Here is a 70,321-nt window from a genome sequence, read left to right as displayed (position 1 = left end):
CCCATTCAAGACTGATGATGAAAAAGACAGGTTGCAGGTGACAACTGGTACGTGATCAAATTATGAAGGAGCCAAGAGTTTTATAATACTTTAATCTGTTCATGTTTAATCTCGTTTTTATATCTTTTTCAGTTATGTTATTATGATTTGCTAATTTAATTAGACATTATTTGAGTGATCATCATCAACTTCATATGCCTTTTGTTCCATGGTTTAAATATTATTTTGGTACGTTCTTCTTTCCCTTAATTCATGTTGCAGGTTCATCTCTCCCACAATATTTTATCTAATCTCTTTCGAAACTCAGATTTCATCCCTATTAGCATTGTATTTACTTCCAAGTCTTCTCCATCTTTCTTCTTTTTTTTTTTTTCTTTCCCTTAGTTGATGTTTGCTATTTATTTTAATCTGTTTTAAAACTGAGACTTCATCCCTATATAGATATAGATGTAGACCTTGATTTTATCTCTCTTTCATTTAACTTAGATTTTGACTTGAGTCAATTTTAAGATTTTTTGTTTTTTGGCGAGTGTAATCTATACATCAAATCATTCCAGCAAAGAAAGATTTGGATGGATAATATCAAGGGAGAAAACATTCTGGTGCTTTTGGAACCCTACCTGACCATCGAGCAAAAGGTCTGAGATCTTTTTATTGGAGGATGTAAAACTAGAGTTTACACCTAGTCCTGATTGATGATAGCCTCCACGCAATGCATGTGGCAGTTTTTATCCTTTTGGTAGGAAACAGACAGAGATAAAGAAGGAAAAAAAATTTGGTACGAGCTATTTTGTTACTCATCCATTAGATTAAAATATTTTCCTTTATTTCTTCTCTCTTCCATCTTACCAATTGGAGTTCAGTTCTGCTAGGAATGAAGAACATTAATTGCTTGTGTCGTTTTATTTGTTATTATTTTCTAGCCATGGCTAATAGTTATTTATTTCTGCAATACAGATGTTCCATTGGGATTACTACTGAACATTTGTGGCAATATTAATTGCTTTTGTCTTTTTATTTTATTTTATTTTATTGCCTTTTCATTAATGTGTTCTCTCTGAAGATATCTGATGGACGATGGGATTGAGCGTTGCTGATCTTTGCAAATAGCTGCTCTCGTGTACACTAATTAAAGTTTATGTTTACAGCAAAGCATGTTGGTTTATACGACTATGACTAAGTTTAGACACTTGCAAAACTTGTTTGACTGTATTCTAAGCACAATGCTCTAGCTCACATTGTGCATTTGAAGGTTGACAGCATAGACACTGTGCTTTTGCTCTTTTACAACTGCTTTTTAAGGTTTCTTGTCACTGTTTTTGTTCAATTTTCTTTAGCCTCTGTCAATTTTGTTAATATAAGAGAACAATATTTCATCAGAAGATACTGATGGTTGTAGGAAATGATTTGTTGAGACCAAGGACTCAAAAAATCTACCGATAAATAGTTAAAGAGGTTGCACATGGTAATAGTTTCATGTATGGTTGTATTTACCATCTACTAAAAAACTCCTGTAATTCGACACTACCATCCACTCTCCTATACACCTTTAATTAATTAGCCCCACTTTCCCATCTATATATCTTATGCTCTCACAAAGATCAGCCTAAGTTCCGGACCCTTGAGGGGAGGGGATGGAGTCCCTGACTCCTCACCCTTCTGATTCTCTAAAGATCACAAATGACTGATGAGTGATGTCTCTTGCAATATGTTTACCACCAGTGCGAGGAACGCATCCGGGGACTATCCTATAGTTGTAATCGATGCAAGTTCTTCCACTACAAAATATGCCTTGAAGCTCCTTGGCTGATGCAACATACTCTTTACCCGAAACACTCTCTCATCCCCTTGCACAACTGCCTTGTTCATGTGCATATGGATGAGATGCTTCACCCTTGTCACCGTCCCGGTCATGGCTACTATACATCTACCATTGCACAAGCTCAAGTCTCGATTTCTATCGATAGAGCATCATTGTTGCTGCAAGTAGTTGAATGTTCAGGGGATCCCACAGAAGAATTAATAGCCGGCTTACTCTCAGGCTTCTTCAAACAAAGTCTGGACAAGTTTAAATCTATAGATCACCAATAGCAGCTTCTTCTAGAAGCATCTGGTTGAAGCTTTCATCGAGACCATCGATCTGTTCAGGCAGAGAGTAAGAGCTTCAATTGGATGAATTCTATGTGTTAGCCGAGAGTGGTAATCTGGAGTTTAATTTGTCTTGTCTTGACAAGCAGCAGCAAAGTGCTGCTATCTTCCTTTCTCAGGTGGGTTGTCACTTTGTCAGGTATTTAATCTAGATGCTGCCATTATTTGGAGTACGTCTTTTTGGAGTAAAACCTAAAGTAAGCAACTGATCATATGTCCCATTGAGGTTGTTAACCAAACTTTTTGTTACATTTGCAGACCAATAAAGAAGCATAGAAACATGAAAAAGTTGGTTGTGCAAGGAGGGTGAGAGGGTGTTATGGGTGAAAGGGGTGTTGGATCAGGCAAGGAGCTATGGGCACGTTTTGTGGAGGAAAAACTTGCCTTGGTTATGACCCTAGGTTGGACCTCTCATGGTTGATCGTACCTAGCTAGCTAGACTATGGCCCCCTCTTCTGTAACCTCATTTATCTTTTTTAAATGTTCTTACTGTACATTCCGCGTTTGTGATTGAATGGGAACCGTTTGGACAAGTCAAGTTTTTTACTTTCACCATTGATTCTGTCTATGCTTCAAAATTTTCTTGCACTTAATCACATCCCTCTGGTTTTTTTTTGGAAGATTAAACATCAAACATCAAAGTGGTGCTTCTTGCCAGCATTCCAACGAAAATTCATGACTCCTGGTAGCTGTTGAACATAAACATAAAAATTTCCTTTTTCTTTTGAGTTCCTTAAGATCACCAAATTTATCATTCCTTTTGAAAGAAACTCCACTTTATTACATTCCATTATTTTCTGAGAGCATCAGACGACAATCTTTTGTACACAGCAGGCACAATCAAATAAAAGTAATCTACCCATATGCAATTGAACAATTCAAAGAAGAAATGCATGACGTGTTAAATGATGCAAGAAAAATTCGTCCTCCAAATAAGATCAGATACAATCAATAAGTTATATTAAAAAAGGTAAAAACAGCATGAATTTTTTTATTTGTATATAAAAATTCCAACTTAATTTATAAGATATTATTTATTTTAATTAAATAATCTTAAAATTTTGTCTCGTAAAAATTTTGAAAGACTTATAAATTTATATTTAATTCTCAATTATATATTATAACATACTTTCCAAATTTTTTATACCAAATTGCGATGTCACAATTTATTGTGATTAAGCAGTGGCGGCCTTATCGCCTAAGCTTCCAGCGTGAGTTGAGCTTTGATTGGTAGGAGAACAGGAGAAAGAATAATAGGAGTGGAAAATTATGGAAAAAAAAAAAAAAGAAAAAATGCAAAAAGTAAGAGAAGGAAAAAGCAGATTAGATGTCGTAACAAGAACAAAGACTAACAACTATCGTCCACAACAGTCATTTTTATAGTACTTGTATCTCACAGTACATTACAAAGTCACGTGCAAATGCTGGTTAATTGCCACAATTTAAGCTAGTTGTTAAAATATGGAAACAGGCCTGTAAACAAGAATATAAATCAGCTGCTAACAGCCAAAGGTTGGAAATTTTTGTAATAATTTACAAGATAGATCATGGTAAAGTTCACTTATTGAATTAGTGAAATAAAAAAAGTGCTAACGGAGGATTGAAAGAAAATAGGTATATCAAGCTATAAAAAATTTTTCATTTTCCTTTGTTAAATGAATACTAATAGTAATAATGTATCGTCCTTACCACATTCAAGATAGTCTTGGCTACTGGAATAGCAGTAAAATCGGCCTTTCACTATATAAGTTTATTTTAATATTATTTGATTCTATAATTTTTCTTTATTAATGAATCGATAGTCTATTTACTGACTCTACAAAAATTCTTACAAGAATTCTAATGTAGAGGATTCACTAACTTGTATCACTATAAATTATGATATAAAAATTAAGATCGAACTCTAAAATTAAGATTCGGATGAATGAAAATAACCAAAAAATAAAGAGTTTAGAAACACGTACTTTTATATTTTACAAAAGCTTCTTACAAGTGATTTTATGATCATTCTAAACTCTACCTTCTCAAGGAAAGAGTTACAAGCTTATATAGAAAAGAAAAACAAATGAATAAGACTTAATATGACTTAAGAGGTCTATAAAATACAAACAAACTAATTAAAATAACTTTAATAAAATAACTTTAATAAATGAGAGGAAATTTAAAAATGCATTTTTATTTCACAAGAGATTTTTACCATAGAAATTAGGAGAGAAATTGAATTAATGTTTTATCAAAGAAAGAGTTACAATTTTATATACGCATGAAAAAAAAAAAAAGACGTGATATGATTTAAGGGATTCATGACTATCACATACAAACAAACTAATAAAATAATTTTAATAAAGTAGTTTTAATAAATTGTTGATTCTTTTATTTTTATTGAAGTACTTTTAATAAAATTGATACAACATAAAATTGACATAAAATAAATTTGATACAAAAATTGTTATAAAGTTGACACAGCATAAAGTTAGACATAAGTTAACATGATATTGACAGACACAAAATTGATTGGAAGTGACATCTTTTGTGTTGGAATGGATGAAAAAGAGCTTCAAAACTTGACACTTGCACACTGAATAAAGTTATACACATAATTATACATATTTTGTATTGAAAGAAGGAAGATAATGGAGAGAATCTTCATTCTCCAAATGGATCATGGAATTGTCTGGACAAGAGTTGATCAACCCAGTCGAACAATTCTTCTTCAATTTCTTTTGAATCTCTTTTCTAGGATTTCAACCATTGACCAGAAAACTTTTATTCAAATCTTTCTCTTATCTATATGATATCTCTTGGATCTTACCAATATGGATTCGCAGAGAGTTGCATCAGTTCTACGGAACTCAAGAAATCAAAATTCAAGAGTCTTTTATGACAAATCACTCCAACAATTAGTCCAGAGAGATGTTGGGATCCTCTCATTGAGATGATTATGCAACTCTAGGATGTATTGTTATCTTTTGTTTTATTTTTCAAGTTTATTTTGATCCGGATTACATGGATTTCTTCGATGTGCATCACTACATCAGAAGCAGACCCTATAGGTAACGCAAACCCAGAAACTTTGACCAAGATGTAACTTGTAAGGAATTGGGAAAATATTCCTCACGTCCTCATTTAATTGTTTATTTTAATCTGAATACTTAGTAATTAAATAATTAAATCTCCTTTTTTCTTTTTTCCTGACTGCAGAAATTTCTATGTTCAGATTGTACTAAAAGCGACAGTTTCAGAAATCTATTGCCAATTTTGACATGTTCTCTCACCCCAAATTTATGCCCTTCTTCCATGCTGCTAGTGCAAACAATTGTGAACTGCAGGAGCCTTATACAGGTGTAACGCTTGACCTTCAGTTATATCCATCATTCAGCACTGCAGTGCAGATGCCAAATTATTCGACTGGTTATGCTTTTCATTTGTATCATCTAACATCACCTGATCAAACATGTAATGACTAACATTTTTCAACTATACTCTACGTCTTGGTCAACTTGTAACTAAACATCAAATGGTTTTTCTTTCATCTCCTTTTGCAAACACTTCTGCAGCATAATGTTTGCGGCAGATCAACATACGACTGAAGGTACTGTTGATGCGGTACTTTTCCTCTCCCTTGCCACTTTGAGTCTATTCTATTCTAGTGCTTTACAAAATGTTTTACTGTTTGTATTTATGAGATATATAGTCTTTTAGGGTATAACTGCCAGTCTGCCACATGCTCAACCAATAAAAGGTGGGCTTTTGAATAATTGTAGTAACTGTCTTGAACACTTTCATTTTTTTTTTGGCTTTCTTTTGTTTGGATGTCTTGGAAGGAAGTCACCGTTTTCATCTTTCATTTTACCAATTATTAAGTTGGTTTTTTTATGGAACCAATACTTAATTTGTTAACTATTTTTCACTGTTGCAAAAGTTAAAGAAAATTGATTGAAAAAAAGAAAACTTTCGTGTATATCTAATATTGCTATAAATGACTCAATTATGAATACACGAATATATATTTGCAGTTTATTCATTTATTTTTAAGGTTATTTGGGATTGATTTGTATTTGGTAAAAAAATTATTCATTAAATTTGAGTTTAATTTGTTTAAATAAAAAGATATTCGAATTCAATTTGTGTTTAATTTGTTTAAGTTAAATAAATTCGTTTGTAAATATTAAATGAATATATTAATAAATACATATAAATAAGAATGTTTATAAACAATAAACATATAATTATAAAATTAAAAATAAACAAATAATTTATTATTATTGTTGTTATTATTAAATAATAAACAAATCTTAAATAAATATAAACAAATTTTAAACGATTTTTAAACAAATTTTATTCGTTAACATAAATAAATCAAATAAAATTTTGTTCGTATTTAATTTATTTAAGAAATGAATATAAAAATATTATTCAAAACTATTTATTAAATTTAATAAATAAGTAAAAATTGAATATATTTAAAATAATTCATAAAAAATGTTGATCGTTTAAACCCCAAAGTATTGAATAAGAAAGCGAGGCTCATGGCCCCAAAGACTTTTTTAAAGCCAGGATGAAAAGGAACTTAACCTCTAGGCCTGCAAATTGTTGCCATAAAGTTAGTAGCACCAAAAAACCAATATCTGTCAGATAATGCCAAGGAGTTATGCCAGCCAGAGTGCCATTTCACAAATTTTTCTTTAGAAATTATAGCTTTCTTTTTGTACAGATTAACTTTTACCAAATTGACTAAATCTAATGTTATGTTTGTAAAAATAAATTTGAGAAGGTGGATTTGAATTTCATTTATTATACAAATTGTGAAAGCAAAATATATATCATGTGTAGCGTAAATTAGTTAAGATTTAGTATATTTTTGTATTTGAAAATTATTAAAAAAAAAAGATTTCAAATTCAAACGTATCTAAAGTACTATAGTATCTAAACGGCAAACATGGAGAAATTACTGTTTTTCTAAATACCAATTAATTTTTATTTTTAATAATTCAAGGAGGCACATTAAAGGGAGGAGGAAAGGTTAAAGTTCGAACTCTCGATTTTGATATCTTCTTTAAAATTGTCTTCACTATTAGATCAAACAGCTGAATACAATTAATGTTATTTTGATTTTAAGTAATTCGGCCAATAAAAATAAAATAAAATATTGAAATTAACTGAACAAATGAAAACCTGTTAGTATCGTGAATGCTCTGGTAGTAAGTATTGTGTATGATAAACAATGTTTCCATTTGACCTCACTTTAAGAATAAAAAAAAAGAAAAGAAATCTTCTTGGAAGGAAAACTGCTGACATAAACAATGGATTAAACGATTAGCCGTTGCTTAGAACAAGCTCCAATAAAAAACACAATCAAAGTAAAACTTAACTACTTCGCATGACAAAAGGTTGTAATTAAAAATTTAGGTTTTGCCCATATATATCTGACAATACAACCACTCAAAACTCTAAACCAAAAGAATACCAAAGTAAAGCATAGCAAAACGAAATGCAAAATTCCCTCTAGAAGACAAGCTCGTGAGGCTTCATGCCGGACTTGAGAGAAAATCTGGCAACAAGGTAGGCCTTCAAGTCTGGGACTCCCTCAATTGACTTTATCAAAGATGCGTCAACGGCTTTCTGGTCTTCTTTCTTGTCATCTGGCAGTGTCTTCTTATCCTACAAAGAATAGAATATCAGCACAATAAAATTAGACGGACAAGATTAGGGTTGCATAAATTATAATAAAATGCAGGAACAAACCTCTTTTTCAGCTTCGAAAAACTCTCCCTCACCGTTCTTCTTCTTCTTTTCTACTTCCTTGGCAAAGTACTTGTCATCAAACTTATCTACATTAACTTCTGAGATGTCAACCTTGGTGGAAGTAGCAATAACGTAGGATTGGTTCACTTGCCTTAAAGGAACACCATTAATCTTGAATGGTCCTACAATGAAATGAAATTCCCAAATTTAAGCCAAGCAAGCACAAACCATAAAAATGTTCAATAGAGGAGAGAACCACTAACATATGAAGAACAGCCTACACATTACGATAACCCAGCCTCATAAACCACAAGAGGCAAAAGTAGATACTAAGAACAGTAATGAAAAAAAAAATACTAGTAAAAGCATCAAGTTTTCACGATAGCTGCACTCAAACTCCAGCATTTTGAATGTCAAATGGATTATTCTATATACAAGCACACGAAATCGAGAATGCAACATTGTGCTTCTTCAAAAACAATACAAAATACATTTAATGACCGTACTACTGCTGATATTTATGAAGCCATATGTGGCATAGACAAATCAATAAGAAAGTATTAGCTGCAATTGCTTTAAAGTTACATTTTCACAGTTTACTGATTTCACTTCATCAAAATAACTAATAAAGGGCAGTAGTAAAATGTGTACAATACATGTTTTCAACTAGCAAAATTACTATTAAATAAAAATAAAATAAAATAAATAAGCTCACCAGTAACCAAAAGGAGTCCAGAAGTAAGTTGCTTCAAGAAAACAACTCTCTTGCCCATAAACCTCCCAGCCAACAAAATCAACACCGTCCCTGGAGTAATGCTCGCTCAAAAAAAAAATAAACCAAACCCAACAACAAGAAACATATCTTTAGAGATCTACGAGCAAATAAAAAAATAATCATTTGAAAAAAGGAACCTGAGTTTGGTGGGTTTAGGCTTGCGCTTATTAAGAAGCGCCCTCTTGACATCATCAGCAGGGTAAAACTTGGGTGACTTCTCGGCGGCAGCGGGGGCCTTGGGAATGGGGTCATGGCGAGGCAGAACGCCGCCGTTTTTGGCCTTGATAGCCCAAAGGCCACGCTTGTGATACATCTTAGACCTGGAATACTTTCCTACTCCACGTATAAGATCTGGGTTTCGACTCTTGACTGGGGTCTTCCTTTTCGCCGCCATTACTGCAACTCTTTGCTCCGCTGCTGCAACTCCTCGTGTGATTTGGAAAGGTCGATAAGAACAGAACCCCAAAACGTTAATGTATTGCAAACTGAGGGTTTTTTATTATTTTTTTTTACTTTTAATTTCCTTCTAAATAATATTGAAGAAAAAGTTTTAAATATCAAATCAATTCTCCTACGGTTTTTACGAATTGAAGAAAGATGTACAGTTCTTTGCTGCAAATTGATAAATAAACTCAATTCTATAAATTTAAGCTTGAGTTGGCTAAAATGATAAGACAAATATCATATAAAAATTATTAAAGGATACCACACCTAGAGGGATTTTTGTAAATTACCTGATGTAAATTTTCATATATGCTGAAGAGTTTAATTAAAAGTAGATTTAATTATTTATGTATTCTTATTCATCTATTTCATATAAAATACATATAAAATATAAAAATTATTATATTATAATTTATATATAAAACTTTTTTTTTATCAAACTCATATTATTTCTGTTAAAATCTTAAATCGTATCATTTTAGCAATGCTTAGATCTAATCAAGAGCTGAAAAAAAGGAAATTGATGGCGCTAACGAGTACACTAGTAAAACCAGAAAAATGAGAATGAAAATAGAAAAAAAAAAATCAAGTAGGTGAAGCCCCATGAAATTTCTTAAATAGAGATATAATATAAATTGCTATAAAATATTATTCTCCGAATGGTCAGTTTGACCCAAGAAGTTTATTCGAGATTGACTCCAATATAAAGTTCTTTTCCCAGCGCCAATTTCATAAATCCAATGAAAATAGGTGAAAAAAGAGGTAAGAGGTTCACACAGTTTGCACTGTCAAATCATGTATTCCCAATTCATGGTACAATCTATGCACATACTCTAGTATTGGGCCATCATCCATCTTTTTCTTCACTAGTTCAAATGTCAACAACAAATGCAACATTAAACATGCAGCAATGGATAGGGGCAACTGAGTTGGAGTCGGTCTGAGTCGAGAACATTCGAATCACTCTTAAAGACCGAGTATTTGGAGCCCAAAAGGGATGCAGAAACAAAGAAGTTGAGTTGTAGCTTGTTTTTGAAGGAATCAAAGAAAACTCATTACCAGAATGAGGCTTCTTTAGTCTTTGAGAGATAAACCCAGATGAACAACCAAGAATTTGGATAGCTTTTAGCATTACGAAGTCAAACAATTATAAAAAAAAAAAAAAGAAGTACGGTAAAAAAGAAAGGGAGAGAAATTGAGAAGAGTTAAATCAATGGGTTAGTTTGGTTTTCAGATGATGATTGTGATACGGAATACGATGAATTTAACACATTGCCGTTGGTCGATGATGTTAATGATTTTGGACTCTATTTCCCTAGGGTGTTTTTTGCTTGGAGGAATAAGTTTCTGTTCGTGTGCTTTCCTTGTTTCCTCTTTGAAACTTTGGATGATCAAGATCTGGTTCAAATCCTCCGCTCTTGGTGATAATTCGAACTGAGTCAAGATAGATTTTTTTTTTTATTTTTTTGGCCAAAATCAAGTTACAATTAGATATGATAATTTATTTATTTATTTAATATTATATATAAAACATAAAAATTATTACATCACAAAATTTATGGCATTTGTATCAAGTTAGAACTTGTATCTTTTTTTTTTTAATAATATGACCGTATCGTGACAGAAGTAGTTGGAATCTTACTGCTATCATTATACTAATAAAATTTGGGAATGTCGAAAAGTTAAAAAAAAAAAATTATATCTCTTTTTTTTTTTACCAATCAATAAGACAGTAACAAAGTAAGATGCAAACTTCCAAAAAGTTTCACGCTTACCATCAACATTTCCAGAACATATTTCCTTGTTCCAATTTAAAACCGTTCCATCATACATGTTTTTCACTAAGCACAGATCATTCATGAGCAGGCAAGATCCTTCCATTTCCCAATAATCCCATCTTCAGAAAACTTGAACTAAATCTAATAATAATATCTGCTGTGAGACTGGGAAAGGATGGAAGTGTTTGGAATATCATCATCGGTTATTCATAGTCCCCCTCAATTCTGGCAACCAACCCAGATGAGAAACAGAGAGGCTCATTCTTGTCATCATTCTTGATAAATGATAGTATAACTTATGATGCATTTAAATGTTAAATCACATAAAATCACCACAGCTGGTGTTTATGCCACAGTACACATGGGGGGGAACGAAACTGAATTCACGTAGCCCACAACACAGCACCATTATCTCAATGAATCTAAACTACAAAATGTCAATCTTACTGTCATAAACATGACAGATTTCCTCACCTCCGAAGAAATATAGTGGCTTGAAGAAAGCTAGAGAACATGCTTCAAAAGAATCCTCAGTTCACAGCCAACTTATCACACAAAGACTGATATGCTGAGTTGCAAAGCTTGAATTTCTCCTCCGCAACAGCCTGCTCAATGTGCATTCGATGATCAGTTTGCTAGAACAGAAGTTGAACATGATAATATGGGCAATCAAAAAGAAAATAACAGTTTGAAGTCAACATGATAATATTACTAGTCTGGTGTCTATAATGTAGCCATAAAAACCAGTACAAGTTTGGTTAAATAAATAAGAAGCTTAACTGCTGTACAATGTTTCTAAAAGTAGATAATAATGTCTAGAATTTAGATATCAAAATACTATAATATTTTTCTTTATAAAGGGATGATCCTGAATCTTCCACAAATCAATCAAATCGGTCTAGTATTCTAAGCAGAACAGCAAACGAAGTAGCCTAATGAATGGGGAATGTTGATACCTTGGAAGAGCCGTGATGACGATCTGGATGCCATTTCAGTGCACAGGCTCGATATCTAAAAATTAGAAAATGAAGCAATCAGAAAACATAGAGAAATATCCTTTAAAAAGCAGCCATTAGTGCTTTTAACAACAGAAACAATTTACAAGGTTACTGTATGTACCCAAAAAGAAAGAATAAAAAATACAATGGTGTTTGCAAAACAGAACAAAGAACTCACGCATTTTTAATGTCTTCAAGTGTTAGAGGGCCAGATGCACTTAGCCCAAGGGCCTGCCTGTCTGCAATCGTCTCTTGGTCTGAACTCTCAGAAGTACCAGATTCTGTTGAGGAGTCAGAATCCTCATCAAATCGATGTCTCCACTTCCAATATTCCTCATACTTATTTGAGTATCTGGATGAGTTCCTCCATTGAGGATTCTCCTCATTAATGAAGGACCAATAAAAGAACCGGCTTCCACCAAATGCAGACCCAAATATGCTCTCGATGTCATCATCATTGTCTTCACAAAACTCAAAAGGTCCTGACCAAGTGTTCAAAAGCGGTAAGTTTCTAGCACTGAATCCAGGAGGATAACATGCTAGTACATGCAACATGCTATAACTACCAAATGAAGTTTCAAAAAGTTTTCAGAATAAGGGCATAAATTGTTGTAGGTAATTGAATGATTATGAGATGATTAAAATGGAGAAATGAGCATTGCATCCAACACTGAATGACCATTATTAAAGTAAAGCCAGGTGTAGGCCAAAAACTAAGATTTAAAAAGGCCACTCCCTCGAAAAATAAGAACAAAATTCAATCTAGAGGCCCCTTTAGATGGGCCTAATTTCATATGTCATGTAATATATTTAGGGGAGTGATAATGAAAAGTTTTAAAAGATTAACAAATCATAAAGCCAAGTCATTCACATCCTTACTTCTACCCCTGTATTGAAATTCCCTATTGCCAGGCCAATCTCTTCTGGATCTCTTACTGTACTGCTTTTTGAACCACGAGGGGCCTCTGCTTGATGATGGATCATCTTCATGAAACTCATCTTTCCAGCTCTAAAAACAGAATGGCCAAATCACAATCGAAACCCTTTCAATCAAAGATTTAATAAAAACAATATAATTCTAATAAGTTAAATGTATAAAGATTACTAATATGTGAAGAAAAACTTCTGCAATATGTATTACTAGCACAACCTAGAGCATTAAAAAGTTCTTTTTTTTCCAGCTTTTGCATTTAGAATTAAACATGTTATTGTAATTTTAAGAAGTTGAACATTCTACCTTCCTTACAAACGCTTAAACAAGAATTCTTATGCTGATTTATAGCAAAAAAGGACAAAACCAACTTTGATTCCATAAAAAATCAACTAAAATTTTTTTCAACATGGCAAACATTATTTTTAGTAATTCCCTTTTCAGTAATATAGCATCCTCATTCGAAGCTATCCACTATGCTCATAGTTCAGAAAGTAGCAATATTATCATTTTATATTACCAGGTTTTTAGCAAAGGAATAAGCTTAACTGGCAAGTTCATGGATATAGGTCTTGACTCTTGACTACATTAAGTAGTAGTTCCAATTCAAAAGTAAGCATGACTGGCTAAATTTGAAGGTCACTGCAGCAAATGTTGATCCTGCGCAAGTACACATTATATCTGACTGGCAGAAGCTGCACCTAATCATGTGCATGGGAATCCCAAAATGTAGGATAGCTCCCCTCGGGAATGGAATAGCACATGAGTAAATAACTGACTATCATGGGGCGTCTAACAGAAGGACATGGGCCACTGCAATACAAGTCCTCCATAATGCAACTTTTGAACCCACAGGATTATGTTTGCTTTTCCGTAAGTGTACAGATTTTATTTGAATTTTAACCTAAACTAGATAAACAAGTAATCAACAAGAATATAAACCTCCAATATGTAGTCTGCATAAGCACCAATATTGCGCAATAATTGTTGTTTTGCACGTAGCCTTCTGGGCCTCTTAACCTGCAAACAAAAAAAGTTACGAGAATTGCATGATATTATCATTCAAAGTTTGAAAAGAATAATAGAAATTTTCAAGTATTGCAAGTTCAATGAAAAGAATAACAACCAACAACAATAAATTTCACAAGAATTTTCTGCCTAGGTCGCTGGTATAATTAACCAAAAGAAAATAGATTCTCCTAATGGAGTAAAAGAATTTGGCTGAAAGCAATCAGCAACAATCCCATTACACCTAGCAGCACTAATCTCCGAGGGCATGCTTCCTGCTTAGAAAAGAGTGAGAAAAAATAATACCCTGAAGAGAGTGTGACCAATGCCTAAAACATATAACACATGTCCAGCAGCACAGAACTAAGAAAAGGAGAAACCTGAATTCAATCATCCTAGAGAATTCTTGCAATCTGCAATCAACTCAATAATAGATTCTTTAAATAAATACTCATTTTCATATGTGTCAATTAATGATCAAGTATTCAACAAAAATATTCAACTCCTAAGTGCTCCAAAACACAAATCCATTTCTTTCAATAGCTTCATCCAGTATCATATCTTAGGCAAAAAAGTATTTGTCTTAAAACCTCAACTCATTCTCCTAATAGTTATAGAATTAGAACTGGTTCCACAGCAGAAAAAATACCAATGACTGCTAGTTTCCATTTTCTAGAAATATATTAATACATTTAATTAAGAGAACATTATAACCAAGAGAAATTGGCAAACATAATACTTTATACATATTAGAATAAACAAAGAAAAGTTTTACAGTAGACTGAAATAACAACATAAACAAAAAGTTTAGCAATTAAAGTAAAATAAATGTCATCAATGAGTTCCGAGACATCTACCATTCAAAATTTGAACCAAATTCAGAATTTCCTATTTGAACTACATGAAAATCCAGCATTTTGCACTTAATGATCTCAAATTAGAAACTACTCATTAAATATGGAATCAAGTTCACAGGTTTCGTCTATTTCTCTTCTTTACCAATCCAATATATTCAATCACTGAAAAAAATCACAGATACCAAACAAAAATCAACCAAGAATCCTAAGTCTTCATTTACATATTATATGTAACCTCAGATAGCAAAAAGGTTCCTACTTTATCATTTATTTTACTTATCCAAAATAAGGAGAGAAAAGGCATCAAAATTTTATTTTGATAAGCATTCTCTTAACCCAAATTATATAATCTAAGACACCAGAAATTATAAATAAAATACTGCAAAATTTCAAAAAATAAACAAAACCCATAAAAGGAAACATGTTCCAAAGTACAAAAATCTTTTTAATTGAAAAGAAAAAAAGCTTACAAATTGCCAATGGTTGCGTCTTTTATGTTCAAGGACGGGAGTGGAATGGAAGCAGGCAGCCCTCTGGAAAAGATAGTTGCTTTGTGAGTTGAAAATGGCTGCTTTTATTGCCCTATTCATCCCTCTCTTCCCAACAAAAGAAAAAATAGTCTTGCAGAGATTTTCTAAGAATGTAGTTCGAAGCTCGCTGCCTAGAGACAATACAACTTCAAAAAAACAATATCACCGGCTGACTCGGAGACTCGCTTTTTCGGGGTGTCGAACTGGGTGATAAATTTTTCTCTTTTTACTTTATGTTTTTACTTAGGTTAAATATAAAAAAGTCTTATAGATTATAATTTTTTTGTCCGTTAGACACTTAAATAAATAAAATTATAAAATTATTGGATTTATATTTAAATTTTCATTTCATTATCAGAATAATATTTAACATTAACGTCATTAATCAATTTCATTGAAATGAAATTAATGTATAAAAAATATTAAAGTGTGCCAAAAAATCAAATCACTATCACATTATCAATGTCATGTTAAATTAAAATAAAAAATTTTTTTTTAAAATCTCTAAAATTTTTAAAATTTTTTTTAAATTAAATAAAATTTTCAAAAGTTAAAAAAAAAACCAATTTTTTTAAAAAATTCTTTAAAAATTTTTAAAATCTTTTGAAAATTTTAAAAAATTCAAAAGTCTTTTAAAATTTTCAAACAATTCTAAAAAATTTTAAAATTTCTAATAAATTTTTAAAATTTTTAAAATTTATAAAAAATTTCAAATTCAAAACAATTCTAAAAAATACAAAAAAAGATTTTTTTAATTCTTAAACATTTTTAAAAATTGTGAAAATTTCAAAAAAAATCTAAAAAATTCCTTAAAATTTTATAAAATTCAAACCAATTTTTAAAATCTTCAAAATTTATTAAAAAAACCAAAACTATAAATACTTTTATAAATTATAAAAATTACGATAATTTCAAAAATTAAAAAAATTATGAATAATTTATCAAAAATCCAAAAAATTATAAAAAATGAAAATGTTAATAAAAATTAAATTTTCTTAAAATTTTTTTAAAAAAATTAAACAACTGAAAAATAAAAAAATCTTAAATTTTTTAAAATTTAAAAAAATAAATTTTTTTGAAAAAGTCTGCAATTTTTTAAAAATAAATAATTTCAAACTTCTAAAACATTCCAAAAAAATTTAAAATTTTCTGAAAAAATAAAAAATTAGAAAACTTAAAATTATAATAAAAATCCAAAAAATAAAAAAGTAATAATTAAAAATATATATAATTAAAATTGTAAGATTCATAAAATTGAAAATTTTTCATAATTTTTAAAATTTTTTTTACAATTTTTATAAAAATTTTTCTGTTTTTTTTTTAAATTATTTTTTATTTTAACTATTTTGAAGTTTTTGTGAATTTTTTAATTTTAAGAAATTTTATTTTTATTCATTTATTCCTTTTTTTATTTTTTTTTATTTTTTGGATTTTTTAAAATTTGAGATTTTTTTAATTTTTTTAAGTTTTCTTAAATTTTTTAGAATTTTTAATTTTTTTTTAGAATTTTATTAGTTTTTTAAATTTTTTTTATTGATGATGTAACACTGACATATATCAATATCTTATTAAATGTTCATACCACATAAGTAAAATTGACTAACAACGTAAGTTTGAAATAGCAACATAATAATAAAATGAAAATTTAAGTATTAATTTGATTATTATTTTAGATATCAAATTGATAAAAAAATAATAATTTGTGAATCGTTTTTATATTTAACCTTTTTATTTTTACCACAATAATGGTTTTGTTCCTTCAAATGAAGAGTTGTGGTTAGATTACTTTTGGGCAGGATCAATTAAGGTGGAAGACGATTTAGATTATTTTAGATTGGATTTAGGGATATATATTAATAAAGTAAAAGAATGAAAAAGAATGTTTTTAAAGAAAATGAAAGATATTTTTGTTTGGATTAATAAAGAAAAAAGGAAAGGAAAAAAATCTTATCATTTATTGTTTGATTAAAAAGTAAAAAAAAAAAATTTCATTATAATATTTTTTAATTATATATTTTTTTTATAAAATAACATATAATATCAAATAAAAATAAAATAAAAATCTCTTTATCCTACTTAATTTGTACAAACAAAAATAAAGTAAGAAATATGGGAAGGATGGATACTTTGCTCTAAAGCTAGATATGAGCAAAGCGTATGATCGGGTGGAATGGGACTTTCTTGAAAAAACTAATGACTAGCTGTGATTTGACAAAAAATGGACTGATATGGTCATGAAATGTGTTTCATCTATATCCTATTCTATTATGGTTGGTGATATTACGGACTCTTTTAAGCCTGCAATAGAGGCCTCCATCAAAGAGACTTATTTTCTCTGTACTTGTTTCTACCGTGTACAGAGGGATTATCATCACTGCTACATAAATATCAAATCAAGGGTTTGCTGAATGGCCTACAAGCAAGCAGAACTGGATCTAGGGCTACTTATTTGTTCTTCGCCAATGATAGTATCTTATTTGCCAAAACAAGTAAAACAGAGAACGGGGTCATGAGGCACGTGCTACAGAGGTATGAAGACAACTCGGGTCATTGTATAAACTTTGCTAAGTCGGTTATTTATTTTGACAGTAACACAATGGAAAGCAACCAGATAGAAATCAAAGAGGCAATGGGAATTGAAGCCACAACAAATATGGAGAAATACTTGGGGGTACCTTCGATGGTGGGCAGGGATAGGAGGAAGGCATTTGGAGAATTGAAAGACAGAATGCACAATCGGCTGGCAGGACGGAATTGTCGAATACTCTCTTAAGTTGGCAAGGAGGTGTTCCTAAAAGCTGTGGTACAGGCAATCCCAACTTACACCATGGGATGTTTTCGGCTACCAATGAGATTTTGTGTGGAACTTAATGGCATCTTGAGTAATTTCTGGTGGAGGCAGAACAATTAAAAAAAAAAAAAAAAGGTTCCGTTGGCTTAGTTGGGAGAAAATGTGCTGGCCAAAAGCATTGTGGGGGATAGGGTTTCGTAAGATGGAAAGATTTAATATGGCAATGCTAGCAAAGTAAGGGTGGAGATTATTAACAGATCCCACAACATTGGCGCATCAAAAACTCAAGGCGGAATACTTCCCACTAACATTTTTTCTAAACTCCAAGCTGGGATATAACCCTTCCCTAACATGGAGGAGCATTTGGGGATCCATACCAATGTTGGAGCGTGGTACCAGATGGAGAATTGGGGATGGGAGATCGACTCGAGTGTGGAATGATAAATGGGGTCCCTTTCAATAAGGGTTTCTTAATCCAATCACCAAGGAGAGGCTAGATGGAGAATGAACTAATGGAAAATTAATTGACCACAACTTAGGGAAATGAAAAATGGTGCTATTACAGGAGAGGTTTAACGCGGATGAAGCAAAAGCCATAAGCATAATACCACTAAGCAGGACAAGAGGTCCGATATTATGGTGTGGCATCATCACAAAGTGGGAGATATTCAGTAAAAACTGGATGCAGGCTGCTTTGCCAGGGGGAAGAAAACAACCTGTCACTTGATGAAGGCACCAAAAATAGGTTATGCAAGAAAATTTGGGCGCACCTGTACCAAACAAAATTAAAGTCTTCCTATGGCGAGGTTGTCGTGGCATATTGCCAACCATGGATAGTCTAGGACGTAGGGGAATTAATGCTAAAACGACCTGCAGTCGCTGCAGAAAAGAGGCAGAAACAATACTTCATGCCCTTAAAAACTGTGACGTGGCAAGAGTGTTTGGCAACAACTCCACTGCACATGGGATAGATTGATTGAGGAAGATACTAAAGGGACAGAATGGTTGAAGGAATGGATAAAAACAATAACTCAAGAACAGTTACAGCTGCTGGCAGTAACGAGTTGCGTGAACTGGACGAATAAGAACACAGAAACACATGGAGAGGCAAGAACTCCAACGACCCAGACAGCAAACTTTGTTAAGTTGTATATTAGGAAGTTCAACAACGCACAGGAACGAGAGAACCAGGTAGTTGAAATGACAGATCATAGATGGAAGCCCCCTCGACTTGGTTCCCGCAAAGTGAACTTCGATGCTGCATTGGATCGGAAGGAAAAAAAGGGAGGAGGAGATGTTGTCATCCATGACTCAAACAGCCAATTCATAGTGGCATGTGCCTTTAAGTTTGATAGGGTTGATGATCCGTTCGTGGTGGAGGTGAAAGTGTTTGTTCAAGCGTTAAACTTTGCCAAAGACATGGGATTTCAATCTATAGTGAAGGGGATGCTTTAGCAATCTGGAAAAAAGTGCAGCAGAAAGGGCCTGATTTTTCTCCTATAGGTGTGATATTGGATGAGGGGAGGGAATTAATAAGTAGTTTTATTAACTATGCATTGATGCATTTAGGACGAAAGGAGAACGCAGTTGCTCACAATTTATCTAAGTATGGCTTAGATGCAAATATGGATAGGTAGTGGATAGACGAACCCCCTCCATTTTTATGTAATGCCTTGCAGATGGATTTCTCTAATAATGAATGAATGATGACATTTACTAAAAAAAAAAAAAACTTGTACAAGCAGGTGATTCTCATAATAGCCACTCATTAGAAACCATTTATTCATATATTGCAATGCTTAATGTTACTAGTTTGTCCATGAAATTTATTTATTACATAATTATTTTCATCTTTCAACTATTACCAATATTTGTGCAAGTTTTACAAATTCTTTGAAAATCAAAGCCTAGATATATTTAGTCCATCATATATTAAATAAAAGACTTTTAAAACTTATAGTACATTAATTATTGCTTTTGACTGTGAGAATAATTCTCAGAAAAACATTGATTTAATCTACCAATTTTATGCACTTTCATAGTATATTAAGCAAAAGCATTGCACCATGTTGTCAATATGCTTATAGATTGATAAAAAAAAGTCGTAAAATTTCAAAAGCAAGAATGATTCAAAATCTAAACTTGTAAAATTGTAGTGGTACATTATGTGCATATCAAAATAAAATCATAATCAATGTAGACTAATAAAATATCGCCATATACTTGTCTAATACAAATTTATTTTATCAAAATAAAAAAATAAATATTTTTATCTTAAAAATTTTTTTTAACTAATTAAAAACTTATCTAGCAAAAATATTTTTAACATGTTTAATGGTCAAAAGAACCAAATACCAACTATTCAACTACCTCTTTTCTTTTACCCCATAAGCATCCAAGTACCGTTCTTACTTTCTCAAGACTATCAATTAAATAAAGGTATGCTATGGTGATTAATTGTGCGTCAATTCCTATCTTTTTCAAAAGATTTCAAATTTCAATTTTTGAAATTCAATCAACATGAGTGTTGAGCTTTTCATAAATACTATTTCCTACAATAAGTGCATTATCAACCATTTCAAACCTCTCTCAAATGAGTTCACCATCCTTGCCATCTTTTGATTTTTTAACCCTTTTATTCATTGAGCTACTCGGAAGATCGAAAGGAATTCTAGAATGAGCCTTAGAAGATGTCATGAGATCAATGTACTCCTCACCCAAAATATCATGATTCACCAATGTTACCTCATTCTATGAGATTAAATTATCAATATCATTAATATTCTCTCTAAACTTATCATAAATTCTAGAAGATTGTCTCTGTCATTTCATTTCTACTGTAGTTTCAATATGCTCCTTAGTGGCTCGATTATTGCCATAAAGACTAACTATCTTGTCATAATTTGGAATGGGTTTAGTCTTCCACTCTTAGATATAAAGATATGTCTAAAAACTTATAAGTATTATCTTACGAGAATATAATTACAAAAATTTAAAAGAGTTAAATAAAAAATAATTAAATAGTAATTTTAATAAAATTTACCTTAATCAATCTCTACTAAATTTTAGGTTCAGCACCCCATAATTTTGTAACTAGATTCCAAGTAAATCCACTCATCCCTTATTTAAACAAGTCATAACATATTGAGAAATTAGTTTTGATATGATTTTTCACTTTTCCTTCTCTATGTCTCTCTCAAAATTTTCTTTTAACTCAATGACTATATTACCATAAGCATATTTAGTGAAAATTTCATTTACTATATTCCCCATATTCTATTGATTCAAAAATGCATCAATAAGAGCATTATCCATTGTTTGTGTCTATGTCAAACATCGTCTTTTTTTGTCCTTTTATTTGTTTCATTAGTAGTAATCATTTTTTTTCTCTACATAGTTAAATCTACACAATTAAAAGAAAAAACGCAAAAAGTTACAATAACAATTCAATATAATTATTGAAAGGTAAGTAGTTTAATTGTTCAAATAAAAAAAGAACTTTTATTTAATCAAAAAAATGCATTAAGTCTCTCAAACAAAGCAAATATAAATTCTAAAAAATCCATAAATAATAATAACTATTTAATTTTTATGATATATCCACTTAGCATTAGCTACAAAATCTTTTAGATGGTCTCCTTAAGCAACATCTTCATTGTCATTTTTGGGAGCATGATACTTGTATTTAGTGGACTCAACATTCAATTCACAATCAACCTCATTAATAAGAGCAACATCAGGATCTACAGTCATTAAGTAATTATATAGAATACAACATGCTAAAATTATTACTTTTAAGGTTTTAAGTCCATATGTTAGTGCATTTACACTTAATATAATGGGAAATCTTTTTCTTAAACATCGAATGCTCTGTCAAATGCATTAAGCAAAGATGCGTGCCTAAGATTAAATAATTTTTGAGAATTTTTTTTAGGGTTGTTTGAATATTCCTTTAAGTGATAGCACATTCCTCAATATAGAGCAATCAGTTCTTTTCAACATAATTCCAAAATCAACAAGATAATATTTACTTGTTCAAAATTGTAACCATATAAATATTTGATTTTATAAAAAAAAACTAAATTAAATACAATATATTGTATTCATTACTTTCTGGAATCATAAGTTTGTTTTCTCTTGATATTTCTCTTTCATAATTTTTGAGTCAGACGCGATACATTCCCATCTAGTTAATACATAAATGAATTTTAAATCAAATGAACATGCTACCAATACATTTTGTGTTAGGTACTTTTTTCTAACATAATATTTTCAAGCATTTGTATTTGATATTTTGACTCTAATATGTGTCCAATAGTTCCTACACAATCTTGATATTGATTTTATAAACTAATACTTATTTGAATGTAAACAAACTTGCGATTAATTAAAGTAACTAACTATTTCTTACCTTAAAGTATGAATCAAATCTATTGTTTACAAGTATTTCCATTGGAATATGTTAGCTATTCGGTTGTTTAAAGAATTTCTCCTCTAAGTCTATTATAATTCTTCAAACACGATATAAATTATGGGTGATTGTTTCTCTTGAACACCTAAATCAAAATTGTATCTCTATTTTATGCATAATGAAACAATATATAAAGAGTTTTAACAACTTGTTCTTCTATTATAACTCATCTTATTGATTCTAGACCATCATATCTTTTTAGCATTACACATAAATATAAATAACCTTTAGGTCTCATTCTTAGAATATCTGGACTTTTCTCATTACCAACTGTAGACACCCAATTGGGTCCGGGCCCAGATCAATTGGGCCTGACCCAAATGGGTAAGGCCCATTTCAATCCTGTATATTTTTTTTCTTCTTTTGTATTTTATGTATTCTATTATTATTATTATTATTATTATGTATATCTTTATTTATTTATTTATTTTTATTCAGATTAGATTTATATGTATTTTATTTATACAGTTATATATTATTATTATTTTTTTTTGTGTAATATATTTTTGGGTTTATCTTATTTTATTTGTTATTATTTTTTTTAATCATCTGTTAATTCTATCTTCTTTTTCCCGAATTATCTGATATTATTTTTAATTTTTAATTTTTGATTTTTTTTTCTAATTATCTAGTTTTTTTTTTTTTTTATTTTGATTTTGGAGGGCTGAGATTGAAGGCTGAAGAATCCCATTGAAAGTGGGAATTCAATCAGAAGAGTCCAGTGGGATTCAAAGATTGAATTCCCGTCCAAGGAGGAATTGGGATTGATAAGAAACTCCTGATCAATCCCTATATAAAGCACCTCCTGGAACAGTTCAGAAACACAGAGAAAACAGTAAGCAAAGCTACTGATTTGAGAGAAAAAGAGGCGTATAGAAAGCTAGGAAAAGTTTAAGAGTGGTCTGGGAGTGAGAAAAAATTTCTAGAAATTTTTGGCGAAAAAATTTTCTGGAAATTTCCCAGAAATTTCCAGATTCCGGCAAAAATTCCGGCGAAGTTTGAATTTTTCGGCAAAAATTCCGGCCAACCTTGAAGTTTCCGGCGACCAGCCCAGTTTCCGGCGAAGAATCCCAGAAACCGGCGATCTTTCGGCAACTTCCGACGAACTTCCGGCGAGATTTTCCAGATTCCGGCGAGAATTTTCAGAATCCGGCGAAACCCCACCGGTGTTCTTCAGTCTTTAGAGAGAAGGCAGAGGAAAGAAGGAAGAAGAGAGAGAGAGGGGAGGGGCGGTCTGCCGAAAAACGGAGGAAGGTGCCTTTTATACCCTCCCAAAACGACGTCGTTTTGGCCTTAAGTAACCCAGAGGATCCGCGCGTTTTGCCGCAACCCGACCCGACCCGGGCGTCGACCCGCTTTCTGACCCGCCCGTGCCAGCCCCCTCCGAGTCGAGCCGAGCCGAGCCAAGCCGCCAAGCCACTCCCCCCGAGCCGTTTTCCTGCCTTGAGCCGAGCCGATCCGAGCCGCTCCAGGTTTTTTTTTTTTTTTTTCTTTGTTTATTTTAATTTTTATTTATTAGATTAGGTTTATGTAATATTCTTTTTATTTATTTTTTATTATTTTATTTTCTTTAAATAAAAATAAAAAATTCCAAAAAAAATATATTTTTAGGGAAAAGTTGAAAGTATCAATTTTCCTCATAAATAAATTTCAAAAAAAAAATATTTTTGTGGAAAAGTTGAAAGTATCAATTTTCCTCAGAAATAAATTTCGAAAAAAATATTTTTGGGAAAAAGTTGAAAGTATCAATTTTCCTTGAAAATCAAAATTTAAAAAAAAATATTTTGGGGAAAAGTTGAAAGTATCAATTTTCCCTACAAAAAAAAATCATTCTTTCCTTCCTTTCTATCTTAATTTTGATTTTGTTTTTTTCTTTAAATAATCCGACGACGGAGCCTCTGTAAGTGAAACAGTAGTTTTCTTGCATACTCCTGAGGTGAGGGAATTTTCTCAATTTTCTGCTAAAAGTATTAGAGTCAATTGAGAATAATTTCCAATAACTAATTACTTGGTAAAATTTTAAAGCTTTTGGATAACACAAATTTAAGCTGGTACCATCTTTTGATGGGCGTTGTGAGGGTGCTATAACCTTCCTCACACGTAACCGAACTCCCGAACCCTGTTCTGGTTAGTAGACCTGAACCTATTCTTTTAGGGACCCTTAAGCTTAGGTGTTCCCTGAAAGGACAGATTCCTTAGGTGGCCAATCACACCTAGATAAAAAAGATTGGTGGCGACTCCCTAAAGTCAATATCTAACGATAGATCCCCGGATCTAGACGTTACGACACCAACAATTTGACTTATTATTTCATCTCTAACACCATCTCTTTCTAGACTCATATAATGATCAATAACGTTTTATTGTGGTTAATTTTTTTGTACATAACAATAAATAATTAAACAAATAACGTAGATAATTACCCTTCAACGTCTTTTCTTCACAAGTACTCAATCATTTGTCTCATTTCTTTATTTATCCATCTATTACAACAAATTAATAATAATTATTATTATTAAACTAAAAAATACACTTACATAGTAATAATTATAAAATGTGACTCTTTTCTGTTTACCAAAAAAGATTGAGTATTCTTCTTACCAAAGCAATTTGGATTTGATTAATATATTTATTATTAATAACAATAATTTTTCATATAACTAACGTACAAAAATACTATGATATAAATATCCAAAGCATAAAGGGCTCCAAACTTGATATATAACTAGAAACAAATACATTCACCTAAGGAAAATGTTATCCTATATGGGAGACTGATCTTCTCAGCACTCCTATCTGCGTAGTTGGCAGCAACCTGACGTAGTTGCAAAATAATTATGATTTCAAGGTAGAAAGCAAGGTTTAGAAGAGTATGCCTAATGCTATGAGTTTGCAAGCTGACAGAGACACGTTGAGAGAAAATCAAGAATAAGATACTCTACCCACACCTAACAATCTAGTTCTGCATCTTTTTCTTTTATCATAAACTTCTCTTTGCTTAAAATCCATGGTCAAGAGTTTCATCATTTTTTTTCTATCCACACCTAAAGTTTGACTTTCATCATGTTAATTGGTAATGGGAATCAATAAAAGGGCTCATTTACTTGTTTATATGCGGCTAATATAGTTGAAGGAGAGAATTACAATTGCCAAAAGCTGAATAAAATGGTCAATGATATCACGGTCTGCTATTCATTAATATTTTCATTCAAAGGCTTATCACCAAATTAATTAGTAAAATAAAACAAAAATAATATCATTAATAAATATTTGATACAAGTCAATATACCTTGGAAAGAGAGATGGCAAGAGTGAGTTGAGAAAGATGATATAGGTTAAGCAGTGTTAAATAAAAATAGGGATATAATAACTTTTTTTTAAAAATAAAATTTTTTAACTTTCCTTTCTCTATTTTTCCCCCTAAATCGGGGTTAATAAAGGGTTATTAAATTTGTAATTTTTTTAAATTAAAAATTTATCTAAATAAAAGAAAGATTTTTTCATTTCCCTCATTTTCCCTTACTTTCTTTTTCTTTCCTTTCTGTTTCCTCGATCGTTTAGTTTAAATTCTTGTTATTTTGAGTTGAAATTTTTGGATTTAATATTTGAATTATTTGGGTTTTAGTCTAAATTATTAAACAAAATATTAAAAAAGTTCTTGAATTTATTACTTTATATAGATAAAATTTTATATTTTTATTTTATCTAAATAAATCCTTATTCTTTAATTTTATCCAAATAAGCTTTTTTTAATAATATTGATTTATGTTAAAAATTTATTTGGGTATAAATTAAAAATTAAGGGTTTATTTAAATATAAATTAAAGTATAATGGTTTATTTAAGTGTAAAGTAAAAATTAAAAGTTTATTTGGATATAATAAATGAATATAGACTTATGTAAATAAAGTTTAAAGTTTATGAGTTTTTTTATTATTTTAGTTAAACTATTAAAATTTAAAGTTAAATCAATTTAATTTCGAATCCTTTCGGATTTAAGTTTTCAGTTATTTGAATTTAAATCATTTTAATATTGAATTAATTCGAGTTTAGATCATTTTAACTTTTTAAATTGAACAAATTCAAATTATTGACTTTTTCTTAAATTGAGTTAAATTGAATTTCGATTCAAATGAATTAGATTAATTTTTTTAGGTTCAAATCAATTTTGAACTATCCTATCAATTAAGAAGTGCTCATGAACCCATTCGAGTGGAGTAGGATCTTGAATACACAATTTTAGGGTTGGATTCAATATAATTTTAAAATATTTATTATATTAATAAATAATATAGTTTTTGTCAATAAAATTTTGTTTAATGATAAAAAGGAGATTCTAGAGTCATGATATTTTAAGTGTGGGTTTAATTATTTAGTTATATTTTAATTTATTAGTTAATTATTCAATAATTATGATTTACTTGATTATGGTTGTAATTAAAAAATAATATATATTTATTTAATTTTAATTATAAAATATGTTTAAAATTTTAATATCTAATATTTTAATAATAAACATGATATAAATGAATAAAAGCTTAAAGTTTTAAGATATTAATTTTTCCAACATGATGCTCAATACCATTTATCCAGCGTTGGGTCAATAGGCTGGAAGACACACTGAACTTTTAATTCTTCTCAAAGCTAACATCATCGGACTTACTGACTGCCACTCAGCAATTTTCTATTAAGTTTTGGTGCAATTGATGCATTTGATTGTCTGTTTCGTTGTTAAGGCATAAGAGGGACAGCCAAAGCCTGAAAACCGACAACTTCTAGGCAAAGGCACACTGAATGCAAGGTTGGTGAAAACCGAATTAAAACTCTCTTCAAAGTCATGGCTAAATTTCCTACCAACTAATTAACCTAAGCTAAATGTTCTAACAAAAACTCCAGAGATATTACAATGACAAATGCTAAAAAGATTTGAAGTATAAGTTCTGACAAATGCTAACGTCAGTTTCATGAGAAAATTGTCTTGGACAAGCCTAGTTAAAGATGAACATTGTCCGGATAGACAGTCATGTTACTGATGTCAAGATTTTAGACCATTCATTCTGGATCGATCCTAAAAACAAGATTTGTTAATGTTAGTTTGATTTGTAAAGCAAGCAATTATGATCATTTTAAAATCTATTTTTTCTTTTTAAAGGTAAGAATATTTGAGAATATAAACATGCATGTGCTCTATCAAATTTGTAATAAATCGAACTTAATTTAAGTAATTTATATAATTATTTAAAAAAATGATATTTAGTAAGTTTGGTTATATTTAGTATATAAAATTATAATATGATAAGATAAAATAATATTATAAATATGATTAGATTATATAATATAATCACATCTTATGTTTGATATATGTAAAGATTAAAATAAAATAATTTATTTATTAGTCAAAATTATTCTTACTTAATGTTTATTCAATTTAAATTATTGATATAATTTTTAAAGATATAAAAAATAAATTCATTCCACTTTGAGAGGATTGAATCATTATACACCAAGATGATGATAATCCTTCTTATAATTTTATACCTTTAAATTATATACAAATAAAACATAATATAAAATGATTATCAAACTATTCTATCTATCATTTTATATACCAAACATGACCTTAAATTATATTTAGTGTATAAGATAATGGACATGATAGAATAATAATTATTTTATATTTTATCTTGTTTATATCTAAAGAAAGGGATATGATTATAAAGAAGATTTTGGTATAGGATGATTCAGTCTTTTCAAATTGAAGATAATTATTATTAATTCATAGGATTAAACTTATATATCCTATTGTATTTTTTAAAAAATTACATTAATAAGTTAAATTATATAAATTTTGAGAAAAAATAATTTTGATCAATAAATAAATTATTCTATCCAAATCTTTGCACATATCGAATACAAGATAATATGATATTATTTAATTTAATCATATTTATAATATCATTTTATCTTATCTAATTATAATCTTATACATTAAATATATCATAGAGTTTGAATCATAATATTTACAATCCTTTTTTTTTTTTTAACTTTTAGACTATGTCTTCTTGCAAAAAAAAAAAATTAAATTTATAATAATATAAAGCGAAATTCATAATAATTTCAATTTGGGTTTAAAACCTGCAACCAACCTTAACCATATGCAATTGAGAGTCAACTAAATTTGAATGAAACGGCAAATAAACTATAGCATGTGACTTCACTTTTACTTAGAAACCCATATATATAACTTTAAAACAAGGAAAGCTCCCATTCCTGCAATATTTAGCTGGATCACTCCAGGAAGTTGAGATGTGAGTGGTGACCTCAATCCAACGAAGCAAAAAAAAAAAAAAAAAAAGTTTTCTCTTTGCATTCGTGCGGGACCGATTATGAGATGATAGCCGGCCATAATCTAAAAGGTAGAGATGTTCACATGAATAAAGATGTGCCCAAAAGGCTTCTCTTTTGATCCCTTAATTATTTTCATTCCATGTTGAGCATGATTAAAGTAAAACTTTCTTTTTGTGGGAGAACTAATCTAATTAGATTAGTTAAAAGTAGAAAATGTCAACCCAAGAAACTAATATAGGTTTTCAAGTCTTTGCGTTTTTTTTTTTAATGAAGTTTAAATCTGATTTCCTTATATATTTACAATAATCAAAGATTAAATTTTAATTATTAAAACTAAAAGGTTAGTAGTAATTAAAAGAAAAAAAAAAGGAAGTATATAGAGTTTAATTTAATTAGTTCATATAATCATCTTAATATTTAACAAATTTGATATTCAAAATCAATTATTTACAACCTTTTCTCTATCTTCATATTATATCTTTTTGTTAAAAAAATATCTTAAAAAATTAAAAAATACTTTATTTTCACTTATTAAATTTGATCAACTAAACAACAATTTTTTTTATATTTAAAATTATATAAAATTAAGAGTGTAAACATTCATTTAAGAGAAAATAATAATTTCTTTGAATTTGAAGCAATTAAGATTTGAACTAAAAGTTTAACTTTATCACTATATCACACAACTACAACAAAGAAGATAGTATCTTTAAAATTAAAGAATACACACATATATTATTGTATTAAAACTTTTTTATGAAAAATTAAAAAATTAAATTTTAACATTTGAATTTAAAGGCATGAAATGGTGAAATAAAAAATCCAATAAGCTTTTTTTTTTTAAAATGAGTAATTATATTTTCCAATTCTTTTGAGAAAAAATGGAGTGGTTAAACCTCCAAGTAGATATTTGATATGGAATGATCATTGAAAAAATTATTGCAATCTATACATGATAATTAGATTATCGTGTTTGATAACCACTTAATGATTTTATGTGACGATAATCTTGAATCACAAAGAGTAATTAAATCACTACTTTAAAAGATGATCTAATTCCTAGACAAAGATATAGAAAACTTTTATTTCCAAGATAAAGTTATATGCAAAATTAACAATGATTAATATTATCCATTTAATATATAAATTAAAAATTTATTTCTTCTCAAAATTAATTGTAGTTATTTTTTATTATAAATTTTATATTTTCAAACTAATATTCATTATAACAAATTCAAATATAATTTGTGTATTTTTATTTATTTAATATTTTTACATATAATATATATTTTTAATTTCTATCCAAAGAGATAAGAAACTTTTATTACCGAGATAAAGTAATATATAAAATTAAAAATATCAATATTACTTATTTAATATGTAAATTAAAAACTTATTTTTCGTAAAATTAATTGTAGTTATTTTATATTATAAATTTTTATATTTTCTAACTAATATTCAATGTAACAAATTCAAATATAATTAGTGTATTTTTTAAATATTTTTATGTAATATACTATTTTTATTTTATTATGAATTTAATAGATTAATTTTATTTTCTAATTCAATTTTTTTTTACATAATTTATATTATTAAAATTTATTTATTTATCAATAAAAATATTTATTATTTTAATAATTTAATTATATTTTATTATAAAAATAAATAAAATATTGCTAATATTTTACAAATTATTCTCTTTAAATAACATTAAAAACCATTAACTTATTTACCTATTACAATGTTTATGATTATTTTTGTATTTTTAAATTAAATAATTTTTAATTTTTAATAATACTAAATAAAATAATTTTTAATTCTTAAAAATTAATAATTATTAACTAAACAAAATAATTTCAAATCATAAATAATAAAATTATTTTAGGAATAAAATTACCTCAGTGTTTATATTATTACGGTGATTTTAAAAAAAATATCAAACGTTGAACTAAGAAAAAAGATGGGACCATGTTGTGTGTTTTCATATAACGGTAATGCATTGCACGTTTTATACGCTTACACACAATCAAACGCCAAACCTTCCGCTAATCCTGCCAACGGTTTGATGGTCAACGTTGATCCGCTTTTAGAAACCTGATAATATAGGAGGATCAGACAAGTGTATGTAGAAGTGACCGCAGTTGAATAAAAATAAAGGCTGACATCAACTGCGGACAGTTGGGAACGGAATGCTGAGTTGGCAGATTACCTTTTTTTTTTTTTCATGATGATCATGTGTGTATAATTAGTCCAACAATAAAGTGGCCAAAATGGAATTTAATTTGAAAATTTTTCTTTATTTAGTAGGGCCCTTTTCAGGACTAATTTGCCCTTTAATGAATTAAAAGATATATGAAAATAATGAAATTAATTCAAGTTAAAATTGAGTAAAAATGAATGCAAAATTTAATTTAATTTAGTTAATTTATATAATAAAATAATAATTAATCGTGTTAAAAATTAAATTTTAATATTTTAATATATCTTTTATTTTTAGATTAATGATATATTTTATATAAAAAGTATAATAATCACTAAAACTCTAATTTTTTTTCAAGAGATCTAAAATTCCATCATCATTATCAAAACAATATTTTCAAAATCATAAACTTTCCATATAATTGAATGAAAATCAAATGCTTAATTTTTTTTTTTTGGTCAATTCAAATGCTTAGTTCAATCAAACAAAATTACAAGTATTATTAAAAGTAAACTTAATTTTTAATTAAAAATAATTTATAAAAGATCTTAATTGCTAGAAAAAATTTATATCATAAAATAAATACCTCTATAATATATTTCAAATTATAATAAAATTTTGTATATCATAATAATTCATAACAAATACCACAAAAGATGCACTAGTATATAATGGTTTTTTTTTTATTTTTGGTAAACAATTGGATTATCATTTAATGAAAAATATTTCATAATAATTGTTGTAATATTTTTAAAAAAGTTGGTTACATATCAATTTAATTAAATATATTAACATGTTGATTTTTCTTATATTATAGTTAAAGAAAATTTTTATTTTCGCCTTGTAATACAAAATGGTCAATCAATTTAAAGAGGGAGGGGTAGATCCGTCCACACGAATGGGTAAACCAAAAGGGAGCCAGCTGTTTCCACCATGAACGTGACGAGAAATGGGGTCCGTAGATGGGGACAGTGGAAACGGACGGCCAAGATCTGCCGAAATCGAATTTGAGGTGAATTTACATTTGGAACGGAGTTTCATTTGCACCACCTTTCTTTTTTAAAAACGAGGAGGGCGGGTACCTTAACCGCACAATCCCCTCAAACTCAACCGTCCGTTTAAACAGCAAGAAAGAGAGAGAAAGAAAAAGGAAGAAGAGAGAATCGAGAAAAAAAGGTAGTTTATTTTCTATTTTGAATTTAAATTTTTGTTCTGATCGTAATTTTTTTTGTTCATCTGAGTTTTTCTATCAATTTTTTGGTAGATCGGATTTCGATGCTTAGATCTTCGACTCCAAGATCATTTTAATGTAAAATTTTGTTTTTTTTTTATTTTTTTTTACTTAGTTTTGCGTTTAATTATTGATAACTCTGTTGCATTATCATGGTACAGATGTGAAATTTTATCGTTAAATTCTCTGATTCTTCAAAAAGCAAAAAAAAAAACATAAATTTATTGGTTTAAGGAGTTAGATCAACAGTTGAATCGAAAATTTGCATATTGAGTTGGTCAATTGAAGTTCATTTAAAGTCCGGTAATGGAAGGAATAATGCTAGTCTTATTCATTGTTTACGTTTAATTATGATGTCATTTTCGGCTATGGATTTTAAATTGTATAGTCTCAGTTGATTAATAGTCTCACATCTTACAAACAGCTTATGGTGATGGGATGTATCAGATTCTGATACGAGATCATCTTACAAATTCCTTGTTTATTATATATAATTATTGATGTTGGTATTGGATGGGTCTGAAACAGGTAATAGAAAATGGCAGAAAACGAGGATATTCAGCCCCTTGTCTGTGATAATGGGACTGGAATGGTCAAGGTAATCAATCATCTGATTTCCATTTTCTTTTATTGCAGAATGATTATAGTAGTATTAGTTATGGAAAAGCACGTTGGCTTTGTTGATCAGTGTTTTAGATTCTGATTGATGTGAAACTTTTCAGGCTGGATTTGCTGGAGATGATGCCCCAAGAGCAGTTTTCCCTAGCATTGTTGGTCGCCCACGTCACACAGGTGTGATGGTCGGTATGGGCCAAAAAGATGCTTATGTGGGAGATGAAGCTCAATCAAAGAGAGGTATTTTGACTTTGAAGTACCCGATTGAGCATGGTATTGTTAGCAATTGGGATGACATGGAGAAAATCTGGCATCATACTTTCTACAATGAGCTTCGAGTTGCCCCTGAGGAACATCCAGTTCTCCTCACAGAAGCTCCTCTTAACCCCAAGGCCAACCGTGAGAAAATGACTCAAATTATGTTTGAGACATTCAACACCCCTGCTATGTATGTTGCTATCCAGGCCGTTCTTTCCTTGTATGCTAGTGGTCGTACAACAGGTAAGCACTTTCATCAACTATCTGCCTTTTGTCTGTTCAAGATAATGCATGGGAAATTTTATCCATCTGATCATAGGTCAAGATTTATGTACAAAGAGGGTTAATAGAAAATTTATGTAATGAATGAAACTGGAGATCTTGTAAACATATAAACATGTTACTTTAGATTTCCTATATACATATTGCTCTTGTAAGTTGTAACTTTGATAGCAATGGTAAACAGTTTGCTTACGTGAATGCCAGATCTCCTGCAGTTTCCTGTATCCATAAACTACATAAATTATCTATAGCTATCCTTTATTCCTCATGTTAAAAAGATACCTTGATCTAATTAATAAGTATACTTTTGAATTGTTATAGAAGCGGTTGTTTTTTCTGAACAAAATTGTTTCATTGTCTTGCCCTAATATGCATGGTTATTGTTTAGGTATTGTTTTGGACTCGGGGGATGGTGTGAGCCACACAGTTCCTATATATGAAGGCTATGCTCTCCCACATGCCATCTTGCGTCTCGACCTAGCTGGTCGTGATCTCACAGATGCCCTCATGAAAATTTTAACGGAGCGTGGTTATTCTTTCACAACTACTGCTGAGCGGGAAATTGTGAGGGACATGAAGGAGAAACTAGCTTACATTGCTCTTGACTATGAACAAGAGCTGGAGACAGCAAAGACCAGCTCTTCCGTGGAGAAAAGCTATGAGCTACCAGATGGACAGGTTATTACCATTGGGGCTGAACGATTCCGCTGTCCAGAAGTCCTCTTCCAGCCATCCATGATTGGGATGGAAGCTGCTGGCATTCATGAAACCACATACAACTCTATCATGAAGTGTGATGTTGATATTAGGAAGGATCTCTATGGAAATATTGTCCTCAGTGGCGGCTCCACTATGTTTTCTGGAATTGCCGACCGGATGAGCAAGGAAATTACAGCATTAGCTCCAAGCAGCATGAAGATTAAAGTGGTTGCACCACCAGAGAGGAAGTATAGTGTTTGGATTGGAGGCTCCATTTTAGCATCCCTCAGCACCTTCCAGCAGGTATTGTCTCTTTTATCTTCAAAAAACCAATCATATACCTTTATAATTCTTTAGAGTCTCGTGTTTTACTTTAATATGTTTCAGGAATCACCGTTATTATTCTAGAATTTGTTGTTAACAGTTTAGTTTGACACAAATACTTAAGCTATCATACAATGACTCTCTACTTGCAATTTATTGTGTTGACTATATAATATTATGATAGAACTGCTTGCTCTGTACAGCAATAAACCATCATGTTACGCGACTGATTCCTCATGGAGAATAGTTTAGGCAATCTTCATTCCAAACATTTTCTATTGATAGTATTCCATGAAATCCTGATTTTAAGATATTAAAAAACAGTTAAATTGGACTGAATATTTTCTGTGCAGATGTGGATTGCAAAGGCTGAATATGATGAGTCCGGGCCATCAATTGTCCACAGGAAATGCTTCTAGTTACGCAAAGCAAGAGGTGGGGTGAAGAGATATATACTATACATTTTGTATCACGGCAAGGCTTATAAATCAAGTGGTTGCTATTCTATCTTTTCTTTTCTTTCTTTTTTAATTTTTTTAAATTTATATCCATTTTTTCCTCTCTTGTTCCTTTTTTTCCTTCTTTCCGTTGTTTTCCACTGTTGATGTCCAGAAGATGAACATGGAGCGATTCATTTTTATTTTTTTTTTACATTACTATTTGATTGTAGAAGAGTTGTGTATTGTTACTGATTTGGTTCATGAAAATTGGTTTCACGAGAATTTCTTACATTCCATTTAGTTAAAAAAATAAAAATTGGAATATCCCATTGAATACCAAAGCGATATTCCTTTGGGGGTAGTTTGTTTCTGATTTGACCTTTTTAGCTGGCAGGAAAGCAATCCCGTGTCATTTCAGTGTCACTTTCCCCTGCCTTACAAATCTTGCACTTTTTGATGGTTGATCAACAAAATCTGCATGGAAATATGTTGTTGAATTTGCGGCAAAAATGTAAAAATTTCTTATTGAATCCAGGCATATGAATTTAACGTCCTAAATATACACAACTTCATCATCCGGAACCAAATGAAGTGGAAAAAAATAAAAGGAAAAAAAAATAAAATAAAATAACTTCTCTGATAGGGGTTATCATCGTAAGTTGCAGATATGAAAATAAATACAACTAATGAAAATCAGGACAAACTTCTCTTGCTTGGTAATGTGAGAAAAAAGCAATATAAAATCCCAGAAACAACTATCAGCTGTTGAAAAAATAAATATGTAAATTCATACAGAAACTCGCTGAACTTGGCGACAACCCCACTGATTATTTTAGGTGACAAGGTATTCATTCAGATGATCGACAATGCATTTACCGATATACATCAATCCTTAAAGAATATTGAAGTTCGATGGTCCAAGGGTGTCAACAAACCCCCGGACAGACTGCTCCGGAACAGACATCTCTGCATCCGACGACTCATGGTCTATAAAGATGACAATAACTGTAATATCATCGTGGAAAAACCGCCTAATCCCTTTATCAACCTTCTTAAGATCATCATATCTCATTTCCCTTTTTCTAGCTGCCTCATTTAAAGCTGTTTTGATGAGCCTTCTTGCAATTCCCTAACATTTTTGGAGAGAGATCGAGAGTGAAATAAGAGAATTAAAGTTAAATGGTTAAAGGAGAAGCAATAGATGCACAAAAAATAGCACTTACTGCTCGTGGATGGTTATGAACAATGTCGACAGCCTGCTGATTTGTCAAATGTTCCCAAAGTCCATCAGATGCAAAAATGAGAAACTTATCACTAGGTTGTAAAACCCTGGTGCACAAGGATGGCTCTGCTGTTAGCACTGGTCGATCAATGGGTTCAGAAAGGTGAAATCGTGGGAAAGAAGGATCAAGAGAAAACTCTGGCCGCTTCAAGTATGCATCACCAATAGATCTAGACACCTGATACCAGTTCATAGGCAAACAGAATGAACATAGCAAACTCAAAAACACAAGTGAATTCCACTAAAATGTGTTGCAAGCAAACCGGAATCAAATAGCCCTCTGAATCAAGTACAAGAATAATCAGAAAATTTGAATACAAACGTTCATATTAAGAACCAACTACGGTGCACAGCCTGCCGAATATGCGTATCGTACCATACCAGTAAAAGCAACAAGTTCACTAATAAAAGTTCCTAAATGGATCCTATTACACCTCTGCCATTAGAAAGATAGTTCTGGCCATCGATTATATAGCTGCTAACACCTCAAACAAAGGCAGGCTGCCATCGTTTTTCCAGAAAGCCTCAAGAGATGTGGAGAAGGAAAATGCCGAATGGTATATCTTGAAAGGACAATTTTCTGGAGGTAAATATAATTACATATAGCTCAGAATTGCAGTTAATACGAGCAAAGAAAATTTCCTAGGGCTGCTTTGAAATCAATATCGCACAACCGGCAACGCAAGATTTGAGGTGGTTTCTGCCAACCACATAATGGACTCCTTGACATTCCAATTTTGCTTAAAAACCTTTATTATAATCTCCTAGACAGTACTACAAATTCTGAATAAAGGGTGATATTTCTGAAGCAGAAAAAATCATAAAATAAGAAAAGAAAAAGGTAACCCTAAAACAGGAAGGTTAAACCATGAGAACCACATGTTACAAATACTTAAGAGTAATGTATATATGGCACCAACAAGCCTCTAAACTCATTAAGATTAAAAGAGAGAAAAAGAAATTGACCTAATAACATATAGGGTAATCCAAAAGCAATGAAGTCTGGTGACGGATTTCATATATCATTGCGGTATTTTATATGCAATGAATTGAATTAAAAAGGGTAAAAGGTTCTGACTGTAACCTAAGCAAAACATCAACATTTTAACTAATAATCTGATATTTAGTGATTCCATAGCCATAGGACCACAATATTCATCAAGTCCCCTGATAATCGTAGACCAGAAAACTAAACAAAACCAACTTGAATTTATTTTTTCTGGGGTGTAATCATCGCAAACAATCTTAAAAACATAAGGCAGCAAATTATGCCACATTATTGGTGAGGCAAAGAGATTCAATTTTGAAAAAAGGGGTAGGCCATTCCTTTCTACGTGTCCTAGCAGTGGTCCCCATAAATAACAACATCACATACATCATGGCATAAAACATGGAAAGCAGATAACAATGAACAAAAGAGAGCAAACCTGAATGATTCCTTTAATACGCCATACTCCATGCTTCATAACAACAATATGAGAATCATCCGGATGCAATGACCTGAGTTCCTGTCTGACTTCCTCCATACTTGCATTATGATCTCTAGTCAACTGCTCAGCAACTATCTTATTGGATCTACCTAAATAACCAATTACAGCTCGAGAATCACCCAAATTAGCAACATATAATGTCCCCCTCCATATAACTCCAACCAGACAACAAGATCCAATTGCTGCGATTAATGGTTTCATTCCACATGTGCTACATACAAGAGTAAGAAATCCATCTTCAGTTGCAGAGAAAGCACTTCTAAGAATATCTTCAGAAATGGTTCCACTTGCTCGAGCAAGCCCTGTTGAATGATGTGTAAGATGCATTCTAGAATGAATTACTAAAAAAACATTAGAAAGGACGTGAGAATGATCTCTAGAAAAGCATCCAGTAGAAACTAAACAGTTTAATTATTCGGAAGCAATCATCTCCATCAAAGCTTACATAAACATTCTCATTGTTGTAGGACTGCCTGACGGTAAAGAGTAGTAGCAACTATAGAACCATGGGATATGAATTGTAAATTTATTTAGCACATAGTGATATATCATCATTCTCTTTGTTTATCATACAGAATTAGGCTCTACTCTTTTGATTTTGGAAGCATCACAGGAAATGAGAAAAAAATTACTCTTACTCTGACTTTGTAATAATCTGATGTCTGGTCTCAAGCAAATTCCGATGACCGAATTTAACACTCTTAACTTTGTTAAGCGAATGTTGAGTTTCCAGAGTCAACTGTAAGTTGCTTTCTTTGTTGACAACTTGACATTATATTTTAGTCATAATAGATTTAAATTAAAAACAAAATTTTCATTTGCCAAGAATTCCAAATAAAATCAACTCAGTATGACATCACATCATATTTGCAGTACGTTCCAAGAAAATAGACAAACAGACAAATACAAATTCATTACCGTAAACCAGCATCTATCACAGCTACTGCAATAAAAAAACCTAGTGCGGATAGCAACAAAAACTACATTAAAAAAAGGGAAAAGAAAATAAATAAATAAACAAATATATTGTCATCAGACACATAACAATCCAGAAAACTCTAAGCAAAGAATTCTTCAAGATGCTCAAAATACAGTCAAGATGTTAATATTAGAAGAAAGATAGCCAAAAATTGAGACTGAATAAAAGTTTTTTCTTTAAAGAGAAAAGACAAACCACAAAAATTCCACCCATCAAAGTCACAAATAACACCATAAATAGAGAAAAACTACAACGATGACATAACAGTAGGGATAAAAAATCCCTAGGAACTTAACTCATTCCGTGAAAATTCATCCAGGAAACACATAATTAGAACAAATCGACAGAAAGAAAAGCAACAATAATAAACCCCAAATTAAAAAAGGAAAAAAAGCATCCACTCATAAAAAAAATTCCTAAAAGACATAAACAATTATCCACTAAGATAGAAAGTGTTTAAAAAAAAAACTGCCCAAAAAAAAAAAGAAACAAATAAAATAGCCAAACTTTGAAAGTAAAAAAAGGGAACTGACCAATCAAATTTTGAAAGAGATGATCAGAGATAAAGCGAGAAGCATCAGGGCCGCCATGTCCATCATAGACACCAAAAAAAGTAGCATCTTTTCCAGTCTCAACTTGACTATGATCTTCAATGATCTCATTGGCTTGAACAACAGCATAGGAGAAATCACCATAAGAGTGTTTTTCAAGGTCTCTACACCAAAGAAGTGAATCACGTAAGGAAGAAGAATCTTCTTCGAGTTCATCATCATCATTATTATTATTATTATCCTTGTTCATAAGGGCGTATCGATTCACTGGTCTCCAACAAGCGAGAGCTATCCTTGCCAACCATGAAAACATCCCTCATTTCCCTTAAAAACAATACCCTTTATTGAACTTTTTCACTTTGTGAGCAAAAATGCGTTGAAAAGAAAATGGGGTTTTTAAGGTTTGGATATTAAAAATTTTGAGAACCCCACCAAGTTTTTTTGATCAAAGGAAGTGAATTTTAGATTGAGTTTCTTGGAAAAGGGAGGAAAGTTTTAAGACTTTGAAGGATAGTATTAGTGTGATGGATCAAAGAAGAAGAAAAATGTAAAGAAAAGGAACAAAAAAGATGAAGAATTCGATCGATCAGAGAGACAGAGAGAAAGCGGGGATGTGTTAGAGGGAAGAATTGCAGAGAGAGAAAGTTGCCATAATTATTTGTTTGCAGGAAGGAAGAGTGTTTTTTTGCAGAGGGAAACAGAGGCTGACGAAGCCTATAATCAAATAGCAATTTTTTTTATTTCTTTTTTGGTTTTCCTTTAAAAACAGAGCGTTGTCGTTGTCATTTTCTTTTCTTTTCTTTTCATTTTCTTTCCTAATTTTAGGAATTGAGTAAGAATTACGATGATGCCATTAATTGGAAGATCGGATGATGATCCAAGATATGGGACCCTCAGTATTTCATCTGCTGTGTTAAAAACCAATGTTACACCATGTTTGACAAAAGAGGTTTACGGAAGTTCTTAACGTTAGAAGGCCAGAAGTTTTAGAAGTTCAACACAAATTAAGGCTTAACCAAAAAAAAAAAAAGTTTTAATAATGGAAATAATCTGAACATAACAGATTGAAGTAAGACGGGGGAAGGAAATGGGATGTTATTGTGGTGGTAGACTTCTGTTCTTTTGCAAAACTAAAAGGACCCAAAATCATGTGATATTGTGACATGTGAAACTGAGGCTTTTTTTTTGTCACAAGCTTGTCAACGGGTTTTAGCTTACCTATAAAATCATCTCAATCTTAATCTAAATGGCCTTCAATCAATACTAAATTTTAGCAGCATCAGAATTTGATTGACCCCACCACACATTCAGTAAGAGTGTGGTGATTCTGCAGTTGTCGTCAATATCAAATGGACAAGTGAATCAGGGGAGGGGGGGTGTTCAAAAATGTCCACCATTCATGGAATTTCCAAAATCTTGGTGTTCTGCTGGCTCTCTCAAGGTAAAAAATACTGCTGTGTGCTTTTCTCCTTTGATGTGATAGCTAGGAACTTTAGCAGTAAACATATCTAACATCTCGCAAAGTTTTGGACCTTATCTGATCTCTATTTCTCTTTTCTTCAAAGTAATGTATTTGTTAAGAAAATAAGATACAATCTCATGTAATTAATTTTAGATTAAATAAAAGTCATTAGTCTTGATTTTTTTTTTTATATAGAGTTTTAACTATTTAATAAAAAGAAGTAGGGATTATTTTAAAATGATATCGCAAACTAAAAAAAAAAAATTTTAAAAATAGAAGAAAAAAGAAAAAAAATTGATTGAATGAAAATCGATCCGTGGTCCAATTGAGTTGAAATTTTATCAATAGATTTATGATTCAAAGTTTTACATTCTGAACGATGAGGATCGAGTTTGAAGCTTTTTAAGAACAAATTAAGTGTGTATTTGTTGAGTCACCTATTTGATGAGATTTCTCCAATTATCTCTCTAGTAGTTGATTAGCTCTAGTTTTAACTAAAAAAAAATTTTGTATATCAATTATTTAATAGCAAAGATTTTTCTGGTGGTATGTGATTTTTTTCTCTACACTGGAGGGTTTTTCACATAAATCTTAGTGTGTTTTTATTTTTTTTACATTATTGATTGTTGTCTATTATTATGAATTTTATTGCGATATATTACTTCTGTATTATTGTGTTTATTACTTCAGGCCTAACAAGTGGTATCGAAGCAATGATTATTTTGAGACAACGATACAAAAGCAGCTCAAGACAGAAGTAAATTTTATTTGAGATCATGAAGGGTGATACAAGTTTCATGATAAAATTGACAACACAAATTATTCAATTTGAAAGCCTATGATAGAAGATCATTTATACTACAAAGATTTATATGAGTCAATATTTGGTGATTTGACTAAACCAGTAGATATGAAAGATGAAAGTTGAAAGAAGTTAGATAAAAAGAAATTGGCTACAATAAAAAAATAGGTTGATATTAGTATATTCCATCAGGCAGTGTAGGAAGCAGATACACATATTGTTTGAAAAAAAATTGACAATATTGTATGAGAGAAAAAAATATATGAATAAAGTTATGCTTGTTAAAAAGCTTGTAACTTTACAGTACAAGGATGAACGATCAATTACAGAGTACTTTAGTGATTTTCAAGACATATTTAATTGGATGACTACTATAGAGCTTAAGATGGACGATGAAATGAAGGCGTTATTTCTTTTGGGTTCATTATCGACAGCTGTAATACTTTAGTTGTGACTATTCTTAATTTAGCTTCTGATTTTAAGGTGACATTGGAGATGATAAAAGACAGTATGCTTGAAGAAGCAAGGTAAAAAGATGTAGACTATGAGAATCAAGCTCTAGTCATGGAGAATAAGGGTAAAAACATCAATAAAAGTTCTAATTCAAAAGGCTGTAGTAAGTCTAAACATAGATCTAAATCTAGAGATAAAATGAAGTGTTTTCATTGTGGTAAGATAGGTCATATAAAATGATATTGTAAAATCTCGAAGCAAAAGCAAAAAGATAAAAAAAAATAAGAGTTCAGATAATGGTAATGTTACAGCAGTGAATTCAGATAATGATTCAATTACTTTGATTTGTACACATGGTGATTGTAATCATGTTGGTGATCTCGACATTAAGTGGATAATTGACATAAGAGCTACATATCATTATATTCCTAAGAGATAGTTGTTTACAACTTACAAAGTAAGTGATTTTGGTTGCACTAAGATTGAAAATAAGAGTGTCATAAATTGTTAAAATCGATGATATTATTGTACAAATTAGTACAAAATACATGTTGACTTTTAGAGATATCAGACACATTCTGGATATGATAATGAACTTACTTGCTATTACTATCCTTAATAAAGAGGGATATGAAAGTTGATAAAAGAATGAACAGTAGAAGCTATACTGTATAATGTATAAGATATGGATGCAATTGAACGATAACTAGATAAATACTGTTAAAGATAATGTTTTAGCAAACTTGTGGCACAAAAGGCTGACATATATGAGTGAGAAGGGGTTATAAGTTTTGACAAGGTAATATCTTATTCCCTTAACCAAAGGTATATTTCTCGATTCATATGATCATTATTTGTTTGGTAAGCATCATAGAGTTTTTTTTCGTAAGAGTTTTCAAAGAAAAAAATAAATTAAAATTAATTTATTTTGACATATGTGGTCCCATTGAAGTTGAGTCATTAGGTGGTAGTAGGTATTTTGTTACTTTTATTAATGATGTTTTACGTAAGACTTGAGTGTATATATTGAAATACAAAAGTCAGGTACTGTAGTATTTTTAGAAATTTTATGTCATGATAAAAAAGATGACAGAATTATCCTTGAAGTATATTCAAACTGATAATGATGAGGAATATACATCCAAAGATTTTGAAAGGTACGATTCAAAGCATGAGATCAGGCATGAGATGACAAAACTTGAAATACTACAATATAATGGTGTAGCTAAAAGGATGAACCGCACTATTATGAAAAGAGTCAGATGTATGTTGAGGATGGTAAAATTACCAAAGCCATTATGGGGTGAAGCAATCAATACAGCTTGCTATTTGCTTAACAGATCACCATCAGTTCTTTTAGGCTTTGACATTTTAAAAAATGTGTTAACAGAAAAATATGCTTCATACTCACTTAAAAATTTTCAAGTGTAAAATATTTATGCATGTACCGAAAGAATAGAGGTTAAAGCTTGACAATAAAGCATACAATGTATGTTTGTGGGATATGATGATGAGAAATTTAGCTACATGATATGAGATCTAGTGAAAAGAAAGACAATCAAAAGCAGAAATGTAGTCTTTCATGAAAAAAAAATCATAACAGACCTTGAAAAAAATGAAAAGACTATATGAGTTACTATTGAATGTGATGTTTAAACACCGACAGAAATTTCACAAGCAAGAGCCACAGATGATGAAAATAAGCAAGAAATAAAACTTGAGGATATGAATGAGCCAGTCATAGTTAGTGATGAGCTAGATGCAATCAATTTTGAATAAAGAGAGCAATCGTCTCTACCTGAGAGTGTTGAGTAAGGGAGCTACATTCAGTATCAGGTGATGTAAAGTTTCAGCCTAAGAGATCTATAAGAGAGCACAGGCTATCTATTAGGTATCTAATTTTAAATTTTATTTTAGTTATCAATGAAGGGGAGTCAAAGAGCATCCAAGATGTGCAGATTATTCTGGATAAAGAGCACTGATTAAAAGTAATGAAAGAAGAGATATAGTTATTACGAAAAAATAATACTTATGATCTTGTTAGATTTTTAAAAGGGATGAAGCCGTTGAAAAATAAATGGTTATTCAAGTTAAAAAAAAGATGGTGATAAATTAGTGAGGTACAGAGCTTGTTTGGTAGTAAAAAGTTTTTCTCATAAATCAAGCATCAATTTTAATGAGATTTTTGTTTCAGTTGTGAAGATGAGTTCCATTTGAGTGGTATTGGGATTAGTAGCTAGTTTGAATCATGAGCTTGAGCAACTTGATGTTAAAACTGTATTATTGCATGGTGACTTGCAAGAAGACATTTATATAAATCAGCTTGAAAATTTTGAAGTAAAAGGGAAAGAGCATTTAGTTTACAAATTAAATGAAAGCTTGAATGGCTTGAAACAAGCTCCGTGACAATGGCACAAGAAGTTTGATTCTTTTATGATGAGTCACAGCTATAAAAGAACGACAGCGGATCCTTGTATATATTTAAAAAAATTCTCTGATAGTAACTTTATTATTTTCTTATTATATGTTGAAGATATGTTGATTGTGAGATAAGATGCTAGTATGGTTTGTAAGTTGAAAGAACAATTGTCTAAGTCTTTTGACATGAAAGATTTAGGTCCAGTAAAGTAAATTTTTGATATGAAAATTATCCGGGATAGAAGAGCTAAAAAGTTGTAGTTGTCATAGGAAAAGTATATTGAAATGGTACTTAGTAGATTTAACATGCAACATGCTAAATCAGTTAGCAGTTCATTTGCTAACCATTTTCATTTGAGTAAAAAATCTTATCCGATGTCTAAGAAAGAGCAACTAGCTATGTCTAATATTTTTTATTCTTCTGCAGTCGATTTTTTAATGTATCTTATGGTTTGTACATAGCCTGACAGTGCTCATGCAGGTGGTGTAGTAAGTAGATTTCTTTTTAATCTAAAAAAAATTCATTAAAAAATAGTAAAATAAATTTTCAGATATTTAAGAGACATCTAAAAAATGTGCTTGAGTTATGGAGTTTCATAATCAGTTTTAAAATGGTAAATGCTGACATGACAAGTGATCTTGATGATAAAAAATCTACTTCAAGTTATTTGTTCACTTTTGCAAGAGAAGTTGTGTCTTGGTAATCTAAGTTACAGAAGTATGTTGCTTTATCAACTATAGAGGCTAAGTATATTACAGCAACCGAAGCAAGTAAAGAAATGCTTTGGATGAAACGTTTTTTTTTTTAATTGAGGTTGAATCAGAAAAAGTATGTGGTGTTTTGTAATAGCCAGAGTACTTTAGATTTAAGTAAGAATGCCATGTAACATGCTAGAACAAAGCACATTGATGCTAGATATCACTGGTTATGTTTAATGATTGAAAAACAGTAGATATTATTAAAAAAAAATCCATACTGATGAGAATGTAGCATATATGTTAACTAAGATATTTTTCAAGAAAGAAAAATTTGAGCTCTATAGTAACTTGACTGAAATGAGTTCCTTGACGAAGATAAATTTTAAATAAAACTGTTATAGTAATGATCTCCTCCTAATGGGGGCTGAAGGGGGAGATTGTTAGAAAAATGGGTTCAACCCTATATAATTAGTTTTGGACCAAGTAAAAGCTATGGGCCTTGGTATTTCTTTTAACATAAAGCCCTAGCTACTTAATAAAAAAAAAGTGGATGTTGTTTTAAGGTGGTGTCGCAAACCAAGAAGAGAAAGAAGAAAAGCCAGAAAAATATAACCAAAAAAGAAAAAAGAGAGTTGGTTGAACGGAAGTCAATCCGTGATCCAATTGAGCTAAAACTTTGCCAGCATATTTATGATTCAGAGTTTTACATTTTGAACGGTGAAGATTGGGTTTGAAGCTCTTTAGGAACAAATCAAGTGTGTATTTGTTGAGAAACTTATTTGGTGAAATTTCTTCAATTATCTCTCTAGTAGTTAATTAACTCTAGTTTTAGCTAGAGAAGAACTTTGTATATCCATTATTTAATAATGAAGATTTTTTTGGTGGTCCGTGGTTTTTTCCTCTACACTGAAAGATTTTTTATATAAATCTTGATGTATTTTATTTTTTTTACGTTGTTGATTGTTGTCTATTATTGTAAATTTATTACAATATATTACTTTTACGTTATTATATTTATTGCTTCAAACCCAACAGTGTTCTTATTTATTTATTCCAGAGTCCTGAAACTACTTAAGAATAGAAAAAGATTGATCATTTTTTTTCTTGTATGGTGCAATGCTGAATTGAATTACCTACAGCTGACAGCCTTAATGCCACACCAAGTTTTGGCCAACACAGCAAGTTTTTACATGTCACTTTTATTATTCTTTATAAAATGCATAAAAATTTTAATTCAAGTTTAATACATGTTATTGTTGTATCAAAGCATTTAATTTAGTTTTTTTTTTTTTTTTGGTTTCAAGGAGGGGCAAAATCCTATTACAAAGGAAGAAAGGAAAAGCTTGATTCGAAATTAAACCTTTAGGTCTTTCTAAAGATTTTTGTAACTACTAGACGACAAAACGAAAGAAATTTAATTGATATTATTTAATTTAGTAATTGATATTATTTATTCATCGCTCAAAAAGTAATGTTCGAATCCACAAGTGAATGTATGATGTTACACTTAAATACTCTTAAAATTTCTATAAGCAAGATTGGATTAGAATCTCTATTTTGTTGATATAAAAAATATGAATAATGAATACAACTACATATAGTTCGATGCCAATATACAAAGTGCTGAGCCTTTTCTCCCCAGTGTTAAATTCCCACTTGATGCACAGCTCTGACCACTAATTAGATAACATCATTAACCAGACGCCTATGCCTGTTATAATGTTTCTCCATCACAACTTTTGAAGCTCCTTCAATAGTTTTACGCCAAGTCTGCATAAAAAAAAAAAAAAAATTGATTCTACCTGGGGACAGAACCAATATAAAGGAAGAACAAGAGAAAACAGAAATACCAATCCAACAATCTTCCTTTTCTTCCCCCCCAAAAAAAAGGAAAAAAGGAAGCTTCAACAATGAATGGAAAAAAAAAAAAGCCATAAAGAAAATGTTGAAAAAGTTTGGTATCTATACAAGTTAGATTGATATGAAAACAAGGATAAATTATGAACCGCATTGTTCTTATCTTATCTTAGACAATTAAAAAGTAGTATTAATGAGTCACTATAATTCATATATGTGGAGAAAAGTGGTACTAATGATTATACCGGTGAAGTCAATTATTTCAATTTGATTATTACCACAACAATAATAGATTACTATTATCTATTTACAAAATTGGAGATAAAAGTTTTCGGTTTCCATCATTTTCTCGTCCCTCCTCTATGGAAATGATGGCCATCATCATATCTAAGTCCTATTCGGTAGCTTTAAGAGTAGCTGTTAGGTTATCCATATTTAAAGTATTATTATATTATAATTAATTTTATCATTTATTTATTTTATTAAATAATATTATATATCATATCGATTAAATTTTAAGTTTTTTTTTATAATTTTATATTTAAATTGAATTTTTTTAATTACAGTTAATTAATTTTAAATTAAATATTTAATATGATATATGATTTATGTGATAATTACATTTATGAATAGTTAATTTGGTTTTATCTCTCAAAATTAGAAAATATTATAATTTTTTATGATTTTATATTCATTTTTATATTTATTAAAAAATAATTTTAGATTAAATGTTCATAGTATTTAATCATTTATGTATTACCTCTGCAATATGAGAATGATATTTATTTAAAAAAATTTAAAAACCCACATAATTTGAGTGCTCAAATTAGTTTGTAGATATTGTTATGTTATTTTTAATTTTTTCAATAAATTAATATATTGTATAATTTAAAAACAGTTGAATTCTTAAAAGTTCAAATTTCTTTTCTTTTTTTTTTTTTTAAATTTCGCATATGAAGAGTAGTACAAGAATAGTTAAATCTTGAACTCTTACCTTCTCAATGATGCCCAAGAGGGACCTTTTCTTGATTTCCCTAGCAATCCCGAGTTGCCTAATCAATGTGGACCTCCGCGTCGCCTCCGGAGGAAGAAGCCATTTCCTCTCCACTAAGCTGCTGCTGCTGCTGCTTCCATTGCCAGAAGGACTCTCACACTGACTATAACCACCCGATTCCCTTCTCCTCGCCCAGCCATTTCTTTTCTTCCGTTTCACCACCACCCTTAACTCCTTCCTAGCTGCACCACCCGTTTTTTCATCATCATCTTCCAGTTGAGCAAACTTCCTCAGCAGCTCATCAGATGATTTTTTAGTCACATGTTGAACTTGAACACTACTAGGATTAGCATTAGCAACAATTTCCATTGTCAAAGAAAGAAGGAGATTTTTTATTTAGATCAGAAAGAGGGAGAGAAATGTGAGCAATGAAGGAGAATATAAATGGTGGGTGGGCAAACATTGTGTGGGAAAATGGAAATGGACCGTTGGGATAAGTGAATAATTTGAATAATTAAGAAGGGTGGCAAAAATATAGCCGTTAGGTTGGGTGGGGGTGGAATAATGAATAATGAATAATGAACGAATAATGTGTAGCGATTGGGTTTGGGTTTGGTATTGGCATGTGACTTTCAATGAAGACAAACAAAATGTATAAGATTATTACATATTACTAAAATAATTCCACTTCGGTCGGATCTCTGTGTAAAATGCGCTCTCCCCATGTTGTTTTCCTGACAAAACATTGTGGGGTGACACAGAAAAATTGGATTTGATAGAAAGGGAATTGAGAGCAAGATTCAACGGGGTTTCGCATGAATAGTTAACTCGGATTTAGTTGATTTGATTCATTTAATAATATAATAATCTTTTAAACTTCAATAAATTTAAATTTAAATTTAAATATCAGAATTTATAATCTGTCTTTTTTATTCTACTTTTTACTCTACGTGATCTTTCTTATAAAAAAAACTGATTATTTATAGATATTTGCTAAAGTTAATTAAAATATTATTTTAAACAATAATTTTCATTTAACAAATTATTCTCATTAAATTGAAAAAAAAAGGAAATATTTATAATTTATTATCTTTATTTTATGAATATTATGTCAAAAGCACGTTATTTATAATATAAATTATTTAATACACTGTTAGTGAATTTATTTTTTTAATTTTATAAATGAGATTAAATTTTTTTTTTGTATATATGATAATTTCTCTTGCTTATAAACACTCCGATATTATTTCTCATTTTACTTTAGTAAAAATTCAAGGTTAAAATAGATAATAAAATTATATAATAAGATAAATACAAAAATTTTTTTTAAGGAAAACAATTTAATCATGTTCCTTGAAACAAATAATTCAAAAGAATCTAAACTACTCAGTAAAACGGATAACTTGTTAATGATTTGGTCTTGAAATGATGGAGAACATATTTGTTTCATCAACTGTAAGTGAGAATAAACAAAGATTCAGGTTGAATTAGAACTGGGGATGTTTGAATAAAATGAGAAAGTTGAGTTGTCTTAGTAACAGTCTTATTTTTTACTAAATCACCACCTTCTAATAAAGACCATATTAGAAGCCCTTATCCATTGTTTACAGCTTCATTTGGATAGACTCTCGTCCCAAAACGACATGATGATGCGATGAGAAAGGAATGAAACCTACATGAACATACTCTTGAGCTTTCCTCTCCTCTTTACATGGATACCCTCCATTAAATCACATATTTCTTGTTCTAGGGCAGTTACAGATTTTTTTTGTGTTCAAACTACTTTAGGATGTGGATTTAAGCAAAGAGTTTGAACATAATTCTTTTCAATATTGTCTCTTATTTTCATACCTCATCGGTTATTACCTTTCTTAAGAGAATGGATGTCCAAAGCTCATCTCATTTCTCTTTTTTGTATTTTAAGTTTAAAAATAACAAATCTATAACAACTCGGACTTAGCCTAGTAGTTGTTATCCTTGTTGAAAAGAACTAAAACAAACAAAAACAAACAAACAAACTCGTATTAGCTGTCAAGTCAAACCCTATAACTCTTCTTTTCTTAAGACTTGATATTAACATAGGACATTAGATTGCAATGTTCAAACATATCAAATGACAATAAAGTAACAATATTAAGAACATAAAATGATGTCAGCATGTTGAACTACCTTGTTAATCATGGAGTCATCCTATCCGTATGTCCTCTCCATCAAAATTTATGTTTAAAGAGAGGACACGTGAAGGAAGATCACACATAAAACACCATATTCTGTTTTACTCATTAGTTTTATGCTTTAATTAACAAAGGGAAGAACAACCATTGTTTCTTTGTTTGATGCAGGTTCCACTGATTTTATCCCATACAAATTGTAATCAATCATAAATAATTCTTAAGTTAGAAAAAGGTCTGCAATGCTAAGTGGTATTTAAACTCCATACCATGCTATGAGCTGAATTGAGTCCCATAAGTTAGAGCATGGCATTCAAGGTTTCTTATGTTGAGCTGCAAATAGAAAATTTGAAAATTAGCATCGATGGTGCATGTTACCAGAGAAAGCTTATCATCATGTATTTGAAAGAAATAAGACATAAGCCTGTGTCTTTAAACCTGCAAAAAAATCTACTAACTTTTACTTCTCTGGGTGTAACCAATCAAGTCTATGAGAAAAACTTTACTACATTGTATCATTTCCATTTACTGACCATTTAACAAAGGAAGTAACAAATAAAACCAGCTTTCCAGTTAAAAAAGACAAGCTTCCAGTTAAAAATAAATACCCAAGGAGGAAGCACCTCTAAAATTACAGTGAAAACAGGTTATTATATCTATACTTTTGTCTATTGACAACTCTGGTAACCAAACAAATGGAGCAAAAATAACACATCAAACTGACAGAAAAAAAGTAGCAAAAGTCATGGAAGCTTATTATCTGTTCTTCCCTTTGAACAATCCCACTGTCACTTTCCTTTCTTCTAGGAGGAGGAAGGAAGGGGGGGAGGGAGAGAGAGAGAGGTGGCTATTCAACTTAGTGTTAAGCTCAAGTCATGTTAATAGAGATGCCTGTGAGTCCTGCATTGAATCCAATGACTCATGATTAATACGTTTTTCTTCTTATTTGTTAAGAACTATGGAGGAGTGATTTGAAAGCCAAAACTCCATGAAGAGGTTTTTAGTTGCACATCTATAACACTTTACTAACAAAACTTAAATTAGTTACAACCTCCAACTCAGAGGAAACTTGTGCTAATGTACTTAAACAGAATAATAAAAACAACCCAAATGGAAAGCATGCAACCAGAGAGTAAGTCCAATGGTATTTGACCAACACTTCTCCCTCTCTTAACATTTTCCCTTTTTTTTTCTCTTTTATGGACTCTGACAAAGAGTACTAGAAGTATAACTGTAACTTTTTATCCACATATATTGGGTAGATGACTAGAATATTTCTTGTCTTTTGAACAAGCTAACAAAAGCAAAAGTGCCTGATTATTTATCATTTATTTAGTAGAGAAGGATGACTTTGGATAAAGGACAGCAAGAACAAGATTATACTCTATTTTTTACCATTTTAGAGTAATATTACACTATATAATAGATAGAAGACATTGTTCACCATGTAGGAATGACATAAACCCTTATTTCCACCATGGTAGCTTAGGCCTTAGGTAATGCATAACACAGGCATGCATATCTGCAGACTAATACAAATATGGTAACTTTATTTCCTAGTTTCAACATCTAGGAAGGAGACAAGTGCTCACCACAACAGCAACTCCTTTCGCAGAATCTAGGAATGCAAATAAGTCTTACCAATTTCCTTTCCAATCCTGCATCAGTAAGTTGAGTTTTACTGGCCAGGTAATGAAATAAGTATGCTGCTTTTGCTTTTGCTTGAAATGTAATTTTCAATTGGTACATGCAAGTTTTGTAGTAATCACCTTTTAACAAGCAAGTTTCACATTTTCCTGATTACCAACAAAGTAGACATGAGGACAGCTATCGATTAGGAAGGGATCCCGATCACTGAAAGGATAAGATCCTGTCAGATAAAAAAAGCAGTAAACAATTGACATAACCTCATGAGGACATAAATCTACCAGTTTCTTGATTTCTTGAGAGAATACGTTGTATCACTACAGGTTAGCAGTGTGTTGGGCAGTAACACAACCAGAAAATATATTACGGGTGTCAAGCAAAATTAATTACTAAGAAAAAAAATAATTAGTAAAACAGGTTTTTAATCAGTTATACTTTAAACTAACTTAGCACCAAAAACAATTATTTAATTCATTTTGATCTCAAGATCTGAAACATATTAATGCTGTATCTGAGACAATTTTTTATTATAGAATCAGGGACCTTCTTCCATAAAGTAAGTCCTTTTTACTTTTCTTTTTGAAGAGTGTATAAGTCCCTTTTCCTTTTCTTTTTGAAGAGTGTATAAATCCTTTTTCCTTTTCTTTTTGAAGAGTGAATGACTCACTAATGTGCTGAGCCTCTCACAAAGATGCAAATTGCACTATTTTAAGAACGAAAATATATGAAAATATAAAAGTTTTACCAACAGGTTATGTCTACTGGAATAAAATGAGAAGGAATAGGGCTCATGAGCCAAATTAAATCCAAATATCCAAGTTAAGAAAAGGTCCAATGATTTGTTATCAAGCTAATTTTCTTCCTACCATTCTCAATACGCAAACCCATTATTCTGATGCATAAATATAGAAATCTGATGAAAGGCAACTAGCAGACGTGATTCCTTGTAATCCTTTTAAAAAATTCAACAAAAAGCCATAACAGTGAACACGAGACAAAACAAGGTACAGCTTATAAGGATTACTTAGGCATACTTAAAACATCTCATGTCCTGGAGGATCATGGTTAAGATATATACTGAGATTGAGAAAGAGAGCTCTGCTTGTTAACACTTGAAGACTGAAAATCATATCATGAATAAGCAGAATATTTGCAGCTCTTACAGATCAATCCTTTCATCACAAACGTGTCACTTCATTTTCTCACAGTCAAAGTGACTACACCTTTATTTTATACATGATTGGTGACTTGTTCTATTAATTTCTCTTGTTTAGCACAAACAAAGCAAAAATCAATCCACAAAGCCATCCGTAATTTTCTTAATAAATTAAACAGTAGTATTAATATAAGATGAGGAATGACTATTGCCAACAGACAAGTGACTTCTTTACCGAGTTCTAATGCAACTTTAGAAGTCTAAGAATGTAAAACTTGGGGGGAGGGGGGGGATCAGATCATACTTGATTTGAGCGCCTGCTTAATCTGAGGTGGTAAGCCAGCTTCCAGAACATCTTCAACAAAGAAGTCTCCTGCACTGGTTTCCTTTCCATGCAATGCAACAACGACACCTACGAAATGTATTATTTAAGCTCAAAGTCAACATGCTTCACAAGAATAATGTTAGAATCCATAAATTCAATTAATTGAAGACTATTTTATGAATAAACACTAGGTAGTTGGAAATCACTCAATCAAATGCATTTTCTAGATGGTAGAAGCTTTTATTTAAAATGAAGAAGAAAGTTAAAAAATGCTGAACGAGTAAAACTGAATGCCTTCAAGCGGAAAAAGGATGAGCCAAATTGTTCAAGCTCTCAACTTGCTAAAATACAGAAGCTGAAAAAAATACGAGTGCTATTAATAGTTACATAGTTAAACGGCAACTTGTAAACAAGGTTTTGAAGAAATTAATTGCGATAAATGCGCTCATTTCTAATGGATGGAAAAAAACCAAGTCAATTGCGAATAGAAATTTCTAAAATATAGTCAACTGATTGCAATACAGAACTGTTACATAAACCGAAGGTGAAAGCATAATGCCGTGAAGCTTAACTCTTCCACTTTCATCTTCCAAAACCCAATAATCATCTTGATGCTTAAAATTATGAGGTTTTACAAGAAGGGTAACAGATCTCTGTAAATTATAGAAAGAACTTTTTAAGTCAAATAAAATTGAATTTCCCATCTAAAGTTCAACATACAATACAAAATAAAACCAATGAAATGAATTGCATCCATTAACAATCACAATACCTCCTTGGAGTATTCATCAAGAATGCAAGGTTTGAGTTTCATGTGCTTGTAAAGGATCCCAACAATGATGCATTCTTTGCCTTCTTCTAGCCCTAAAACTGTACAAACCACATGCCAAAAAAAAAAAACTTTTAAACTACTCCATGGAAACTAAAACCTGATTAAACTACTAATTTATTCAAAACACGATTATCTTTTATCTGCAAACATTGCAAGGACTGGCTTGGTTCTTGGTACTTCAAAATTCTATGTGAAAAATGAAACCAATGGAAGCAACAGAATCCCAAATACACAAATGATTTTAATAACAAACTCACCAGAGAAATATAAGCAAATAAAATCTAGAGCATTATCAACATTCAATTTTCTCAAAGAACAAATTTCACCTGGAAAAAGCTTTTGAATGAGAAATCCACCCTTAAAAAAAATTGAAATATGCTATTATCAGACTAGCCCCCCAATGAGTACGAGTATCAATAGTTACTCCTAGCCACAATGCTAGTATTTCAAACATAACCTTCCATGCTAATCACCCTAAACCTCCAAAAAGAATCCAAATTATCATAAAGCAAGCTCACAACCAATTAAAAGCCAAAACCAATACCCTAAAACCCTAAGACACTGCAAATTTCACGTTTCTTTAACGTCAACAGCAGGCAACAAAACAGCCAGAAATGACCAAGACGAAGAACAAAAACAATTGAACAAACACTTCCAACCAATGACCTCGTCAATGCTGCCTACTTCAAAACCAAAATGCATAAAGAAGAAAACAGTGACCATAATTAATTAGACCCCAAAAAACCCAATTTTTAACCCCAGAATTAAATTTAAAAAAAAAAAAAAAACGAAAAGAGAGGTTACCAGGGAGATGGGATTTCCAGTTGGGAACAAGGAAATAAAGCAAAGTTCTCATCATGTAGAGACAAGCAAAGTAAATTTGACTGTACTGTTGGCCTCGTGAACTTCCTTCTGAATCTCCAAATTCTCATCCTACAAACACCCCCCCCCCCCCCCCAAAAAAAAGGATTAATTTTCTTCAAAATGTAACGAGATTTAAGGATATTACAGGAAAAAAGGAGCTAAAACGGATTGAATGGTGGAAAATAGGTAAAAAAAAAGAAAGGAAATAACTTACTAGTGAGAGGTAAGTAGATTGTTTTCTCGGCAGCAGCTGTTGCAAGTCCACTTCCATGGCGGGGAAAATAAAGATAGCGTCATCAGTCATGAAGACTGAAATTTCTTTGCTTCCCACCAAGACATTTTATAGATCCCCCATAGTAAAAACCTTAATTTTATTTAAAATTATGGCATTTCAAGTGGGGATGTAGCTCAAACGGTAGAGCGCTCGCTTTGCATGCGAGAGGTACGGGGTTCGATACCCCGAATCTCCATTTTGAACCTTTCTTCTTTTTTTTTACATTGCCAGTTTAATTTTTGCAACAGATTAACTTATTTCTTTTATATATATATATATATATATATATATATATATTTTTTTTTTTTTAACAGAAAACATGCTTTCCGTTTTTTATTTTGAAGCATAAAAAAAGTTCAGTTTCCCCAACGGTCATCAGAGGCACCAAATTTTGACGTAAAAATCACTTTCACACAACTAGAAAGTCTAAAACTTCACTCTTCACTTCACAATAAATAAATAAATAAGAAAAAAAAAAGAAACCCTAAGAAAAAAATCCCATTTCATCTATGGCTTCTCTGCAAGGATCGTTTTCTGCAATTTCCGCAATTTGCTCGACCTTCTCTTCCTCGTCGTCATCGTCTTTGACGGGAGTTTCTTTCGTTAGATTGCCGGAGTATGAACGGAGGAATTCCGGCAACCGGAGAAACCGTCGTAGAATGGCCTGTAGAGCAATGGTTCAGCAAGCGGTACAGGGAGGAGCTCCGGCTACTTATGCTAGAGAGATGGAACGACTTTCTGCTAAGGAATCTCTGCTTCTTGCTGTGAGTTTCTCTTTTTTATTCGACATTTTCTCTAATTTAATTATTGAATTTTAATGGTCATAGAAAGTGCCCAAAAAAAGGAGTGATTTGGAAATTTTGAGGTGATTTTAAGTTTCAGGCCAAATTTTGATTGGAAGAAACAAATTACAAGTAATTGCCTTAACATCACACTTGGCATTTTTTCCAATTAGTCAAAGCTTTTTCAGTTTAGGTGTTCAGATTCTGCCTGGGAATTGCCTTTTCTTGCTATGTGCCAAACATTGGTAAACATTTTCATCTTCTCTATTTTCTGGAGCTGTAAAAATGTTAATCTTGGCTTTCATGTGATTAGGATAATTATTTGGCTTAGTCCTTTTGTTGAATGAGTATAATAGTTACTAGAAGGGATAACACGAATCAGCAGGATAGTTTTGAAGTTATATATGAGGAAAATTGTAACTGTTAGTCAAACCTTTTTAATTTAGTTTCATTTTCATCTATGACATTTCAATTTAACTATTGTAACATAATATGTCGGGGCTTTATTAGAAGTGTATCAATGGCATCCTTTCTTCAATTAGGCTCTAAGGTTTTGATGGAAATGGTCAATGAAGCAACATGTTGTGTTCCATGTCAATGTGGCTAGTACGAGTTAGAAAAAGAATAGGGTAAATTACACCCATCATCCATGATGTTTCCATAATATTTCATCTTCATTTATTACTTTTCAACAACCTGGATCTTTTAGTCCATTATCCATGATGTTCCAGTAAATAGAAAAACCTGTCCAGCTTGAAGTCGTGATATTGTGGTATGAGTAAGGCAATTAAATTTATAAGTTTGGAAAGGTATTTCTTGAAAATTTGAAAGGCATTTGAGTCTAGTGAAAGAAACTGAGAACAATGAGTTGGTTGAAAAAGAAAAAGAGAAAAAACAAAGTAAAATTGGGACTGTATTAGTGCCAGCAGTGAAGTACTGCAGTCAGTTGGCTGATTCCAGCGACTGGTATGGTGGATAATAAGGAGAAGTAGAGGGACTTAGATTAGTGAAAGTGCAGAGAAAGAGAAAAGAAATGCAAAAAAAAAAAAAAAGTGCAGAAAAAAGGAAAGAAAAAGAAAGGAAGAAAAAGAAGGATAAATGAAGGATAAATAATGTGGCTGAATGGTGCTTATGTGGCTGCAACATCAATGCTTATTTGGGCATTTATATAAAAAGTTCCATCCTTTTTCCAACAACAATCAAATAATGGACAATGTCAAAGCTCTTATGAGAAGTCATGATGCGTTATGTTAAAATTGACAAGAATATAATTTCATAAGAGGTCACGGATCATGGGTGCAATGTACCTATTTTTCACTTCCAATTCTTGTCACATGGGATGCTGCTTGTTGTTTATGTGACTATTTGTATAAACTTTCTGAAGTTTGACCAATTAAAGGATGAAATTGACACACATATGAAATACCATGGAGTATTATGTTAAAATTGACCATCATGGATGATAGGTTTAATTCGTTCTATCCTATCTATATCTTTAATTTTCTCAATTTGTCTATCTGCATATTGTCTATCAGTTATCATTCACTCAGAATATAACACACATAATAAATTTTCTCCTGTTTGTGAATCAAACATATTTTCCTGTAGTTGTTAGTTTTTATTCAATCGTAATTGATTATTCAAACTTCAAGCCAGTACTACTAGCTTGAGAAAAAGAACTTTTCAGCTTATGAAGCTAGATATTTTAAATGTATTTTTGTCAGTTAAAGATTGACAAATCTTATCCATTGATTTGGCCTTTCATCTTTACTTTGTTAAATGTTCTTTCAGTTTAAGGATGCTGGGGGTTTTGAGGCTTTAGTCACGGGAAAGATAACAGATATGCAAAGAATTGATGTGAATGAGAGGATAACTGGTCTTGAGAGGCTCAATCCAACACCAAGGCCCACAACGTAGGTGCTTAGATAAAGAATGAGTTTTTTCATGTTCATCTTTTGCATAAGACTTTTTTTTGTAAATATAACTTTCCAGGTCCCCCTTTTTGGAAGGTCGATGGAACTTTGAGTGGTTTGGATCTGGAAGCCCTGAACTTTTTGCTGCTAGAGTCATATTGGAGTGAGTGTTCTTTGATAGCTGATGATCTCCAATTTTTCTGAATGAAAGGCAGCTGATATTCTGGGTGACCCCTTTGTACTTTGCAGGAGATTCCCTTCAACATTTGCAAATTTTTCAAAAATGGATTTGCTTCTTAAGGATGGATATGCAAAAGTTACAGCACACTTGAAACTGCTTAACTCGGTAAATATTTTCTCAGCAACTATACTTTCCTACAGTAATGAATGTCGCATGTCAAAAGCATAAGTATGGTCTTCTATGAAGCACTCTGCCTTGAACTTTATATTGATGTTCAGCTATCATCTTTCTTTATTTAATCATACATAGTACTATATTATTGCTTGCATGTATAAGTTAAATGTGAATTAAGTCAAATTACTTTATTAATTCTAGTAAAAACATGTTTTAGCCAACCACGTACTATGAGGCTCCAATTCTTATTTGTTTTCTGTACAACAACACCTACCATGTGCTCCTAGTTCTTGATAGAACTTGAGTATTGAGTAAAACAACAAAAATCTTTCGGAATTCATTGTGCAATGGAAGTGGTGTTGCCCAGCATTGCTTTAAAGTGATATAGTAAATCCATGTGGAGAAATTATGCTATATCCTGGACACTATTGCCAATTAAATAGTTTTTTTTCTTGACTATTATGGAAGTGAATAAAGATTATGTTTGTCAAATTAACCAACTGAAGGACATCATCCCTAGTTTTTAACTGATAGATGAACATTTTAAACCTTCATTGATTTCATCATTGGAGTAATGAGATGAAGTCATTTGAGGCAGCACTATTTTCCTGCCACTTAAAAGTACTTGTATTAATCAAATTGACTTGAGCTTCTCTACTAGTAACATTGGCTGTCACTCAACTTTGTTGTTTATGGTTGAAATGTTGCTGTTTAGAAAGGTGGAGTGGGTCTTTATTTGTGTGAGATTTGGAACCATTGGTATTGGGGCCACTAATTAAAGGCTATTGGAATAACAATATATGCCGGCATATTCCTCTTTAAAATTTTTCTCTTTTATTTCTGCTACAGTCAAATTTGAATAACTGGTGAGGATATTAGAATCATTGCCTCTATTTCTTTGTTTTCTGTGATCATCTCAACCTTGGTGCAATGTAAGATTGTTCAAGTAAAGATTTGTAGATCATGTGTCAAAGATGTGGAAAGGAGGGTAAGCTTCAACATTCCCTGGACATTATGTGAACCTTTGCGCTGGCTGCCCAATGGAAGTATTCCCTCTGCTAGTTTCTCATTTGTATTCTTTCATGGGCTTGTATTGCTTGCAACTTTACAATTCTTTAATTAAAAAGTGGAACAAGTGTTTTTTAGCATTTTGGTTTTCTGTTTTTAAAGTGCTGGCTGAATTTTGATTGCTAGCTTTAATTAAACAACTATCGCAATGATTAGAGTTAATTAGAATAGCCGCTTTTTTCAACTTTTATTAACTCCATTTTATCTGAGTGCTACAAAAAGTTCTCCTTATTGCACAATTTTCAAGTGATTTAAGATTATCTCTGGTGGAATGCAGATAGAAAGCAACTTTATTCTTTCCACCAGGGTATCTGTTGAGGGACCACAACGAATGAAAGAAGAATATGTTGAGGGGATACTTGAATCACCAACTGTTGTCGAAGAAACAATACCACAACAGTTAAAAGGTGCATATAGTCAGGCTCTTACTACCGTTCAGCAGCTTCCAGTTCCTATAAGGGATGCAGTGGCCAGTGGACTGAGAGTTCCTCTGAGTAAGCATTCCAGTCTTTTTCAATTTTTCCTTAAGATGATTTAGTTGAGAATAATATGGACTGTTAATGTACATAATTGCACAAGAAAAGCTTAAATGATCGCAAAAAACCTAGTTGAAATCTAATCTGGGTCATAATTATGAGAAATAATTGCTTGCGTATGTTTTTCTGAATGAAAATTGTAGCCCCAAGCCCATATGATCTTCATGGATGCTAGGTATTACTGTCACTTTTGGCACCAATGAAATGTCTCCTTTTGCAGACTTTCACAGTAATAGTTCCAAAGACTTGCACTGAAGCATCTGAAAAGTATTGGAAATGACAGTTTTTTTTTTTTTCCATTTTCTTGTGGCTTAGCTCTTAATATTTAAATTGTAGATGGAAAGTTAATGTGCTGTGATTAAATAGCCTTTGAAGGCGCTCACTAGAGTTGTTATTGCTATGATGTACTTTTTTCTTTTTTGGTGGAGAAAGTTGATTATTTGGAAATGGGATTCTTTCTTTTGAGACCAAAGAACATGAGAATTTAAAAATGCTAAACTGCATCTCAATATGGCCAGTGCGCTTCTTATTAGAGGTTGGTCATGGATGTACGACCTGCCTTTTTCTAAAACTCTAACAAGGTTATGGAAAGATGGTTTGGCTCTCTTTCTGCTGCAGCATAAGAAGGCCAGATATGCTGATGATGCATACATGTTTATTTGGATTTATGTGGATATTCAATAAATAGTGAATCCAGTTGGTTAATTCGGTCCATGTAGTGGAGAAACATGACCAGCTAATTGTGATGGCTACTGGTCATTTAATAACCTTCTGTTAGATTAAAACAAAGAAAGCAAGCTAAAAGACTGGTTATGTCATGAATCATGAGTTATCATCCCTCTTCTTTTCTTTTGTCTTTTTCTTTTTTAAGTTTCCTTGGATAATATAGAGTTACCACCCCTCATTTGACCTCATTCGGGGAACCTTCGGATATTGCCCAGTCCGGTAGTTGAACTTTTGGCTGGTTGATGTGGGTAGGAAATGTTGTTTCGGGCAAGTTCATCCATTTCTTAAGTGGAATATGTTCTTGGAGTTTACTTGTAGCGCATTCAGTTGTTTGAGGACATCAAAAGGTGGGAAAACACAACTGAGTTAGAGATGTTCGAGTAATTGTTTTTCTGAATCTCAATATCTAGCTTGTTTCTCATCTCTTTTCTTTCCATTTCAGTAACATGTTTCTTTCTGGTTTCTGTTGTAAAATTAATGTAACACAAATTTCATAAGGTGATTTTTAAATGCTTTTTCCTTTGAGGGACACTAGTTTTCAGATTTTGCAATTTACAAAGTCAAATAAAGGATGTTGTAAACTCCCCCCCTCCCCTTCTCCAAAGCATAGCATCCTGTTCGTTTGTATACTTCAACAAATAGGCTACACCTACTACTCATTAATAAAATTGTTACTTATGAGCAAAGACGGGTATCAATGCATGTGCAATGGAATCATTGCCTAAATTGATGGTAAAGAATCAGTTCCATGAAAGAATGCTGTTCCATTTTGTCATCGCACTTGACTTTGGAAGCAGTTTTGCCAGTTGCTCTTGCCCCATCATGGATGATTAATATGTTAAGGGTGAAATAGAATAGGGAAGGAAGCAATAAAAAGTTCATGATTAAGGATAAATTATATAGCTTTTCTGTTTGATATTCAAATCTTTTATGAATCTGAGCTGAAGTTTCTTTGTATTCCAAGGTGGGACATTCCAGAGACTGTTCATGATATCTTATCTTGATGAAGAGATCCTTGTAAGTTTATATCTGTCCTTTTTCTTAGTTTCTTTTGAATTTAAAATTATCTTTTCACTTTTTGGCCTTCAGATTGTTTTCTACATAATTCATTGTACGGTTGACTATAACATAATGAGTTCACCATGTAGATATAATTAGCAATTGATGCACTGACCAAAGGTTTGCAATGATAATTTCATGCCTTGAAAAAAATGGAATTATACCATTGATATCTTTTATTTTGACGAACCAATGAATCAAGTATATTGGGGTATTTGAAAAGAAAATGGATCTTTTGTTGTAACCCAACTGTAGCATATCCCTACTTGCGTCACCTTTTGTATTTTAGTTTTGTCAGTTGCCATCTGTTGTTATGACTTATTCTTCATCATCTTCATTCACCTCTCAACCGACCTTGGGCTCCTTTTGTAAAATTTCATATGAACTATACTATTCCACTGAATATATTTGTAGAATTGTAGTCACTGTTCTTGTTCATACCATCACAAAAGTTCTCAATCTGTTGGACATAATTGTGATTGGTATGCTGATAATTTTACAATGTCAACTTAAAATTAGCTTGCTAAACTTCCCATTCTTGTCATGTGAGCTTAGATACTAGACTAAGAAGGTTGTAATTTGCCCCAAAGAACCTTCAGTTTCTGTTTCTTGTTGTAAGGTAGAAGCAATTCTTAAGATTTGAAGTTTGCTATAGATTTATAGTATTAATTGACTATTAGGCCTCTGCTGTTAATAACTTTAGTATATGATAAATTAATGATAAGATTGTTGAATTAACAATAACAATGAAAGTCAATGATGCTTTCTGCTTTCCTTAATATCAAATCTGTAATACAGAATGGCACAGGTGCCAATTTAACACAAGTAGCTGGTGCCTAAGTTTGCGAATGAATTTCAGACACACATAAAAATGATCTATGGATCCCGAAAGGTTTTAGGCCCTAGAATGCAATAGGGTTTTGAGGTAACTAGGTGAATTCCAGTAGAGGGTTTTGAATTCTTATGTTGGTTGATGCAGATAATAAGGGATACTGCTGGAATACCCGAAGTTCTTACCAGGTTGGATACACCCTCTTCTAGCATGGTGGAAACTAACACCGACTATGTGAGTTAGGGAGTCATATACATGTGTTGGAACTGTGTCTTTTGTTTTTATTTCTAATAAAGTTTTTGTTGCAATAAAATTACAAGTGAAGATTAAGCGTTGTAATTCAATCTAATGTAGTCATCTCTTTTTTAATTTGTTCAAAATTCCATTATCGTATAGGTAAATTTAAAGTCAAATATTGTACCAAATTCTTGAATACTACAAGGAAATTCATACATACACCTTATAATTCACATGATTTTTTTTTAATTTATTGTTATTATTCATTCTTTGAATTGGAAATTTTTAATTTTATATGTAAGTATCAAAATAAACTAATTCTAATAAGAAAATTTTAATAAGTAAATACTTTTTATTATATTTGCCCACAATAATTTCAGGCTCAATATTTTTCAAGTCATGTGGGCGTATTTCGTCGATCCAATTCACACTTGATTTTTATCATGCGTAATGTCTCTTTTTAGATTCAAGAAAAAATATCCTGGGAGCAAATTTCAGTACTTAATTAAGCAAATTTTTTACTATAATATAAATAACACTGTATAAATTAGTTAGAGGTTGATGCAAAGAACATGTTTACATTTTTTTTTTTAAATTATGATGCTAACTTGATTAATAGTAATAAGCTAATTCAATTTATTTATATAATTATTCTTAAAAAATTATATTTTAATTTTTTTGAAATTTAAATTTCTTATATCAAAAGAAATTTAAATTTTATCACATGTAATATTTTTCTATATCAGTTTCGACCTCATTTATATAAAAAAAAAAATAATGTATAAATTAATTAAAGTACAAAGTATGAACATTTTTTAACAAAAAAAAAAAAAACACAGCGTGCTTGCTTGACTAATAGTAATAAGTTAATGTTTTGTTGTTATGTTGAATTAAGTCTCGCTGCTTCTCAATTCTTTATGGTTCCAAATTTTCCTGGTTGCCAAACAGGACTTACATAGATTCTTGGGCTTTGTTTTCCTGTCGGAATTGTCCTAAGTTAACTTTAGGTTAGTTTAATGGTCATAATCATGTCATATTAAGATTAAAGCATATAATAAATAAATAGATTAATATAATAAAATTAATTATTGTGTTAAACTTTTTAACACAAATATAATACGATTATTATAGATCCAAGTACAAGAGAAGTAACTGAGGGAATTGCTGCCTCTTTCGGGTAAATGTGTCCATAATTAGTGGGATACTTGGTACGAATAAAATACTAACCAAACGACATGGCGGCGCACATTTTCATCAAGTTGCTTTTTTATATTTATAAAATTATTTTCATGGTTTAAATTTTAATAAATTTGGTCTCCCTTTTATTTTTCTTTATAAGAAAGTAGTAATAAAAATTCAAAATCATCTAACCTTTCTTTTTTTTTTTTGAGAAAATCTAATCCTATATCTTAATCCTTTTAACTTTGTAGTATTTGACGAAACCAATTACCCTCTCCACAAATATATTAGCAATTTAAACCTCCTTTGAGAGTGATGTTTCCAGCTAGGTCATCTAGCTGCTTCAATTCTCCCATCACCGTTGGCTACGTGGAAAATGGAAAATCTATATTTTATGTATCATTTGAATAGTTCATAAAATTATTATTTCATTATTATTTGTTTTAAACGTTTAATTTCCAAACAACATGATAACATATAAAAAAAAAATTTTATCGAATATTGAAATGAACCATTAGTGATTCGAGATTAAAAAAATACATAAACATAAAAAAAAAAAAATTGTTTGGTTAAAAAACAAAAATAAAAAAGATAATTTGTAACAATAAAAGAATAATCATAAATTTTATTTATATTGATATGGTTTTTCATCTGGCCATTAACAGAATTCTCTATTTATTATTGAAAAAGAAGAGAAGCCAAATGTGATTTTGAAACTTAGCTATTGATTAAACATGGCAAGTGGCATACTTGACTTGAGTAATTAGGATTTTTTTTTTTTTTGTTCTAAGATCTAAAACAAGTGGCTCAAATACAAAGTACATGATCATATGGTAGAATTTTAATATTCTAACAATCAGTTAAAATTCGAAATTGAAGTAAAATCATTGTATCTGTAATCAAAAATATATTCTCATTTTCACCACAATTTGTACTTGTAGTCCACCGTTGATTTTTTCCGTCGGCACGGAAATCAGTAAAGATTTGAGATGTCATAAATCTGACTTTTTTGTCCTTTTAAAGCTAAAAAATATGCTAACCTTCTTGATATCAACACAATGATTTAGTATATATGTCATTTACCGACTACCCCAATTGTTATTTGTTTAAAATATAAATCGAAGAAAAAGAGAAAAAAAAATAATAATGTCTTTTATTTTTTGATTTAATAAAAAATTTTAAAAAAGATATTAAAATTTGTATTCGAACCAAGTCAATTATTTTTTTATATAATAAAACGTTATCAGTTTTTGAATCAAAATAATAATAATAATAATAATAATTGTTAATATATAACAACTTGAGCTCGATAAGGTTTGGGTAAAAATCATAAATTTTGATTTATGATAATATTTATTTTAAAAAAAGAAGAAACAATTAGGATTATTGTAATTTGCAAAGAAATTATGCTGCTCCATAGTTTCAGAGATAAGCCGGTGGTTTAGACCTCAAAATTTTCATCTGCTTAGCTTTCCAATTTTCTATTAGGCAAATTAGTCGGTTCTATGCACCGTCCAAAGTAAATTAATATTGCAATTTGCTAATAAAGTTTACCAAAAATGTTGACTTAATTTTAAGGTGCCTAAAGTCAAATATCAATGCTACCTTTGGCTCCAAATCTCCAATGTCGGGTTTCCTTTAGCAGCTTAGGTAAAGCTATGCATTACAACTGAAATTTGCACATATTATTATTATTATTTTTTTTACAAAAAAGATTGTTGCGAACCTCATTAAAATAAAAAAAAATGTTGTAGATATTAAAATTTAAATTCTAAATCTGTTAAAAACCAAAGTTTAAAGATAATTACATAAAGTAATTGAAAGTTATATCCTTAATTTGAGTGTTTCCATATTGATCTATTTTCCGTGGTGATTTCTACTTTAAGAAATATTCCTGTCTGTGTTGAAAAGGTAAATACAAGATTAGAAACCATATATATTCCTTCTGTTTCCAGCACTTTAATTAAATTTAACAATATTCTCTGGATAATCTGTCTGACAAAATGAAAAAAAAAAAAAAAAAATTAAGATCTGCCTTCTTAGCGAGCCTACTTACTGAACAGTACCAACTGTTTGATTCTTGTAATCTTATTATAAAAGAAAAGATTCATGGAATTTTGTCTTCTTTTCACCTGGCTAGCTACCTAGAATTCACCCATTTTCCTCTCTAACAAGGTAAATTAAAGGCTTAAATACAGAAAACACTTTAACAAAAATTAAATAATTATCCAAGTCTTTATCATTTTACTGTAATCGATTAAATTTTTAAATATTTATTTTTAACTAATTGAATCTTTAAATAATTATTTTCATCTAATTAAACTCTTAAATATTTATTTTCAACCAATTAAACTTTTAATTGGATAAAAATGAATGTTGGCCTTTAGTTAATTTTTGTTTAATAAAAACTTAATCGATGAAATTAGACGTTTGAGGACTTTTCTATACTTATCCCTAAATTATAAATAGACCTATGTTAGGAGTTAATTAAGTTGATATTGAACATTTTATCTATTCATGATTTTCATGTAAAAAAATTAACTAGAAATTTTCATTTACTATTAAAGAGATTTTATTTGCATTTCATCTTAATTTCAACTTGGAAAAGACAAAAATTGGAAAAATCAAGCTTATATTAGAATTATTTTTTATAAAAGGAATTTATATATTAAAATGGTTAGAAAAGGTGGGATTACATCCATTAACCATTATATAAGTTGCCATATTAAGTTAAAAAAAATTTTAAAAAAATCTCATCATCAATTCAAAAGCAAGGTTTTCTCAAATTTGTGATGCTTGTGAGATATGCATCAACTTCTTGCTAACATCATAAGATTAATGGGGAGGCGACTTGAAGGGATAAAATCATTTGTTAAAATAATTATAAATTAAAGAGAGTCTTACAAGAAAAGTAAGACATTTATCAAATCAAATAACATGATATAGTTTTGCACTTTCATGTTTGGTCTGCCAAACTGCTATTTGGGAAGAAGAAAACACCCATTTTAGATAAGACAAAAAACCCATTGCACATTCCAAATGAAAAGAAACAAACTCCTTCTTAATTAAATTTAAATGAATTTAATTTAGAAAAGAAAAAGACATAACACAAATTATAAATGGAAGATGTTTTCAGTTGCTTCTATTACATCCAAATGGAAAATTTAAGAAAGAACAAATTTCTTAGCAAAAGTAGAAATCTCAAAGTCACATGAAATTAAGTTAATTTCTTATATATTTACGGTGGAGATAATCAGATTAGAGAGAGACAAACGGATTCATAAAATTCAGTTAAAACTATATGTAAAATCCCACTCCAAAACATCTTCAACGATCAAACATTCAATTTTAAAATTAAAGAAGGAAAAAATTAAAACCCCAATTTAAAGAATCAATTTATGCAAGTTCAGCTTCTTCAAATCCATGCATGTGAGAAGCATCCAAAGGAAGCAAAGGAAATTCACCAAGTTCCTGAATAAATCCATCCAAATCTCCAAAACCACTTAAGAAACCACCTGAATTCTCACCAATACTATTCCACATACCTTCTTCCTCCTTGATCCTTTCTCTTGTTTCCCAGCCTGCAAGAAACCCAGTTCTCAGCTCCATTTTCTTGGCCACAGCTGCTGCTGCCACTGGTTTGTCGCAAAAACGAGTGATCCTTGGCTCTTGAATATGATCTCTTCTAGCAATTCTTGGTTTCTTTTTGCAACCCTTTTCTTGAGATGGTTTTCCAGTGAGTCTTTGCACCAGTTCTCTGAAGTTTGCTACGTCAGTCTTGATGATCTCTGGAGCAAATATGTGAATTATGCGTATCTTTGGCTTTGCCTTTGATATTGTTCGTGAATCCTTGCGAATGGATAGTGCTGACGGTGGCGTTGAAGAAGGCATTCTGGATTGATTCCTGATCGTGAATTTCTCCATGGAGAAACGTTTGAGACAAAGAAATAGAAAAAGGTGGGGGGATTTGGTAAATTTGTTTAGAGAAATGAAAGGGAAGGCTTATAAAGCAGTGAAAGTGATACGAAACATAATTGTTTAAAGGTGAAAACTTAAAAAAAAAAAAAAAAATGAAAAACCAAGTTGTCTGTTGGGACTAAGGACCGGATGGAGTCCTATCTGACAAAATGGAAAATATTACTAAGAAAAAGAATGGTATAATTTTGTTACTCATGTCATTCTTTTTATTCAAATCATAGCACATAATTACATTATTAAAAAATTAATAATTTATTATACATCACATGTATGATCAGTTTGTTGAAATAATTTGATTACTTGATATAATTTGAATAAAAGAGATATATATATTGATATAGAATAATCATTTTGTACAATATTTTTGGAGAAGTTTTTGTTTTGAAAAATCATTTTTGGAGAAAGTTAAATGGTATTAGCTTATTACAAATCATTATATGTTTTATGTGTATCAAAATATGCATTTTTCTCACATAGAGAAGATTGAACATTTTTTTTTTTTACAAAAAAAAAAAAAAAAACATATTGTTTCTTATGTCCTATATTTGCAACAATCAAACCATCCTCTCTATTTTGAGAACATTTATATATGTATATTGGCTTGATTTAATATATATGTACAAAGGGTTGTTTCTTCTACTTGTTAGATTAATATTCATGATTCAAAGTAGATTAATCAACGGGAATTAATTCTTTTTTTTTTTGTCATTCAAAGGGGGGCAGAGCCTACATTAAGGGAGAAGAGGAAGGTTGGGGTTCGAACCCTGGCCTTGATGTTTTCTTTAAAATTGGTGACATCTAAATGTAAACAATTATATATGACTCATTTACAAGAACCATATAAGTAATATATAGAAAATTCTTCAAATATCAAGGAGATTTGATTTATGGAACCATTTAAAAAAATCATGTATGAATTGTTTATTGAGTTTAATTCAAGTGATAAAGGTGAAATATGTGAAGATAAAAATCCTAAGTTTGAGCTATAATTCACTCTTTATATATATATATATATATATATATAAATAAAGTATATGATACATTTTTCACTTGCTAAACGAAGATGTTCAAGTAAAATCCCAAAACCTAGCTACATCAATAGAAATTAAAAACCTTTGAATTTTGATTCCCTAAAAAGAGGAAAACTACATAGAATAAAAACACTCGTTGTAAGAGATAATATTAATTTGCATGTTTGTAAATAAATCTATTTAAGAGTTAGTCTATTCATCTAAATCCGAAAATTCGTTCAAATTTTGAAAGGATTTTAATAAAAAAATTTGATCATTAAATTATAGGAAGAATATCTTACTTTTTGCCAAGTGACGATTCCACAACGTACTACTTACACACGAATCCACCTAGTTGGAATAAAAACCAATGTCATGACTTGCATAGACGACAGCCGTACATATACTAAAAACATTACACACACTAATTAAATTATCAATTTTGAAAATGCCACTACTCCCTTTGCTTTTTTTTTTTTTCTTTTATAATCTTTCTTTGTGCCTTCCAATATTTCTAATTTTGTATTTCCTCTACTTAATCTTTTTGATTCTTCAATTTTGATCACAACTAATTCGATTCTATTGTCCTCTGATTTTGTGAGGAAATTAATTAAACTTTAAATTAGCCAAGACCAAAATTTAGGAGGAAATTATTCCTCAAAATTAGCAATTAGTTGAATTAAAAAAATCAGTCCAAAAATCAAAACAAAGCCCACAATGAATTAGGTATTGTTGGTAGTTTGGACAAATAACTAACAATAATATCAATTATATTTAGGGAAAAAATTTGGGTACAATGCTTCCACCTATATCAAGTTGACTACAAACTTTAGTAATGTTTAAAAATCATATATATATATATATTATTACAATATACATAGTTACCAAATAATATTTATTGATGTAGACGTTTACCTGAACAACTTCTTTTTTTGACATGTAAGATTAATTTTTAAAACTTCTCATTATAATAACACATAAAATATTTATAAAACATATATTTCAAAATTTAGTAAATTATCTAAAATTTTTAAAATTTAATCAAAAACCAATTTAAATTCCAATGAAATTCTTTTCTTTTATACATCACATCATCTCATCTTAATTTAAAACTAATTTTAAAATAATTTATCTTTAAAACAATGATAAAATAACAAAAGCAAACCATATCCATATCCACAGTGAAAACTTGAGGAAAAGCCCACCGACCACTACTCAAATCCTTGATATACGTTTGATCCTCAATGTAAAATTGCCTGCGAACATCACTACCTTGATAATGTGTTACTTTATAATTCAGCCATTACATTAATTTTTTTTTTACTTTCCTACCTAAAATGAATAGGTAGAAAAAATGGAGAAAAACATTGAATATTAGTAAATGATTACTTCATTATACTGCTCAACATTTCTCTCTAAATTCAATCAATTATTAGAAAAGCCAGTTGAGTAACCAACTATTTTTTAATGCTTAGGATTATAACTCAAAAGTAGAGCTCTTTACAATTAAGATAGGAT

The 70,321-nt window shown here is 30.6% G+C and overlaps 9 protein-coding genes, 1 long non-coding RNA gene and 1 other non-coding gene across 17 annotated transcripts in view; 5 read left to right on the top strand and 6 right to left on the bottom strand.

The window, feature by feature from the left end:
- The window catches only part of LOC111297778 (uncharacterized), a 1,848-nt gene extending 1,610 nt beyond the window's left edge, over positions 1-238 (top strand). Inside the window, exon 2 of the mRNA XM_089741814.1 lies at positions 1-238. This exon is cut by the window's left edge and continues 1,406 nt beyond it. Within this exon, the coding sequence (XP_089597940.1) occupies positions 1-15 (15 nt within the window). The 3' untranslated portion in view covers positions 16-238.
- A 558-nt stretch (positions 239-796) lies between these two features.
- On the top strand, positions 797-2,700 carry LOC149515895 (uncharacterized). Its single transcript, XR_016326292.1, has 2 exons — positions 797-2,287; positions 2,407-2,700. It is a non-coding gene; the product is annotated as an uncharacterized LOC149515895 (long non-coding RNA).
- A 4,725-nt stretch (positions 2,701-7,425) lies between these two features.
- On the bottom strand, positions 7,426-9,451 carry LOC111296892 (large ribosomal subunit protein eL6-like). Its single transcript, XM_022891366.2, has 4 exons — positions 8,807-9,451; positions 8,609-8,716; positions 7,894-8,075; positions 7,426-7,809 (listed from the first exon to the last, which is right to left on the bottom strand). Exons 1-4 carry the CDS (start codon positions 9,060-9,062, stop codon positions 7,654-7,656), a joined length of 702 nt encoding a protein of 233 aa, XP_022747101.2. The 5' UTR covers positions 9,063-9,451; the 3' UTR covers positions 7,426-7,653.
- Positions 9,452-11,050: 1,599 nt separating this feature from the next.
- On the bottom strand, positions 11,051-15,400 carry LOC111297948 (uncharacterized). Its single transcript, XM_022892562.2, has 6 exons — positions 15,155-15,400; positions 13,762-13,839; positions 12,768-12,897; positions 12,067-12,370; positions 11,847-11,901; positions 11,051-11,495 (listed from the first exon to the last, which is right to left on the bottom strand). The coding sequence occupies exons 1-6, from the start codon at positions 15,272-15,274 to the stop codon at positions 11,421-11,423; spliced, it is 762 nt and encodes a 253-aa protein (XP_022748297.1). The 5' UTR covers positions 15,275-15,400; the 3' UTR covers positions 11,051-11,420.
- Positions 15,401-32,087: 16,687 nt separating this feature from the next.
- Positions 32,088-35,161, top strand: LOC111296840 (actin-like). Its single transcript, XM_022891314.2, has 5 exons — positions 32,088-32,199; positions 32,783-32,852; positions 32,977-33,370; positions 33,798-34,411; positions 34,786-35,161. The coding sequence occupies exons 2-5, from the start codon at positions 32,793-32,795 to the stop codon at positions 34,849-34,851; spliced, it is 1,134 nt and encodes a 377-aa protein (XP_022747049.1). The 5' UTR covers positions 32,088-32,199; positions 32,783-32,792; the 3' UTR covers positions 34,852-35,161.
- A 379-nt stretch (positions 35,162-35,540) lies between these two features.
- Positions 35,541-39,865, bottom strand: LOC111296839 (putative protein phosphatase 2C 68). Its single transcript, XM_022891313.2, has 4 exons — positions 39,157-39,865; positions 37,582-37,946; positions 36,096-36,332; positions 35,541-36,001 (listed from the first exon to the last, which is right to left on the bottom strand). The coding sequence occupies exons 1-4, from the start codon at positions 39,485-39,487 to the stop codon at positions 35,765-35,767; spliced, it is 1,170 nt and encodes a 389-aa protein (XP_022747048.2). The 5' UTR covers positions 39,488-39,865; the 3' UTR covers positions 35,541-35,764.
- A 6,660-nt stretch (positions 39,866-46,525) lies between these two features.
- LOC111297777 (uncharacterized) lies at positions 46,526-48,370 on the bottom strand. Its single transcript, XM_022892403.2, has 2 exons — positions 47,860-48,370; positions 46,526-46,778 (listed from the first exon to the last, which is right to left on the bottom strand). Exons 1-2 carry the CDS (start codon positions 48,226-48,228, stop codon positions 46,689-46,691), a joined length of 459 nt encoding a protein of 152 aa, XP_022748138.2. The 5' UTR covers positions 48,229-48,370; the 3' UTR covers positions 46,526-46,688.
- A 1,623-nt stretch (positions 48,371-49,993) lies between these two features.
- Positions 49,994-55,295, bottom strand: LOC111297932 (DNA polymerase delta small subunit-like). 7 transcript variants are annotated; one of them, XM_089741243.1, is made up of 7 exons: positions 55,069-55,295; positions 54,795-54,923; positions 53,931-54,022; positions 53,138-53,245; positions 51,800-51,900; positions 51,623-51,688; positions 49,994-50,363 (listed from the first exon to the last, which is right to left on the bottom strand). In XM_089741243.1, the coding sequence occupies exons 2-5, from the start codon at positions 54,847-54,849 to the stop codon at positions 51,865-51,867; spliced, it is 291 nt and encodes a 96-aa protein (XP_089597369.1). In that variant the 5' UTR covers positions 54,850-54,923; positions 55,069-55,295; the 3' UTR covers positions 49,994-50,363; positions 51,623-51,688; positions 51,800-51,864. The 7 variants fall into 7 exon arrangements, with proteins under 7 accessions (XP_089597369.1, XP_089597370.1, XP_089597367.1 ...); XM_089741244.1 differs by having other exon boundaries at positions 51,800-51,884; positions 53,931-54,028; positions 55,069-55,262; XM_089741241.1 differs by having other exon boundaries at positions 53,931-54,028; positions 55,069-55,255.
- On the top strand, positions 55,252-55,324 carry TRNAA-UGC (transfer RNA alanine (anticodon UGC)). Its single transcript has one exon. It is a non-coding gene; the product is annotated as a tRNA-Ala (tRNA).
- Positions 55,325-55,452: 128 nt separating this feature from the next.
- Positions 55,453-62,869, top strand: LOC111297102 (putative plastid-lipid-associated protein 13, chloroplastic). Its single transcript, XM_022891721.2, has 7 exons — positions 55,453-55,892; positions 57,702-57,823; positions 57,903-57,986; positions 58,073-58,169; positions 59,524-59,740; positions 61,473-61,525; positions 62,547-62,869. The coding sequence occupies exons 1-7, from the start codon at positions 55,638-55,640 to the stop codon at positions 62,640-62,642; spliced, it is 924 nt and encodes a 307-aa protein (XP_022747456.2). The 5' UTR covers positions 55,453-55,637; the 3' UTR covers positions 62,643-62,869.
- A 3,975-nt stretch (positions 62,870-66,844) lies between these two features.
- LOC111297891 (VQ motif-containing protein 17-like) lies at positions 66,845-67,850 on the bottom strand. Its single transcript, XM_022892478.2, has one exon. It carries the CDS (start codon positions 67,737-67,739, stop codon positions 67,212-67,214), a length of 528 nt encoding a protein of 175 aa, XP_022748213.2. The 5' UTR covers positions 67,740-67,850; the 3' UTR covers positions 66,845-67,211.
- Between the last annotated feature and the right edge of the window lie 2,471 nt (positions 67,851-70,321).

This window comes from Durio zibethinus, chromosome 12, assembly GCF_047325235.1.
Source record: "Durio zibethinus cultivar Kanyao isolate XHJ-2024 chromosome 12, ASM4732523v1, whole genome shotgun sequence".
Classification (NCBI taxonomy): Eukaryota; Viridiplantae; Streptophyta; class Magnoliopsida; order Malvales; family Malvaceae; genus Durio; species Durio zibethinus.
This window is presented reverse-complemented; position numbering and strand designations above follow the sequence as displayed.

Bases quoted from the DNA above. Each gene is read 5' to 3' on its own strand.
- LOC111296892 (XM_022891366.2), bottom strand. From the start codon at position 9,062: ATGGCGGCGAAAAGGAAGACCCCAGTCAAGAGTCGAAACCCAGATCTT. The intron at 8,717-8,806 runs GGTTCCTTTTTT...TATTTTTTTTTT, and splicing joins GCCTAAACCCACCAAACTCA to GAGCGAGCATTACTCCAGGG. The intron at 8,076-8,608 runs GTGAGCTTATTT...ATTTCATTGTAG, and splicing joins TGGACTCCTTTTGGTTACTG to GACCATTCAAGATTAATGGT.
- LOC111297948 (XM_022892562.2), bottom strand. From the start codon at position 15,274: ATGAATAGGGCAATAAAAGCAGCCATTTTCAACTCACAAAGCAACTAT. The intron at 13,840-15,154 runs GTAAGCTTTTTT...TTTTGTTTGCAG, and splicing joins GACGCAACCATTGGCAATTT to GTTAAGAGGCCCAGAAGGCT. The intron at 11,902-12,066 runs GTGAGTTCTTTG...TCTAATTTTTAG, and splicing joins CTTGAAGACATTAAAAATGC to ATATCGAGCCTGTGCACTGA.
- LOC111296840 (XM_022891314.2), top strand. From the start codon at position 32,793: ATGGCAGAAAACGAGGATATTCAGCCCCTTGTCTGTGATAATGGGACT. The intron at 32,853-32,976 runs GTAATCAATCAT...GAAACTTTTCAG, and splicing joins ATGGGACTGGAATGGTCAAG to GCTGGATTTGCTGGAGATGA. The intron at 34,412-34,785 runs GTATTGTCTCTT...TTTTCTGTGCAG, and splicing joins CCCTCAGCACCTTCCAGCAG to ATGTGGATTGCAAAGGCTGA.
- LOC111296839 (XM_022891313.2), bottom strand. From the start codon at position 39,487: ATGTTTTCATGGTTGGCAAGGATAGCTCTCGCTTGTTGGAGACCAGTG. The intron at 37,947-39,156 runs GTCAGTTCCCTT...ATCATTCAACAG, and splicing joins TCTCTTTCAAAATTTGATTG to GGCTTGCTCGAGCAAGTGGA. The intron at 36,333-37,581 runs GTTTGCTCTCTT...AACTGGTATCAG, and splicing joins GTATTAAAGGAATCATTCAG to GTGTCTAGATCTATTGGTGA.
- LOC111297777 (XM_022892403.2), bottom strand. From the start codon at position 48,228: ATGGAAATTGTTGCTAATGCTAATCCTAGTAGTGTTCAAGTTCAACAT. The intron at 46,779-47,859 runs GTAAGAGTTCAA...TTTTTTATGCAG, and splicing joins TCTTGGGCATCATTGAGAAG to ACTTGGCGTAAAACTATTGA.
- LOC111297932 (XM_089741242.1), bottom strand. From the start codon at position 54,849: ATGATGAGAACTTTGCTTTATTTCCTTGTTCCCAACTGGAAATCCCAT. The intron at 54,029-54,794 runs GTAACCTCTCTT...TGGTTTGTACAG, and splicing joins CTGGAAATCCCATCTCCCTG to TTTTAGGGCTAGAAGAAGGC. The intron at 53,246-53,930 runs GTATTGTGATTG...TACATTTCGTAG, and splicing joins TTGATGAATACTCCAAGGAG to GTGTCGTTGTTGCATTGCAT.
- LOC111297102 (XM_022891721.2), top strand. From the start codon at position 55,638: ATGGCTTCTCTGCAAGGATCGTTTTCTGCAATTTCCGCAATTTGCTCG. The intron at 57,987-58,072 runs GTGAGTGTTCTT...TGTACTTTGCAG, and splicing joins GCTGCTAGAGTCATATTGGA to GAGATTCCCTTCAACATTTG. The intron at 59,741-61,472 runs GTAAGCATTCCA...TTGTATTCCAAG, and splicing joins TGGACTGAGAGTTCCTCTGA to GTGGGACATTCCAGAGACTG.
- LOC111297891 (XM_022892478.2), bottom strand. From the start codon at position 67,739: ATGGAGAAATTCACGATCAGGAATCAATCCAGAATGCCTTCTTCAACG.